At 38.6% G+C, this 72,089-nt stretch overlaps 2 protein-coding genes across 2 annotated transcripts; one reads left to right on the top strand and one right to left on the bottom strand.

The window, feature by feature from the left end:
* Positions 1 to 20,433: 20,433 nt before the first annotated feature.
* Positions 20,434 to 49,044, bottom strand: GALC (galactosylceramidase). The gene is made up of 17 exons (XM_062494455.1): positions 48,988 to 49,044; positions 48,017 to 48,085; positions 46,069 to 46,132; positions 44,071 to 44,184; positions 42,594 to 42,733; positions 40,427 to 40,465; positions 34,976 to 35,106; positions 32,623 to 32,778; positions 30,589 to 30,713; positions 29,314 to 29,441; positions 28,775 to 28,864; positions 27,389 to 27,472; positions 26,900 to 27,044; positions 26,338 to 26,518; positions 23,982 to 24,145; positions 22,453 to 22,529; positions 20,434 to 20,633 (listed from the first exon to the last, which is right to left on the bottom strand). Exons 4-17 carry the CDS (start codon positions 44,162 to 44,164, stop codon positions 20,490 to 20,492), a joined length of 1,698 nt encoding a protein of 565 aa, XP_062350439.1. The 5' UTR covers positions 44,165 to 44,184; positions 46,069 to 46,132; positions 48,017 to 48,085; positions 48,988 to 49,044; the 3' UTR covers positions 20,434 to 20,489.
* A 9,047-nt stretch (positions 49,045 to 58,091) lies between these two features.
* Positions 58,092 to 59,392, top strand: GPR65 (G protein-coupled receptor 65). Its single transcript, XM_062495244.1, has one exon. The coding sequence runs from the start codon at positions 58,092 to 58,094 to the stop codon at positions 59,127 to 59,129; it is 1,038 nt and encodes a 345-aa protein (XP_062351228.1). The 3' UTR covers positions 59,130 to 59,392.
* The last annotated feature ends 12,697 nt before the right edge of the window (positions 59,393 to 72,089 follow it).

Here is a 72,089-nt window from a genome sequence, read left to right on the forward strand (position 1 = left end):
ACATTTTGCCCTCTCCTGTGTCAGTCTCATGAGGGAGTCCTAGATCCAAAGTCCTCCCTCTGCTCTGCTCTTGGGCTCCCTGCTCAACCTACACCAGACTTTTGCCCCACCTACACTTAGATCAGAGAGCTGCCCCACATAAGCCTGTCTGGGAGTCACAGAGAGTTCATAGGTGGGATCACACTGCGTAGCTGTGACTGGAGCACGTTTTATGAGAATACCAAGTAGGTGAGTAATCGGATACTTGAAAGAAATACAAGCCAATGGAGAATGCTCAGAGAGATTCAGAATTGCAGTTTAAAGCCGTAATTACTTGTGCCCAGGGCATGGAAAATGAATTATTGCCTTCCTCTTGAAGCAATCTTTTATACATATTATAAGATCAAACAGCCACACATTAATTTTTTTTTCTCACAACCCATGTTTCTCTAGGCTTCTGATTATTCTCATTGCTTTTCAATTACATTCACATATTTCTTTGCAAACATACAATTTACACTAATAATAAGCAGAAGATCTCTTACTTCTTCAATTAGGACTGGGATGACCAAACACTCCAAAATGAAGAAAGAGAACAGCTCTCAAAAAGAGATTGAATTTGCTACTTAGACTACAGATTTTAAGGGTGGGAACTGTTTCTACTGTCAATAGATATAACAATACATAAAAAACCTCTCTGGACTATTTTCTTGAGCTATTAAAGAAAAAAAACCAACATCTGAAGGAGAGACAGGCACATGAGAATTCTCTTAGTAAGAAACAAGCTATGAGATATTTTACTTAGACCCATAGAGAGGGGAATGGATTGGATTGGATTGGATTGGATTGGATTGGATTGGATTGGAATAGAATAGAATAGAATAGAATAGAATAGAATAGAATAGAATAGAATAGAATAGAATAGAATAGAATAGAATAGAATAGAATAGTTTAGTTTCAGTTGTAAGGAACCACAAATTAAAATAGAATATTTCATTTGGAAGCTACCTACAATAATTATCTAGTCCAACTCTCTAACCAGTTCAGGGCTGATAAAAAGTTAACGTTAATTATTAAGGATATTGTTCAAATGCCTCTTAAATACTGTCAGGCTTAAGGCTCCAAAACTCCTGAATTATGGGACCAGTGGTGCCCACACTTTAGACAGATGATACAAGATCTGTCTGCAAGAAGATGTAACCCCCTAAAGCACTTGATGTCTTCACAGCCCAATGTGTATGCTCACCACTTTGGAAATGAGTCCATTGCCTGAATCCCAAATGGCACATTCCTGGCATACAGATGTCCCTGAAGATACACTTAAACCCTATCTTTAACTTACAAAAGCTGTTACCACCTCCTCTATTCTAAACCTTTCTGGACAAGGCACTGAACTGGCTCTCAGGCAAGATGAGTGAAACCAGATGCATGATTTGCCCTGCATATTAACACTGCTTCTGAGACAAAAACACTGTGACCACTATCAAAACAAACACCTCTAAGGACCTTCTGTGTGTGTTGTCTGTCCTACAAGCTTCTTTGTATTTGCAGGGCTCTGCAGAAGTCAAGGAAACACTGTGTTTCCTCCCTAGTGCTTCCCTTCTCTCTGTAGATTTAATAATAATTGTAATTCACTGTGATCATGTACAGGCACACAGGCTAAAAAACCTCTGAACATTAATCTCTGCAGAGAAGTAAATTTTTAAAGATATTATAAACTGAACTATATTCTTTATTCTTATTAAGTTACAAATCTTCTACATGCTCCTTTCCTACTCTCCAACCTCCTTTGTTCTGCCCCTATACCAGACTGACACCAGAAGTGAAAGGGAAGAATAAAATCAAATTTCTAAAATTAACTCAAAGTGCATTGCATTGCTACAAAGCATATTTTGCAGAGAAAGCAATTTGAAAGCACAGGCAAAAAAACCCTTCCTAAATCATGGCAATGAAATGCAAATATTCATCACTGGGAGATTATATACATGACATGCCAAAAATGAGCTGAAAAATTATGTTCAGGAGACTCACAATATCTCTGACCTTTTCTCTATTACTGCATTAGATAATTATCTGACCAGGAAAAGCACCAAGTAACACACAAAGGAGGCAATGCAATGCTCACAGTGCTTTGTTTTTTACTTCATCGGGCTGTCTGAATTCCATCAGTTACTGTTCAGCAAACAGAAGTCACCAGTTACAGGCTAAAGGATAATATTCTGCTAGTGTATAGCCCACAACAAGTGAAAATATCAGCAGAAAGGACATGTGTCTTTACTGTGAAACTGTTTACATGTTCTTAATACAGCTGGGAATATATTGAAGACACAGTACACATATCCTGTATAGCAGTTGGCATGTCATGCAGATTGCTGTGGAAACACATTGTCACTTGTGTGGAAATTCTTAGAAAGTCCATGGGATCATTTGCAAAAAGCAGCAAGAGTTAATCCTTACACCTCAATAGTGTTTGAATCCCCCAAGACAATTTTTGACATCACAGAAAGTATGCACACCTGTAAAAGGGAGAGAAACAAAGGCCAGTAAGGAGATTCACTTTTGTTTGAAGCCCCCAAGTACCAGGACAAGAAGTTCTGATACCTTGTGACTAGCAAAGCAAAATGGGATACTTTGGGCTAAGAAAGGTGATGGAAGGCTGATGGTGATTGACTTAGACAAGTACAAAACACAAGGCAAATAGTTATTGTTTGATTAATAAAGCAAGAGCTCAGGCCCTGAAATAAAACCGAGCTGTCACTGCTCATTTTGTGGAGAAAAACTGAGTCAATAATAGCTTCAGGGGGCTGGAGAGTTCAGCGAGGAGTAAGACACCAGGACAGACTGACCCAGAGGGCTGTCTGGCAGTGAACCCACAGAGTCAGCTCAGATTTGATGGTCAGCAGGAGGGTGAGTTGGCATGATGTTTTTTTTCACAAGGAGTATGTGAATAAGGTTAGTACTGACCACTGTTTTAATAGAGGGAGAGCTAGCAGGTGTGGATTTGACATTTCTGAGTATAAAGCTGGGAAGAGAAGCTTTCTTTGGGACAGCCAGCAGGGATTTCAGGCAGTGAGAGCTTAAAAGTTTCACAAGCCCATCGGGCAAATATTTGAAAGAAAAATGACACAATAAAAGTGGCATTTTATAGCCTGAGCTAATGAGCAGGCTTCAGTACCTACTGTTCTAACATAATTGAAAAGCAGAACATTACTTAACCTATTTCTCATCAATGTAGGTTTTTTATCCTCAAGTTTAATCTCCTTCCCTCACTTTTTCCACTTGTGATCAGCCAAGATTATTTCCCCCTTTGCAAGACTGATGAATTCACTCTTCTGTCAAAAGCAAGACTACTGAATGGAATAACTCTCTCTGAGATTTACTTCTGTTCCTTCTTTTGATGGGTAAATACCAAGTCCCAGTGACTTTTCCACTCTCTTCTGTGTCGATATAAAACACATGTACTGCTTTTACAAGACCTATTGAAAGTAAAAAAAAAAATTTAAAAAAAGGAAAAAAATTCCTACAGGTTTTGCGATATTCCTATTTAGAATAAAAATAGATAAATAGAAAAACAAGCTAAAAGAGACAAAAATGCAAGGCATCAGTCTGATGAAATATGGTTGCTACAGCTTGACAAGGACTGAGGTGCTGTTCACCTCAAATCTCTTCCTCAAATCCACGAGTTGTGGATGCTCAATCTATACATTTAATTAACCCTAAAAATATCTCCTGAACCAAATTTGACCAAGTTTTTAAGAGCTCTCAAGATTTCCCTACCACTCTGATATTACAAATCAGAACAGCAACTGCTACTCAGTTCCTGTAAAAGGGAAGCAAAAAACACTCTTGAGAAAAAAGTGTATTGATGCAGAAATCCTGAAAATGAAGGAAGCTTCATTAGAGAACCAGACCTTACCTCTTCAATTATGACTGTTCTAGAACCACTAGAGCCCTGCTCATCCCTTCCTTAACCCTTTTCTTGAAGGAAATCTCCAGCCAAACCAGAAAACCTAATCTTAACATTCCTAGCATTGACAGGGATGGGGAAAAAAATAGAGAAAATGCTACTGGTTTTTTTCTTGATAAAAATCCTTTCATTTCATCCCTCAGATAAAGGTATGAAAAAGAGGAGAAATCTGATTCTGCAGGGCACTCTTACAATACTGTAATTATGACTAAATAAAGGTTCTATAGCAAAAGGCCAGGAAGGATAGAGAAGGATATTATTTTTCTCCTTCTGTCCTGAGTCACCTGCGCTGCCATGAAGAGAAAGTGAGATTGTTTCACTGTGAAGTGGGTGGGTTGTTTCTGTAGTTTGGAATGAAGCACCACAAAGAATTTAGTGCTTATCAATCTTGTAATCCCAGTACTCTGTATGAAAGAGGCCCTGCTCACCACAACCATTGCTGGAACACAGCCACACCACAGAGATAACGACGAAGAAGAAGATTGTGTACAAAAATCAGAGCAGGTAAACAGAGCATAGTGAACATTATTACAGGTTACAGGGCTCAGACCCTGAGTGTTGCAAAGCCTGTCACCGACTAATCAAGTCCTACAAATCATGAGGACGTATCTAATACCAAACCTGAGAGTTATTGAGGAGTTATTGCATCCTAACATCTTTGTACCTTTGGCTGGTATGTAGGCCAGTGAGAGAAATCTCCTACTCAGTGGCCTACAGCATCCTGGGTTTCCCTCAGAGGCTTCCTGTCCAAGTCCTGGCCAGCTTATGAACACTGATGACCTGAGGGTGCCCAAGTGATGGTGCTCCAGGCATGTTCTGAGACAGCCAAAGGCACCTGCTCTCCCTCAGATGACTAAACCAGCTGACATAGGAGAAACTGTGGTTGTGCTGCACTAGACAAGGAAAGCTGTTCTGTCACTGTTGAAGGAAAAATGGCACTCCTCTAAATACACCTTGTTATTCTGGGGGGATGTTTTTGGTGATTAGTGTTCAAAGAACCCAGCCACTTCACTGAGCTAGCACACTCCAGAAAGCATGCTACCCCAAAGAACCCATTCCTACAAAAAACAAGACTAGGAGCAGGAAATACAGTCACATCTCCAGAGGTGAAGCAAAAGGAATTTCCTTAAATGTTGTGCAGAAAGTCTGTGTCCAAGACCAGCTGCATTGAAACCTGTTAATCCAACAGCTAAGACACAAGATGCTGCTTCCTTTGCAAGCCCAGTCTTGACAAACCTTTAGCTTGATTTTGAGCCTTTCATTTCACTTCACTTTCACTGCTAAAAGAGGTATTGATCTCCCAGAGGGAAGAAGAAAATTTTTTTTTTGCCTCTCTGAGGTGCCATGGCAATTAAGATGGGTATAACTTTTTAGGAAGCTACAGAAATGGAAGGCACTTAGTTCAAAGCAATATTATTATATAGCTCAGAAAATGACACAATATGCTGACAGAAATTATGCAGTATACTGCTTAATAAACTTACAGCCAGCATAGTAAAAATTCTGTCAGTAATAAACTTCTTTCCCAGTTGACTGCAGTCTTGTGCTGCCAAAAATTATCACCTCCTTGCAGGTTCTATAGCACTCCAACTTCATACTCAGTAAAATGGTACCCCAATGACATTGGCAGCCATATTATTTATTATCTACAGTAATGAAAAATACAAATAATTGACCTTGGAATTCTTGGGCTTGCTACTAAATTGACCCATTAAAAAAGTAATAATATTTTATGCACATTTAGGTGACTGTGTTTCCATCTAAGTGAGTATGCCATCAAGATGTGGATCTGCCTCTATTTTAATATCCTGGAGGTAACCTTTATTCCCTTTTACATTTCTCTTCCTTGCTGCCCCAGATGTAACTTACACTATATCTTATTGCAGAATCACCTGGGCAATCTGTTCTTGTGTCCCTGCCTGGCCTATAAAGTAACCAACACACATCCAGAAGGCTTAAAAACAATATAAAACAACAATAAACCGTTGGCTGATATTTGTTTTACTTTTAGCATGGTGCCAGCTTTTCCTATTATTTTAAAAATAGTCATAAATGATGCATTTGTGTACATGGGTGATTTGGGAGAAAAAACATATCACCACACATGCCAATGACCAGTAATATCCATGGGACAATTTTGAAAGGCCTCTGATTTACTGCCTGTTACTCATAAATGATCTGGACATTGATTATCTGATCAAAAGCATCATCTTGTCCACTCGACTGTCAGCAGTTTCTAAATGGAGAACAACATAATCTGAGAGTAATTTGTAAACAACAGAGCGAAAGTCGTTCATGTAAACAGATCAATGGACAAATGCATAAAGAGAATGGGGCCTCCTGGCAGATTACTCATAAAAAAAAAGTTATTAGAATACATTAAATAAGCATTACCAGTTTACCAGCTTTAACTATCTCACCGCAGCAGATGATGGATTTCAGAAGACATGGCTCAGTGGTCTGAGCACAGCATATTTGAAGTATTCGAATGTCCGTGAACTCATGGTTTGAATACAGGCATAAGGCATAACATTTTGTCCCTTTATGGATGATAAGCCACATATTGGGTGTTTACTGAATGCAGATAAGACTTAGAAAGTAGTCTCTCCTGCTGGGATAATAACAATCACATATTAGCTTTTCATTAAAGGAAAAGAATTAATCAACAGTGTCCTTGGCCAATCTTCTCAAGTCCAGCACGAGCATGCTATGCGTGACTCACAGCTTTCTGTTCATTGCAAAGCTTTTTATTTTACACAAAATACATTTCCATTTCTGTGCAGACCCTTGCCTTGTAACACGACTCTGAAAGCTTAGTTCAGACCATAGAAACTACAGGTTCTGACTTTCCATTAGTACCATCACTAATTTAGAGAGTTTGCTATTGCCATCCAAATCAAAAGATGAACCATAAGCTGAATTCAGCTGAATTCTAAAATACATCCCAAAGTGAAAACAAGGGACACAGAAATTATGGGGTGGGTTGCAGTGAAAGAGTGAGAGGGGCATCCCTAGGACCCTCTACCATCACAATTGGAGTCTCTCTAGTCTCTACGAATAATTTCCATTTCAAAGGCTGTTGATGCTGTGTGATTTTCAGAGAGACTACAGCAGGGTATGACAACAAAGTGATCACATCCATGGGAGGGACATCCGGATTTAAGAGAAAGCTGCTGTCAGCACTATTTGATTCAAACTCATTGGGGCAGGCAGTGTTGACCCTATCTGTAAGCAGCCAAAGGTGAGTGTCAGAGTATGCCTGGTCAAACTGTGTAAGTGGGGACTGCAATTCATCACAGGGTACCAACTGTGCAGCCAGAAAGATGCTATCACCAATGCTAGAGCCATAAATCTTTACCTGAATCCTACCAAAAGGTTTAAGCATCATCCTGAAGAGATTCCTCAATTTTGCCTTTGCTATGAGAGAGCACTCATGACTTGAAACTGATTCCGTGAAAAATTATTGTGTGAAATGCACAAATTCTAAGACCAGCCTGGTTCCTTCTTGCACTAAAATTTGCTTATGAATCCTTAAAAAAAGCACACACACACACATACGCACACATACAAATAAAAGAGAGAGAGAGAACTGAGCAAGTGATTTGGCAACCAATATAATGAAGAGGGAAGTGCTTTTCCAACCAGTGTGTAAAGAGCAATACTGATGCATTGCAGTGTGGGAAACATCCAATTTTTTGATATATGTATAGTGCTGGTACCCTGTGATATGTCTTCTTAAGAGTGTGATGACCAAATGCCACAAGGCCTTCTCAGAAATGTACCATAGACCTAATAAATTCATAAATAATCCAACATTTCTTTGACATGTATTGACTTCCCAGGGGCTCATGGAATATGAAAGACCAACATTTTAAGCAGTGTTGCCTTGCGAAGTTGAAAGGCAAAAGATGGAGGGGCTTTGTTTACCTGTAATCCAAGATGCAGAGAGAATATGAGAAGCTGAAAGTGGAGAAGTAGCTATTGAGCTTGTTCTGAAGCCAGAGATAACATGGGTTTAGATCTCTGATACAGGCAGCAGAGAGCCCATAAGTTAAACCTCATCTGTCAGTGCAAGCTAGAGTTGATGTTTAATATTCATATTCAATAAAAGAATTTAAGGTTGAGCACAGTTCAAGAAACCTTCTCATGTCGAACTACCTGAGATTTCTCCTTTGTCCAGTCTATTAAGGTATGGATACTGCCACAATCTTTCAGTGCAGAACCAGGAAAAAGAGTTTTTATCCCCTACTACTCAACCTCCCTCCCCAGGCCCTCATCCATATCAGACAGTGGTAAATGGGAAACATATTTTGCCATTATTCAGTTATTTAGTCTTTCTACAAGATGTTTCTTCCAATTGTGCCTTATAAGGTACTCAGTTTGGAAAAGAAAGAATGTACTGAGGAGGACTCTGTGAAGCAAAACTGGCTTTATTGGTGATAGCTAATCTAATATTGTGCTGTTTGCTTTAAATATATTGTTGCTGTAAGCAACACACTGAATTGCAAAACTGTAACTGCAAATGGTTTATATGTCTGTGTGTGTACACAAGAGCAACAAAGCAGAATGCAAAGATGCTGGAATAGCTCAAACTCTGATTCAGCTATCATGCCTGCAGAGCTTCATTTACTGTTTTTAATAGGGTGTCTTCTCCATGCTGGAGCTGTCTTAAGCATCATTAAAATAATAAAATTTGTTGCCAGCTAAGAACATACATATGTTTTTACAACAGCTCATCTCAAATATCATAACTCATCTGACCACAATTGTAAACTAGCATAAGATGAGGCTAAGTCCTGAGTCAAGCCTCATGTATCCCCCCCAAAATAGCAGTCAGCCTCGACATTATGGAAAAACAGACTGTAGCTATTTAATTTCCAGGACTAAAGCACAGAGAACAAGGGTCCAGATCCAGACCCACTGACTCAACTGCCAGGCTATGTGTTGCTGTGGTGTGAGTTCTTTTTTCCTCTATCCAAAAAATCCTGTTCTGCTCTGGAGTGGTAATACATACTTTTAAAATCAGCATTACGAAGGGCTGCCCATGTCTGCCATGAAATACTCACAGAAAGCCATGCCTGACGTCACTTTTTTGTACGCTTTTGGTTGGACCAAAGACAGGGAGATGTGCTAGATGCACCCAGTGGGTTCAATAAAGAATCACACTGAAAGAGGTCCCTCTTTTTAAGATCTTGTGCTCCTCAAGCATAAGAAAATCTGGGAAAGTTATTAGACCTTTTATCTCACTTTTGCACATTTTTTGTGGACTAGTGAGGCTTCTCTGTCTGCATTCTTTACCAAGTGAGTTGTAAGGACAGATCGCACAAATGAAGCCTAACCAGAAATCATGGAACTGATCTGCAGAAGGGCTTCACTACCCCCAGCTCCTGATGAAGGTCACTCCTGTCTTCACTTCCCCGAGTTAGCTCCATTCCCTCACTAAAAACACCCTACAGCTAGCAGAGGGTTGCTCCTCAGCCAGCTACTCCTTGGAATCCTGCCTCGCTCCCTTGGCACAGAGGCTGACACAATCCGGGCTCTTAGCACGGTGTTTGTCACCTTACAGCCCTCAGACGCCCCTGCTCTGCCGGACATTGTGTACGGCTCTCGGAGGCACTGGCATCTCCTCTCTTACTACAGCTGCTCCTCCTCCTCCTCCTCCTCCTCCTCCTCCTCCTCAACTTCACTGCTCTGTGTTCTGCATTACAGCACCGGGCAGCCCAGCACCCACCAGCGCTGCAGCACCGCACCCAACAGCTGGATTTTCATTCCTGGTGGGGAATCCAGCAACAGGAGCAACTGGCAAGGACAGATTCACAACAGCATCTTGCCTGGGCTCTTCCTTCTCCCTCAGGAGCTAATGGCTCAGTCTTAAAATATTTGCTCACTAAATAATGCAGGAGGAGCTTTTCAAAATTACTCAAAACATTGCTAACAGGCTGCTGAGTTGCATGCCTGCACTGGTTATGCAAAGCAGAGTCATCCTGGTTATCCTGCTGGCTGAGACAGGGCCCTATTACTCACCTGCTCCAAAGATACTTGCAAATAACCACTGTCCTCAACCAGCCACATGATATCTTGGGATCTCCCACTTTTTTGCATACCCTTCACTTACCCAAGCGCGTTTTTGGTAAGCAATTTTCCTTCAAAGCACTGTGGGTGAAAGGGAAAACCTGTCAAAGTTCAGGAACCACATTTCTTTCTCACTTTTGCACAAGAGACTAAACCAGCATTCAGAGGAATTTTATAAAGAAAGCAGACAAAAAAACTACACAGACAGGATTAAGACTATAAACCAATAATCAAAATTTATTTAGTTTTTAAAAAAAAGACTACCACTCATTAAACAGAGGGGCATGACACTCCCACAGAAAACTCTTCTTCTCCCACAGAAAGAAACTCACATGAAATACTGGCCTTAGGAGCCACATAAGAGAAATAAGCATCAAGTTCCTTGCCTTGTGCATTCTCCCCAACCCACAAATGATGTAGCCACACTTTAAAGAAGCAAACCTCATGGATGCCTTACATAAAAGCAGGACTTACATAAAAGCAGTACCCACTTCTGTTTCACACATCCTCTAGGTATTTCAATAATCACTGTCAAAATCAGAAACATTTCTCGCTTTGTTTTCCAGAAGACAAGGCATAGTGGTATTTTTTCATGTCAGGATCTTGTATCTTTGTTTTAATTTACACAAAAAGCTTCTGCTTCCTAGTCCCTGCATACATTCGGGTAGCTCTTTTGAGGATAATGCAAAAGGTACAGAAAGAAAACCAGGGAACCCATAACTAAAGATTTCCTTGAGTAAGGTGTTGCTGGAGAGGCTGAGCTGAGATAGCCCATACTGATGTGAAGAGTTGTGCAGCCTGACCATGGGGGTCTGTGAGGGACAGGGAAGGACATCACCTCAGGAAGCCTGAGGCTTAATCCTGGCTGAAAGCAAATAGCTGGCTATTAACTTACAGCACATAAAGCTTTTGAAAAGCTGGCATGAGGGAGTGAATTGCTTTCCCGGTAATCACTGCTCATTTACCTCTCCCGTATTTCAGATTATGATGCTCTGAGACACTTGATAATGGACAAACCCATTCTCCTTTTCTGCTTTCACACTGTTGACCTCTTTCTTTTCATAAGCTTTGAGACCACCCCAAAGTCAGCCAGTACCAATTTTAGATGTGATCTTTGTGTACCCCCTTCACATGTTCACAGGACTGCTGCCTTTCATTGTCTCCAGACCCCTCTGAGCAAAGAACTGCCTTGCTCAAGTCTAAGCTCAATGACAATTCCTTTCAGTACAAATACCCTTCTTCTTTCTCACAGTGCCTCCATTCCTTGCAGCTGCCCAAGCTATCAATTTCATATTTTAAAATTTCAGCAGAAAACATGAGCCCCAAACCCCAGAAAACCTCAAACTGCTGGGAAATACCCATTTTGCAGCTGTACACTGTAAAAAGCTCCTGCACAGTGTTCTCCTTAGCTCAAGTCTGGGGTTTCAGCCTGTGATCCCACCTGTGCACGAGCACAGCTCTCCCAGACAGTCTCAGAGCACACACAGCTGCACACAGCTCACAGAGAGACCTTCTGGTAGTGGGGCTCTGGCATGTCAGAAGCTTTTAGGATATAGGCTGTAGCAGTGAAGAGCAAACTCACTGTACTCTAAAAATAATCACTGTAGATCCTTTCTTAGCTTGAACACAAGTTAAAAATTACCAAGACTCACAAAAGCTGTGCCACTGGCAGCAATTGGAAATTGGCTTTTTCTTCATTCAAAGGTTTTGATCCAGACAAACTGTAGGTAATAGGTGCTTTACAAAGTGTTTGGGTTTTTATAGGTTAATCTGCTTTAAGGAGAGGCAAAAATATTAAAGGAGGAATTAGTATTCCTTGTAAGGGAAGCCTTGAGTTTTGTGCACAGAAGGCCGCCCGTAGTCTCAGCCTTATCTTTCTTCTCAAGTAAAGCTGCCTTCATTCCTTGTTTTTCATGGCTCAGAGAAGCTGGCCCCAAAGCCAGCAAGACAGCTATTTTCTTAGCCATGCTTCCACTGCCATCTAGTGCCGCCAGCACAGACTGCAAGAGCCTCTTTTGCTTTACGAACTTGTCACAAAAGATAAAAAGTCCTAAGGTTCATGTCAAACCTCAATTTTTCATTCGGAAACCAATCTTTGTGATACCACTATAGATTTTTTTTCCTGAGAACAGATCAGACTTGCTGTAATGAGGTGGGGTTTTTTTGCAGTCTGAAGTATGAGCTACCCCTCCTGACTGTCTGGGCTGAGTGGTTATTTCAAATACCGTGTCAGTCACACTCAGTGAACCAGAACAGCATTACTGTTTATCTGGTTTTGGTTAGGACTGAGAGACTTTTCACAGGGACTTGGGTCTCCAGAAGAGAAGAAGTAGTTATAGCCACACAGTAATGTCAGCAGTGCTCATTAGCTCCAGGAAAACAACTGGGGAAAGGTGACTGCAGATAGAAAAGTGGACTTGGCCTTGTTTTTCTCTCGCACCATTCTCCTCTTTTGTTGGGTACAACTTATATATTTTTTTTCAGTAAAAAAAGAGAGAACCTGGAAATTAGAGCATAGTATGGACTCAGGCTTTTACAGATGCAGTAACACTCCTACCTTTTTAAGTCATTTTAAATACACAGGGACTGATCCAACTCTGAGAAGACACTATGTAAGCTTTACATCATTCCACTGTGTGCTTCTATATAATATAAAGCCATTTCCAACCTATCCTACTCATCTCCATTTTACTGGCTCCACTAGAAAGACAGCTTTGTGAAGTTCCCTTACCTTTTCCAGATCTTGCAGGTAGTGGGCACCTGCTAGTGATATGCTTCAGCTCACTGACTCCACCACTCTTGCCTGTTTTTTTCTACTGTGAGACTGTCAGACTGTGAACCTACAGGATCCCAATATACACAGAATCAATGGAGCCCTTTCCAAAACTTTGGGAAAAGACCCCCACTCATAATGTGACTTCCATTAGAGGCAGAGCATTATCCCTGTTCTATGCAGGCACAAAGAACAAAAGCAGCATGTTCAGTGGCAGATTCAAATGAAAATAAAGTCGTCCCTTCCAGCCCCCCATCACCTCTAAGGCAGAACTGAGGCACACCTACAGTGGCTTGTTCTCAGGGCAGTCATCTCCTCACAATTTCAACAGAAGGCGATATGGAGCTTTTAATCAATGTTGACCCCACTAATGCATTAAGTCTTTGTAGAAGGGAAGTTAAAGCAGTAGCCCTGTTTCAGGTCTACTAAGCAAGGGTACTCAGTGCCATGGTATCCCTATGTGTTTCCTCATGAGGAAACTGAGGCATGTGAAATGACCCCAGGAACAATGTTAGGATGTTCTCCAGACCTCCATCTACCACTCATTTAAAGCTCTGGTAACTTCACTGAATTTAAAAGTTATATTTAAAAAATCCAGGACTATACACAGTGCTCCATAATCACTTAAAACCAGAAGAGCACATTTTGAAAACTCAGTACAGGTTCATATGCAAATTCATTATATTCTGACTTCAGAGCACTGTCCCAACAGAGAGAAACCTAAACAGAGAGTCTCTAGAGCGTCAGAAAAATGCAGCATGCAACACACATTTCTCTCATTTGCAGTAAGAAGACACTGGTAATATTTGCATGGTGCTGAGGTCCTTGCAGATTAAAGCAGGATGTGGCCCACCATCTTTTGAAGTGGTACGAATGGGGAGAAAAAGATATTTCAGTTACAAAATGCAAGGCTAAAAGATCAAAGGACAGAAAACACCACCACACTTAGAATGAGCATATTACTGTAGAGGAAACTAGCTACTTTTTCAAAGAAACTGCCTTCTGAAATGACTTAGAACAGATAACTAACCCCAGCAGAAGTCTTCAAAGGCATCTGAGAATGCAGTATATGCTCATCAGGGAGGTTGCTGAACACAAAATTACTGTAATCAGGTTTTGATATAATAAAAGCAACCAAGCACCCTTTTTGCATCAGGCTTCTTGAAGAAAAAATTAAAAAAAATTAAAATAATAATAAAAAAAGAAGAAAAAAAAGAAACACAGTTCAAAGGAAAAGAAAGAAAATCCTCCAGACTATTATATTCCAGTGCCTCATTGTATAACAAAAGTGATCAAAAACCTGCCTCACTTTCCAGGATGTTGAATTCCACAGAGAAGGTACAGAAGATTAGCATCTATCATTCCCAAGTCACCACGTCACACACAAGAAAAACACCCACCTTCAACCACTGAGGATGTTACCCAGGTAGCCACCCTATTCAGCACTGGAGAGTATGTGGGAGAAAGGAAAAATACAGGTAAGGCAACTTGTGCCATGGGACTAAATCACCACAAAGGATTTTAGCTGCCTACATGGCCCTTCTGATGCCTCCTTTCAGAGCCTGGTATAGATGAATTTTATTTATAAAAATGAAGATATTTAGATTCAGCACAAGAAAAATATAATTAGCTGCAATACAGAGGTAAAACGATTTCATTTTTCAAAAGATGAAGATTTTTGCATTTTCATGTGCTAAGTATTTGTTTGAGAAGTGTGACAGATATCTCTGGAGAATTCACCATTTTAAAAGTGCAAATAGGAAAGAAGAATGAAATCAAGATATATATTGAATGCTTTTACATATGGGGAGGCTGAAAGTTTTGTTGTAGAGATCTACTAGAACTAATACTTAGGAAAAAAATATTTATATCATACTATGGGTATTTGAAATGAGTCTCCCATGTGAAGTAACACCATAAGAGAAACTCCTATTGGCTTGGAGAGTGGGTGTTCACAGTTGATACATCTGATGTATGAAAGCACTCATCTAATCAAAGTATTTTGTGCCTCAAGTTAGAATCAGAGGTGTTTCATCAAGGACTCAATCCATCCCAAAAGTAAATACTAAAGCTCAATAAATACAAGATACATTCTGCAATATCAAGCTTGCTTTTGTCACGAATTGGGAAGAAAAGTTGAATGATCTCCCTGCATCCCTTACACAGTTCATGAACAAAAACAATGATACCATTTGTTTCAAAATCTACAGAATAGCAACCTACAAAAGAGAAGTGGATGCTCTCTCACTTTTTTGAATCAGCACTCTACTAAGGCAGGCCCTAAAAATGTACAGTCTATCTAGCAAGAAGATGAGCTGAAGGATCAACAGGTTGTTTTCAGCCTCCTCCTCCTGGTATAGGCTTGCCCTTCTGCACTGAGCATGTTTCATATAATTCTGGCAAAACTATTTAGGACAAAGTACCAGCTGAGCTACAAGAAAAAAAACTAAGCTGAACCATTAAACAGCAATCTTAGACTGAACAGGAAATAGGCAGCTTATGCCAGAGACGTTGTGCATCCCAGTGAAGCTTTATAGACCTCTGCACCGAGCCATTTGCGTGCACCTCGGTTCAGCACAAAACCTGCCTGATCTCTTGCCAGTAAACACTACTATTTATTGCTCCCACTACAAGAGCAATCACATCAGAAGGGAATGTGGATATCCTTAACAGGATTTGCATTGCCAGCTGCTCTTTCAAACGACTCTGTTAAAACTGTATAATCAAGCTAAGAGGCTACAGTCACTCTTGTGTCATCTCAAATTGGCCAATGTACACAAAACTTCCCAAAAACTTGGAAGGCAGGTGGCAGTAACACAAAAATATTTGCCCTTTCCATAAAGATCTACTGCTATGCTCACAGGGAAGGAGTCTTCTGCAACTAGGAGTAGGACTGATTCACATATCACAGATGTGCCTTTCAGCTGCATGACCCGTTCTTATGTTTTCTAACCTTTTCTGATTCTACTGTTTTTGGGAAACAACAGTGCCTATAATTAGCTAAACAACATTTGCTTTTTAGCAACAATGAAGTCTTCTGTTCTCTATAGGCATTTTAACTGAATCATTGTCCACGGAAAACAGTAAGGAAGATGGTTGTATTTTCCAGCAGAAGCTAAACAAAGAAGCCAAGTTAAATCCAGATTGTTCTTTTGCTTTTCCCTGTACCATTTGGGAACATGTGTGCAGTTTGGGGTTTTTTTTTGTTGGTGATGCTGTTTTGTTTTTGTATTAGTCCTTTGGCATTACCTCCTCTGTTTTGGACTATGAAGGATTCCCAGACCATAACTGCATAACATTAGAAAAATATTACACACTAGGTTCAGTTTCCTCTTACATACCCTCAAGTTAACTTTGTACTGAACCACCCTCTACTACAGTACTGTCTTTGAAATGCATCTGTGAGCACAGTAAAACCAAAAATTACTGTTTTCCTGCACTAAGTGAAGTCTAACTCAGTCAGGTATACTTGATACCAACAGAAAAGGCATTTTAAAAAAATTAAAAATCAACACTCCAATGAATACTTTCAGGATACTTTAATCTCTGCTTTCCAGAGACATGTCTAGGTTTAGCCTGGAGTACACAAAAATAAGAATCAGGTTTAATGCACTCATTGCAAAGTTACCAGGAGCCCCTGACAAAACTGGTGTTGGGTTGTGTCTGTTTCTAACCTTATTCAAACATAACTCCTTGAGGGGAAAAACACAGTTTCACAGTTGTTTGTCTAAGCCACTATAAAAACCGCAGAGAAATATCTTGGCACACAGCAAAAGCTTGGAAACACTGCTACAGCACAGATTTTCCTCTGCTCAATTACTAGTGGGTGTTTTGGGCTTTTTTTAGAACACGAGTTCTAGAAACACAACCCTTATTGTTTAAGCGACACTTAGGCATAAATGGAAGGAGCACAGCAAGAGCAACTTGCTCATGCTGACTTTTCAATGCACACTACTCTCAGAATGATAAAAAAGTGACCTGATGATTCCACTACTAGCCTAGGAAGTCTTCAAAGCTAGATGGTTTTTACCAGCACATGCTAGACTTGTATCAATGTAGTATTTACAAAGGGTTTTTTAAAAAAATGAAACTAACCAACCAAATCACAAAACATGCAAACAAACAAAAAGACCAAAACATAAAAGAGAGGGTAATAAAGTCTCCAAGCATTGTCCTTTGGCCCTACTGCTGAAATCATCAAATTTCATCCAAAAAAAGCTATAATTATGATGGTTAATTTCATAACAACCACTCCCCTCCAGAAGATGGACTCTGGATAGAAACTTCAGGTAAACCAATGAAAACTTATTAAGTGAAAACAACCAACCTGCTGCTACGATGCAGTAAAACTAATTGTGTAAGGCAAAAGCAAACCACTACCCCTCCAAATCAAATCTGGAGGCAGACTTTTTTTTTGATACAGAGATACAAGGAGGCAGCCACCAAAGGAGCCTAAAGTAAGAGTCTCCTGTAATTTTAAAGCAAAGGAGTCCTAGTGTTTTGCAGGAGTTTGAAAATCCCAAGAACTGCTCATATCTAATCTCAAAGGTGGGGTGGCAGAGAAAGGACAGAACTGATTTTGATGCAGTGTTTGTGTAGGTGGTAGCACACAGCTAGTTACTGGAAGGCAATAATTCCAGGGGAAGTCATATCTACTGGCACAATGGACTGGAAAACACAACTAGCTTTATGGAATTTCTCTGTTCTTTGTAAAATCAAACTCTGAAGTTTAGCTTAAAAAATAAAAATAGTGTGTTTGAAGACAGATTCAAAAGGATATTCAGATTAAAGAAGCCTTTAAACCATTGAAGTGTATCTTTATAATACTGTCTGTTTCCAAACGTAGAAACTGACTTTTAGCTAAATCTTACAGGACCTTAGTACCCAGCAGTTTTGCATGATTGGTCCTCAAACACAATTTAATTCCCTTCACTAGATTAAAAAAAAAAAATCCACATCAAAAAACCAGAAAGAAGCAAAATGTATATTGAGTGCTGTAAGAAAATAATTTTGTCAATAACACAAACCGTAATACATATGGATTTTGAGATATTTTTAATAAGGACTGATTGGCTATACTCTTCCCATCCAATTAAGTTAATGCCAAGCATATTTATCAGAAATCACAATGGAAAAATTGTCAGCTTTCTTGCTGGAGAAAACCAAGACCCATTTTACAGAAGCATTCTGCACAAAAAGTGTTTTTTAAGTGTTTTATTTGTCCATTTGGAATGATTAGCATTTATAATCAACAACATAAATCCACCCCTCAGTGAAAAACCCAACAGCCTGTTACTGCCAAACATATTACAGTCTAGTGAAGGGTGAAGAATTACAGACATATAAAGATGAATAACATTATGTCACTATTAAATCACTTACTCTGTTCACAACACTTCAATCTTCAAACATTGTAAATTAAGATTAGGAAAAAAAAAATCAACGTTTCCAGTGATAAAATACTTTGTCTTTACTACACAATGCAACAATACAGTTAATTACACTGGTACATTAGAAGGTTAAAAAAAATGGACAGCTCCTTTGGAATAACTGAATCATTGTTGATCTCTCTCTGCTTGCAGCCACAGAAGCTACCAGGAAGTCTCCAAGAAGCCTCCAACTACAAAAATCCATCAGAGCTAAAATAAATTTATTCTGAGATTATTATACTCATATTACTTGAATATGAGGACCTAAAATTAGATGCCTTCACATGTGGAATGACCAGTGACATTCCTTAGGAAATCAAGCAAATAATGAACAGATCTGCATCCATACTTGAAAATGGCATGTGCAGGGATTGACTGACATGGAAATTTGCCTTTCATTTTTCACCCACTTAAGTAAACAGTTACTTAACATCTGGAAATCTTCTACTAGAGTTTTAAAGTTTAGTGGTTTAAACTCTTTTTCAGGATTACTGGCATATATGAAATTTCCAAGTATGAATGAGTAGTATCAATTAACAGCTAAAAGACACAACATTTTTTACTTACTAGAGATGGAATTTTGAAAAGTCTTCTCCAAAAATGAAAATGGAAGATTAATTTTAGAAAAATTTTCCAGGAATGATCTGTATAACATTAACTTTATATTAGATGACAACTTCAAAGACTGAAGTTAACAATTACTGGAATCGGGGGATCAGAAGAAATCATCTCTATAAATCAAAGTACACTGCAAATCTTTTTCTCCAGATGTTGCCTGCCACAAATGGCCTCATACAGCTATTAGAGCCCTATCAAGTATGTGGAACGACTTTATTGTCAATTACACAGGATGTGAATGCAAAAAGTAGATGGACACAGGAGGCACACTTCATTATGGGAATAGACAACATCTTCATTCAAACTGACCAGCAACAAACAAGAAAAACTCCAGAGCCAATTGAACTGCAAATGTGTGTGAGAAAAAACCCACTCAGTTCCTCATATTCTCAATTATATGCCTTTTTTATAACACAGTAACTTGGAAAAAAAAATAAAGCAACAGCTAAACAGAATCCCTCCATTCCCAAGGATATGAATTATCCTCTGAACTTCACACCATGATAGCTAGGAGAAGTTCAAAAACAGACACTCTTTAGTCATTGCCACTGCTTGGCACACTAAACAATTCCCTCTGTGTCCACCTACTGTCACCTTATGATCAAACAGCAAACTTGTACAGGAAAAGACTGTTTTGCTTTTTTTTTAAATTTCTTTTATACCAGGAAGTGATAGTATCCATATCTCTTCTGTGCCACAGTAACACAATAAACTAAGTATCATTGTTAGGCTTTAATTATTTTCTATTCAAAGCTCTAAATCCATCAAAAGAAAGATGTCTGACCAAGTTTCTAGGAAGAAAAGGCCAGTTTCCACATGTGCCTGACATGAAAATATCTATGATGCAATGTTTCTACTCTTTGCATTATGCAAAAAACCCCAAAATATTATCATCAACAAACAGTATGTTATGGTATCTTTCCATGCATTTCAACCCTTTCAGTGGAAAGAGGTAGATTAGAAATAAGCCACATCCTGCACTCCCTGATCAGTCATAAGGCACATTTCCATTCCACTGGAAACAGGATATATATTAGGGCTGGCAACAAAAGTTGAAAGAAGTAGTCAAATGCACTTGGAGTACTGTAATGTCTAGTCACAGACTGTAGCAAAAAAAACAGACAAAACATCTTTTTTTTAACTATAGGAAATCTAAGTACTTTATCCAAATGAAATTTGAGAACAACAGACCTACAAAAGTATGGGGCCCACTGGCTCATAAGGCTTACTGGCATTTAATACTTTCTTTCACAGTGAAAGCAATGGACATAATAGTGGAAGTGTTAAAAATGCAGCTTAAGATGCATCTGTCTTCTGTTAACTTCTAAAGTTATCTTAGAAGTGAGCTGGTAAGTTAAGACCTTGTTATTAAAATATATTTAAATTCAAGAATTTGTTTTCATCACTACCTTGAACTAAAATTTATCCCCAAAAACTGAAGGGCAAAAATCCCACAGCAACAGGAGATAAAGATACAATCATGTTGATATCTACTCAAGTAAACCTTTAACAAATAACACGGACCAAATCCAGACTCTTTGCCAAGAGATCAATCACAGTTTAGCACTCAAGTGCTAAACTTCCCCCAAGTTTGACTTGGCTCTTATTCAAAGTAACATGAGAACCAGGATCTCCAAATGCCAAAGCCACCTCAGCAAGCTTCAACGTGAAAGTTGTCAAACTGTGCAAACTCAAATGAGCGAGTTCCGAGAGCAGCCCAGCCATTGCTTGGTTTAGAAATGGTGACATTCTCCCAGAGTGGATAACCATTTAACAGTCCTGAGGCAGAGTTGCCCTGTCAAAAAAAGGAAAATGTTAGCTTTGTAAAATCCAGGGTCTGTGTAGACACTGAGCCTGCTCACATGGGAGACAAGACAAAGCAGAAGGACGTCAAGTCAACTTTCAACTCCATTTCACACATTTTTCATGCAGAGATACATCTAAATATTGTATAGAAACCTCTGGTGTCTATCAACTCTGTGAAATAGATCTAATGCCTTTACAGTGAATACATTAAAAGCTCCTCTTCCTCTATGCACAGCTTTGCTAACTCAGTGTAGAACCTGAAGAGTAAACTGGTTTTCCTCCTCCTTGTATCAGACTCTTTCAAAACAGCACAATTTTCTTAAGGTGATATAATACACTTGACACTGATTCTGCAGAATTAGGCAGAAGTCAAAAGTAAAGAAAGATGTAATTTAGTTATTAGGCCAAAAGAAAGAAGAGACAGCAGAACTTTGAATATCACTCAAACCACTTCAACATGTAGAAATTAAAAGTAGTTTCAGGAAAAATTATATTTTAAATTTTATTTATTTATATTTATATTTATTTATTAAATTTAATATCAAATTTATCTTGTGTGCTCCGCTAAACAGCATTTAGAAAAAAGTACTTCTGTTTGTACTTCATTTTGCTTGTATTTCTCACTCTGAAAGACAATTATAGATACAGGTGAAAGCAAAGAATGTCTTTCAAGGAGTCAGTGTGAGAATTATTAAAGATGGTTCTGTATTTCAGTCATTACATCAAAGGCATATTAGGTACAAAATACTTTAACAATGCAGATGGAAGTTTGAAGCATTAGAATTTTAAAAGTACCAACTCTTTTGAGTTTTCAGTGATTAATGTTCATCCTCAGTAACCCAATGTCTTGGCCCATTTTACAGATGGCAAGCACTGTCATAAATGTAGGTGTACCTAAGCCAAAACTAAACTACATCCATTTCAGTGAATGCCTTAGGTGCAAGTGTCTCTTGTCCCCAAATGTGACAGTACAAGAGACAAAAAACAGCTTCTAATACTCAGTGGCTTTTTAGCATGAGTGACTCAGTGCATAATTTTAAAAGCATTACCTTCAGTAGTAAATCTCCCCAGCTAGGACTGAAGCTTCCCCACATATCAAGCCAGTTGCAGTTGAAAAAATAAAAGGGACTAGGCATTCAGAAGAGGACCTTAGAGCCTTTTAGGTACTTGTACCAATGTCACACACATCAAACCACACAGGAATATTCAAAGTACAGTTTGGGGCTACTTTCCCCCCCCAAGTCACTACGGTCCAAAAGGGTGCAGTAGGAGGGAAGGAAAAAATGTGGACAAGCTTCTTATTAACTACAGCCCATTGATACAGCAACACAATACCTGTGCACTTCCACCACAGTAGAGAAGGAACTCATCTTATCTGAGTTTCCCAGTCCTTTACTACCTCCACATACGAGGCCTTAGCCTGCAAAGGGAACTGGTGGGAGACAGATTTGTAATACAGGATACCTTAGTATTTTACTGACTGTCTTAGGAACAGGAAGCCAGGCCATCATCTTTCTGTCAGATTAAATAAGGGACTTGCCTCTCTGACCCTTTTACCTCCAGCCTTTAATTCAGCTTTCCAGTTATCTTCTGTACCTTCTACAGATTCTCAAGACCTCTTTTAAAATACAGGCAGCATAACTCAGTATAGTATTTTAATCTTGGTTTAATATAACAGATATTGTTTATGTTTTTGATAGGGTAAACTAATGCAAGTACACCATCAGTAGTATAGCATAGTTTTGTCTAAACCATTTAGGACTGGAAGTTTCATAACTGGTTTTCCAGCTTTTTGCCTCTGTCCTTACCTGAATGTTGAGAGTAAGTGTGTGCCATGCATTATCCCGGACACCAGCAAGTCCTTTCATTAATATTTCTTCTCCAGCTACAAAACATGCTTAAGTTAGCAAAGTATTACTTCAGCCCTTTGCTGAAACTGATAAATACCAAGCCAGCAAAAGGATTATAATATCTGTTTTTCAGAAGTGTTCAGGAATGACATTTTACCAATTTCAGTTGTAGCATGGAAGGCTTAATAGGCAGACCTGTACTCTGCATTATCAGTACATTCTCCTGTTTTGCCAGAATTGTTTTCTCACTGAAATCCTTAATGCTCTTGGCAATTTGGCATGAGATGAGGATTCACTCTATGGACAGCACAGGTTCACAAAGTGTGACAATAGCTATCACTCTGCTCTTCTATAGATCTTCTTGTTTATGCATTGTTTGTAACTATTTTAAATCACTGGGTTTGAGTTGCCATGCTATCATGTTGCTTAGTTTTACCCTAAATTTAAGCTAAGCAAAAATGGGGTGTGAATGACACCTGGAGGGAAGGTGAAGACCTGAAAAAAATTAAGTCCTACAAGTCTTCATTTATTCATTAGACAGTTTTTGCTGCAGGATAATTTAACATTCAGGCTCCCTTCCAGAAAAATTAAAAGATGACTGAAAATAGCTGTACAGAAAAGGTTATCACATTGTGCAACAAGAGTCTCAGCCTGAAATAATGGGGAGGTTGATCAAAACTCACTCATTTCATCTAGGAAAAATTAATTTCTGACAGCCTGATAAACTAATCAGGTAATGTTGCTAGGTCTTAACAAAAATGTATCTTATCAGATATAATTCAGATCTAGAAGCTATATTTGACTAATCAGAAACTATTGAAAATTTTAATTTATACTCATGAAGTGATAGGAAATGCATTTAAACAACTAAATATGCCATTATTTCAACAGAAATTGAAAAGAACTTCTAGCTACTGATGAAATATTATCATACACTCTTCCATGTGCCTGTCAAGTGTTCTTCATATGAACACACATGACTGTTAGCATCACAAGTAGAACATGTGTTCATTCCACTGAGCTACACTAACAGGAGGATGCATTATTTGAGGAAACAGGAGGCCACTTATGATCATCACTGAAGCCAGATGTAAGTACAGTGACTTGAACTGCTCTCTAAGAAAAGCCATTTCATGTTAATCAGGATTTTTTTTATGTGCAGTGTCAGAATACAGATCAAATTTTTCTGTCATTAATATTGTACTAGAGTATTTATGAAAAGCAAAATAGTTCGTATTTGCTAGTATAAAACAGGCGTTGTCAATGGAAAAACTCAAACTCCAGAAAGCTGGGCCTGAGAGACGGGCCAGCCAGTAGTCTTCAGATGCTCTCTCCACATATGAAAAGTGGCCATCTCTAGAACATAACAGGTTAAATTCATAGTAATGACAAATTAACTATAAAATCTGAACATTACCCATTTTTATCAAAGTGATCAAAATGACATATCCATATTCCAGCATCCACTTTTGCAAAGAGTTTCTTACCTAGGTCACCAGTGACTCTGTAGCTGCCATCTGCAAAAACCCAGAAGAAAACTCCTTTGGTACGTCGCACATATATCCCACCATTGTCAACTCTTCCTGCAATAAACACACCTCCATCACGAGGTTTTTCTATGTAGATGTCACAAGTGACTGTCATGTTTACCCTGTAAGAGAATTTTAGTGTTTTAATGAGGAAGGAATCCAACTTTTTGAGTAGGTATTAGAAATTATTTGAGATTATACTCCAGCTCAACAGTAAAGCACCGTGTTATGCATGCAATGAGAGCTGTAAAGAAGAATAAAGCAAAGTAATACCAGAACCATCAAATAGCACCTAGAAAATCTACACAATTTCCTCCTCCCCAGAGTTGCACTACAAGGCTTTTAACCATAAAAATTCTTTCCCTCTATTAATGAATCTACATCCCACATCTGAAAGAACTTGTAGTACAGCTACAGCCACAACGTCACTCACTTAATAATTACTTATTTACAGAATAATTATTTACAGAATGTGAAAACGCTCACTGTGACAGCAGCCCAGCTGCTAACTGAATCAGAGAATATCTATTCTAGCAACTTTTCTTCTCACCTCTAACATATTAGTAAGAATGACCTGAGTTTTCATTCTAATGTAATGCTCTTGATTCTTGAATATATAGTCGTTACACAAACATTACTTTTTTGCCTCCCCATTTATTCAAAAAAGAGACCCCCCCACATTTTCTTTAAGGCATTATAAAGAGACTCAAAGGAATACCGAAATAATTATATAGCAATACCTTCAAAATATACCTAGGTTCAATAAAACAAATCAGTGAAAAACTAACAAATTCAGGATAAGACAGCAAAAAGCTTTCACATGCATGAGTTTAAAATCCAAACTAAAAAGTCCTGAAATTGAATCTTGATAAACTGCCATTGACAACTGAAATAAAGTATCATCCCATAGTGAAATTTAATGTAAGACTGGCTCAGAATTTCAATAGCAGGTGCTCATTGTTGAAAATATCTGCCAGGGACAAGTTGAGTCTTAAACTGAGGGTGAAGCAAACCAACTTGAGGGCCTGAAATTGAGGACTAGCATTATGAAAAGTTAAAGACCAGTAAAACTTGAATGATAAGCTGAATATTTAGGAAGCAAGCTTGGCTTTAAAAGCAAGATGAAGACTCAGAAAGAAACAGAACCAAAATAAAATAATTGGAAATTTTTAGGAATCTCAGTACAGTAATTTAAGAATATGTCCTATGTAGTTATTATAGGAATTACTGAACATGATTTACTCAATGAGGGGAAGTTGATTATAGGGGGAATTTGAGATTTTTCCCAACAGAGGGCTGCAAAAGAAAACATCAGATAACTGAAGAACAACCTCCAAGTACAAGAGGGTGGTATTCTTCCAGGCTTTGGATCAAAGTGATTCAATCACAGCTCCAGGCCTGAAATTAGAAGTGTGAAGCATGTTCTGAAAAAGCATTTGCCAGATCAATGATCTAATTAAAGTGAAAAAAACCCTGACAGCGTGGCTATTTTAAAGAATTTAGGCTAGGCTTCTAAGCAGAAGAGAGTTTTAAGTATGAAGCTTATTACTACTATTAAAAGCGTAATTAGTTAACAGGCTCTTTCCCAAATGCTTATTAATTTTAAACAAACACTATTCTAAAATATGCTGCTTGATTCTGAATTACCATCCCTGTAGCCCCTAGAAAGAATTGCAATTGTAACCATACTTTTATCAAAGCAGTAAACCTGAGTTACTTTCACCCAGAAATAGAAATGGTTGAAGTAGCATTGCCATTAAATCCACACAATTCTACAAACTGCTCAGAAGATGGCAGTCTGCAACAAATACAGTTGAATTATGAATGAAATAGTCTGACAGTAATGAGACTGATCAAACTACTAACAAATAACTCAAAATTATGTAATTCAAAATTAATCCTTTACTTGGTCCAATTTAATAAGAAACTCAGAGCACACACTGGTGATTCTAGTATGCCAACTCAGATCCATTAGTGTAAAAAATTACCTTGAACAAATATACCTAACAGGATATAAGCAGGAAAAAAACATTTTAAGACAGTGCTTACTTTAGGCTAAACAACAAAGAAATGTGGTCAATTCCCCATCCTTTAAGAGTCATTTAGACAGACACAGTTGACCTTTGGCCCTGAGCAGGGCTCAGTGACTTTTAGAAGTGCTTGAATCTTAATTCCTACATGTCTACAGAGAATCTGAAGGCAAAAGCAAAAGCTCTCTGTCAAAGAGAAATGAGGCTTGAGACAGATTAACTGATCAGTACTCATACTGGTGAAGACGTTTCCCAAATGCCACTACAAAATAGTATTTACATACCACTTAAAATTTCCTATGACACTGATGGTCTGGTCTGCATCAGAAACCCAAGTGATGGGCCGCTGCACCACCACCTGGCGAAGTGTGAACACATGATCTCCTGGGTCAGAAGCATTTACAAAGTATTCAAATACACCTGTCTGATCTGCAAAATTTGGGGCTTCACTGAAAGGTGGATTACCTGTTCAGAAAATAAAATACACATGAACTCTAAAATATCCTCTTTTTCTTCGGTGTACTTGTTTTCAGAAATTTCCCCTGAAAATTTTCTCCAGATTTTTACTTGCTGTATCAATGCAGTCCCCAAAATGGAAGTTTTTAAGCAGGCACCAGTTTTGCAAACATTTGAACACCAGGTAAGACATTAAATTAAATTGTATGTGTAAGGTGTACACTCATACAGGTGTAATTTGTTGGAAAAACAGGTATAAGTAAACAGAAACAAAATAGATCTTCAGGCTACCTCTTGTAGAGGATTCAAATAGCATAATTTACTGCATTCCTACATTACAATATTATCTGTCTGTGAATTAAGTTTTTAGATAAGAGAATTCTGGCTTACGTATATTGAAATCATCTCTGTAATTTGAAGGAAAGGGTTGAGGAGGAGGAGGCTCTGGGAATTCACATTTCCATCCTGTCTTGAGTGTGGTTAAAGTGTAGACTTCATCTACATTCAGATCTAAAGAAAACCTTCCCTTCCATACCTGGAATTGAAGAAAGATCAAGCTGCAAAACTTAACAACTAAATGACAAAATACCCACGTTCCTGAAGTAAAGAAGATCCTCTGAAGGCCTGATTTAAGGCAAAAATCCCATCTTCTTGCCTCAGCATTTAAATATCTCTGGACTATTTTTAAAACTCCTTTTCCCCAAACTCCATTACCTCCAGGTAAACACGCATATAGCCAGTAAAACTGCATTCAAACGGCCTTAAAACATGCCCTAAACATGCAGCTTAAGCATGAAAGTTGAGGAGTTTCACCCAATAGGGAAGACACATCTGAAACTGCAGAGGGATTGTAATTAAAATCAACAGCCTTACCTTTACAGGATGGAGTTGCTGGAAAAGACTGGATTTTCCAGATTCAAAATCAAGTCTAGAATGCCACACTTGAAGGGTTTCCACCATATACTACAATAGAAGACACCACACAATTTAAAACACAACAACAGCAAAATAATCACCCTTGAATATTCAATTTGAGAAATACCAGTCCTCTATGGGTGTCAGATTTTGGTAATTTTAAAGCTGTTGATCACATTAGAGGCCACAACTCTATTCAGCTAATCATTACATATGCCTTACATTTTTATAGCTTATACATCAAAAAGACGTTGTCCTAACATGCCCTAATGTTGCTTATAAAGACAGAAAGCACTGCAAACACAGACACAAACTTTAGCTTCTCCATCACCAGCAATACATCTTGGATACAGGCCCTCTTCTGAGAAGTAACTAGACTGACATATCCTGCTAGTTTCACTTTTATGAGGCCTTCAGTGTAGTTGTCAATTTTTTGATTTTAATTTTTGAGCAAAGTATTTTGCTTACATGTCTCCAGCCTTCTGCAATACTACAGCATGTAAACTATAGTAGTTATCAGGTTTTAATCACACCTAACCCGTAAAATTTCTTTTCAGTTACCAACATCAACAACAAAGCAAGCGACCTAGAGCTTGGTTTGAATAAACTATCTGATACTTCCCCAAAAGGGAGCTATGTATCCAAACTGGCAATCAACTACTTCACCTAAGTGAACCATTTTATTGCCAAAAGTATCATCCAAATTATCTCTTCCTAAAGGAAATTATTGCTGACAAAAAATCAAAATAAAATTCCAAACAAGTAACTGTCAACTTCTGAGAAGGAATCATCTGAATCAACTAACAATGACTCCCTCCAGTTTACACCATGAAAGTTTTTTTTGCATTTCAGAGGGAAATTTACTTTAGCAAGATTAAAAAAGAGAATAAGCAAATCAACAACTGGGAGATATTCAGAATATCTCTTCACAGGATGCAACAACAAAACATACAGTATAAAATCAACTACAGCTATTCCCCTGAAAATGAACTGATAACTAGAAAGGCCACGGCTGTGCTGGCCCAACAAACTACGTCAGCATCTCAGAGCACGCAGCCTTGGAATAAACTCTAAAGAAATTCAGTGGCATTTCTGTCCTGTGAAATTTCTTCTTCAATATACAGATGATTAGACTGGGAGGCAGCAATTCTACAATTTCAGTTATGACATTGCCATGACAGCCGTGGTAAAACAGAACCAGAGTGCTTAAAACTTTGCCAGGTGTGAAACAGCCTCCAGTACTGGAGACTGTTCATTTCCTGCTAACCTGTGATACTGACCAGCATGTATCTGATTACGAATGGCAATTCATTTTACAAGGCTGATGAAATGTATTCAATATCTACTTACAAATGACCCTCTGAGGTAGAAAGTTGCTCTCTGAGGTATGACACTGAAATTTGGCAATGGAGGCCTGATACATTTAGAGTGATTATGACTCTGAAGAAGAAAAAAAAATGTAACAGGGGAGACACACATTACTGGAATGCAACACATGGCAACATTCATGAAAAACCTACAGCACAGAATTGAAAGAACAATAGTTTATTTCACTGTTATCTTAACAGCTGCAATTACAGTAGTTTAATAATTTTATTTTCAATACAGATTTTAAGAAAGCACATGATATAACTTCCTCTGAGTGTGTTATCCAATTAAAGCTAATGTGTAATAAAAAGATAAAGATGGCATATATATTGGCCTCCAGGAAATCTCAACTACATATTTCAAGTTCAGATAGAAAAAATGAGCTCTAGTGAACTCACTAATAAAGCTACAAGTATCAAAGAACATTCACAGATACTGGACTATGTAAATCAAGACAAGTTCTTTATAACAAAATATTTCCTGTAGCTTTTCTAGTCCACTGGAATTGCTGATGCACATACCATAGTTTCAATGATGATGGTAAGGTTCCCTAGGCCATCTGTCAGAGCCACAAAACTGCCACCTCCTTCTAAGTGTCCATCCACTTGCAAGTATGACCAGCCTGGCTGAGTAAATTGTGTGGTGTGTGCTGAGACAAAAATCAGAATACAGTAATTAAGACTTAATAAAAACGGTACCATTTGTAGGCTTAATTAAATTTCTCTCTCATACATGCTGACAAAACTGATTTAGGAAAGTAATAGAACTTCCAAAACAAAATTTACCTACATACAAGGAAAGATTAAAGAATTACACTACGGCAAAATTAAAAATACCAACACTGTGGCAGCTAAAATGACAGCAATTATACAGACATTAAGTACAGACTATATAAGATAATTATGTCCATTCAATTTGAATTTTCATCACAGTTCAGATTTTCCCAAATCTTTCTTTTTCTTTACATAAAGTTAACATTTGAGGCAGAGAAAGCACAAATGGGCAACTCCATGAGGAATAACTAAATAAGTAGGGTTTTCAGAAAGTAAGTGAAACTACCAAAGAAGAATATGACCCAGATCATGAAAATTCTGAGCAACATGGACACAGGAATAACTGCTCAGCTGTTCAGTTCATGGGAAACTGTGGCCATTTTTCTTGTAATGCTTTTACATATATAGGTAACTAGCAGAAGAACAAAAATTAAAGCATTTGTCTTGCTCTTCCTTCATGGCACTGCATAGTTGTTCTACAGAAGTGCGGCAAAGAAAGTAAAACATTGCAGGACTATGGAGTAGCCAGTGAATCCATGTGTTCATGGACACCAAATGAACATGCTTCCCTTCCCCCAAACTCAGGGAAATGCTGATTTACACAAGCCAAGAATGTCAAGCAGGAAAAGAATAGAGGTTCTTTGTTCCATTTTCGTAAATTAAGAAGTACCAAATGGAATCGACTGATACCCAAAGATAAAAAATACAAAAAGGGAAAGGAAGCAGGAAAGCACATTAACCTTTTATGGGCACTTCAGATCAAAATATTTTAGTAGTAACATCTATAAAGGCTTATTCATTTCTGATACAGCCAATGGTCAAGCATAAACATTACCCTTACTATTATATCTTTCTGCTTTCTATTGAAATGAGATTATTTTCTTCCTTCTTAATGTATTAACAAAACCTTCCACAAATCTATCTCAATTTGGTACAAAAAATAACACACTAAATAAATAAAGGCCTCAAAAATATAGTGATGTATGGTGACAGAGCACCAATTTTTAACTGCAAAATTTTCACCTGTAATCCAGATGGGAGATTCAACTTTATAGTGGCCACTCCACGGCTCCTGTGCTGTCATTAATCCACACCGACCAAAGGGCAACTCCTCATAATAACTAGCCACCAGATTCCATGCAATTGTTCTGGAAGAAAAACGGGTGTTCTCTCCATTCATGTGTATAGTATTAGATTAACTTAGTACAAGAATCCATTCCTACTTTTTCTCCAGCACACAAGGAAAACAATATGGGGGATGGAGGGAATATCTTTCTAGCTAAAAGGAAAAAGAAAACCTACAGGAGAAGAAAATAAAACAAATCAGCTTCCAGTGTTGGGAACTTCTTCCAAAACTGGTGAAACATGTATTGAGGGTAAAGACTCCATTTGTTTGGGGTTTTTACCTGTTCTGAAGGGAAAAATTTTGTTAGCAAAGTCTACAGCTTTTTGCTAGGTGCTGTTTGGTTGAGGTTTTTGCGGTTGCTTGGTTATTTCTGTGCATGGTGGTAGTTGTTTTGGGCAGAGTTTTTTAGGTAAGCACTTAAGTACCACCAAAAATAAAAAAAAAAAAATCTTATCTTTATCCATATAAGTAACAAACAGAAAACCAACTTTAACCAGCCATCATCCAGGAGTTGTTGCTCTATCCTGACAAGGATAACCACTTCATGCATTTTGCTTTGGGCTTCACTGAAAATGTTTTGCAAGGACTTTAAAACTTAAGACCTCAGGGCCTTTAAATACGGAAATACAGCTTAAAAGAGCAATTAAGCAGAAGCAAAAACTGTCAGTCTGTTTTGCTATTGCATACAGGTGAGTACAAAGGCCTCATTCTAAAGTCATTTCCACAGACTTATCACATTATACATACATACAGAAGAGATCCTGCAATTCTACAAAAACGTGACCATAAAATAAACAACTCTTGAATTGTGAATGCAACTTGCTCACATCAAACTTGTTCTGTTGATTTCAAACCTAGAAAGAAAAGTAGGAAACTCAACTTCAGGAAGTTGAAAGGAAAACAAACAGCAGAAAGATAAGCTGCCTTTGGTCAGAAAGTTTTTGTTTTCAGTATAGAAGCCAAGATAACTTCACTGGACATCTGGACTTGGAAAAATAGAAAAACAATTGAAAAAGAAAGAGCCCAAATTAAGATATTAAAGTATATGAGGATTAAGAAGCACACAGAGTGATCAGGAATTCATGCAGGAAATATTAATCTGTTTGAAAATTTCAGCTTGCAGAGAAGACAAAAGATTTGTAGAAACCAGGTGACTGAAGAAATTTTCACTAGTATCAGTGATTTTTCCTACACTCCACTTGAAGCAACAGACAAGGATATTTCTCTTTATTTTTCCAGAATGAAGTTACAAAGAATCTGAAAGCTTTGAACAGTTTTGCTTACAACTTGATGCCTACATATTCTTTAATCAAACTTTTTCTTTCAGATTACCAGCTGTAATACCAGAAACATCAAACTATATTTTCTATTCTTTTCTAAAACTGAGTTATGTAATTTCCCAGTGAAGAGAAAATTTTTTATGGTTTTCAGTTTGGAAAGAAAATGTGCAGAAAACAGTAAATTTATCAAAAGACTACAGCATGTTTAAGAATGGATTCTGAGGAAGAAGTTGTATGGAAAAACTAGATAATTACGTGTGTAGTTATCTGTTTAACTGAACAATCTAATAAAGACCTTAAGAAAAATATGATAAATTAGTTTTATTGTCATTTTCCTCCAATGTTTTTCACTGTTAGCCCTTCTTAAGAACACTCTCATTTTAGTAATTATCATCAGTCTCAAAGGCATCTAAGGTGAACTGCATAAATCACTGAATGTTGGGAAACAAGAATACATTGAAATCTATGTGACTTCTAGCCCAGAAAGAGGTCAGAACAGCAGTCTTCCTATCTTACTATGTTAGAATTCAGACCACATTGGGGTGACTTTCAGTTTACCTGTTTTCTCACCAGAGCAGATGTGTTATACAGTATTTTAAATAATTCTTGCACTCCAAGTTGTGAAAGCAACCAACAGTGCCCAACACTTACGAGGTCATGTTTCCATTCACGTAGTTTTGGTTCAGGATCCGAGCCCAGCAGCCTGCACCAACATCATTATTGAAAGTACTGTAATCTTCTGATGACCACAGTTTCTTCCCAGTTAATATGGCATTTTTCACTGTTTTTGTCCCAGGATAATGAGCCCTACACAATATTTTGAAAAGGAAAGGCACTTAGTACAAAGAGAAAAATCAAAGTTTGGAGGTACATATAGCAGGAATGACTGACTTCCTTCAAACTGAAAATGAAAAATAAAATTTCTTTGGAATATTCACAAGTGGAATACAAGAAAATTGAACAAGGGGTAGCTGTAACATTCCAGAACTCACTGTATTTACATCACATTATTTCTTCTGCTACATGATAGCATACAGATAAACTTAGATTTACAGATACCATGCAATGTTCACAGCTTGCTAAAGCAAATCTCTGTCCTGAAATTGAGCTTGAAGATGGACGTATTACCAATGTGCTGAATAGAGAAAATACATGCCAACTCATACTATCTTAAATAAAACCATAAATAATGTGGAACAACAGTAAGATACTAGGCCTTACACTAAGAATGTAGCTGCATGAATGCAGCTGCCTAAGAACTGTCATGTCTTAGAACTAAACATGAACTTGACTGATTCTGTACATTTTTTAATAAACTCAAGCTTCACAAAAACATGCTATTTGGACTAGAGAAGTTACAGAGGTACAAACTGATAATAGTTGAAACAAATAATGATTGCTAATTTTCTTTTCAAGATCCTCCTTAGTATAAGGAGAGGTTGTTTCTCCTAATGGTGACTTTGATTACACTCAATCACAACACTGACCCACTGTGCAAGGTTTGCTGACTGAAATAAAACCTTTCAAATCACTTGCAGAAAACAGGGTTGTGATTTTCCTCACTTAGCAAATTATTGAACACACTTAATATGTACACTAAAATGAAACTATGTCCTTTACTATTAGCCTGCCACTTGACAAGTTGATAGATTTGTGGTAACAACACAAGAAACACCAGTTTTTCTAGGCTGACTGTTGGGGCTTTTTTAAATTATTTTCCCTGTAGTGAACAATGAGCCATTTCCCAGTGCTGTAGTCTTTCATATGTACCTTCACTAATGGTAATGTAACAGATACCAGGAATTTTAGCTACATTTTGCTCTTCTTGGAAACCTAAGTGCTGCCTAAGCACCAAGAAAAAGGTTCTTGTAATGGCATAAAGTGCATAGCTTGCAAAAACAAAGCATAGAAGAAATAATTTGTCTTTCTACACTCCTAACAAGGTGTTTCTTAAGTGGTAATATCCTGCCCAATAAAAACTGAAATACACAAGAGAGTATTTAATCTCCATGTTAAGACTGAATCAGAGTAGGGACACAAAACTTACACTTATAAAGAGTTAAGCAAATACAGCTTCCTTAGATAGCATATAAACTGTCAAGCTTCATCCAGACATGATCCAAGACTCCACCTATGAAAAACTGCCAACTGTTCATGTTCAGAATGGGAGGAAGGATTGATTGCAATGGTAGATGATACTGACTGCCTATCTGTATTTGGAGAAAAAAAACCTTCATTTCTACACCTCCTATGGTTCAGATATATAAAGATTAATGGAAAAGACTCAAACTGAAGCAAGGAACTGACACATTTGAAGCATGGGTCAGGCAAGTTTATGGCACCTAGTAAGTACAGAACTACTATAAATAAAGAAAAGTTAATGAATATTACGTACACACATTTCCATTCAGCCATTGAGACAGTAACCAATCTCAAATTTGGTCTGCTATAAAATATTATTATGAGAAAACCCAGAACTAGTAAAACAAGTCAGCTGGTTGCATGTTTTCCAAATACAAATTTGTCATCAAAACAAAATAGGAACTTTTGGCTTACAGAATCAAGCCATCGGAACTCAAAGAAAAAGTCACAGCCTGAATTCATTTCTGGATCACAAACATTTCAGTAACAAACCAGTGGAAACTACAAGGCTGTGTATCCACATGTAAAGCTAAAGCACTTTTTGCATACCCCTTAGAGTAACCAAAACCCTCAGAATAAACAGTGTTGTCCAAAAAACCTTCAATCTATCAAAAGTGCAACCACACCCAACAGGAATCTTCAGCATGACAGAAGACTCCTGATTCAATTAAAGGTTGAGGCTGTTACCAGGACAGGAGTTGTGTGATTTAATGTGGGTTACTATGAAAATTTTATACTACTGATCCTTTCCTTGCAGGTAAGAGTACAGAGAGGTAAAGCTTTGGCTGTGTTAGGTTATAAATAAGATGAAGACAAACTATAAACAAACCACCAAGAAAGAAGAACAGAGAGAACCCCCTACCCAATCACATCGACCACTCCGTGGAGCTCAGAGTCAATCATCATGACAAAGGAAATGGGCTCCCACAGTCTATCGCTGGCTATGATCCTCACCTGCTCCAGACCATGCTTATCCAATGTGTACCTCAACAGCTTGGGGAAAAAAAAGGAGAGCAAAGAACAGAGAGAAGGGACAAATAAAAAAAATAGTTTTTCAAACTGTCAAAACTTTATATTGGGAAAGGCAACATCTTCTTCAGCACTAGCTGAAAAAAACTACTATGCTTCAATTCATGTTTTTGCAACTTGGACAACTGTTACACCAAACAAAATGTACAAAATTGTCAAGCACAAAGCGACCTCAAAAGACACCTTCTTCTACCATGCTGAATTCCAAAATACCTGATAAAAAGAAAAATTTAAAATGTTTTGTTCTTTTACAGACACAAAAGTACAGATAAAGACAAAGCATATCACATTTCATGCAAGATACTCTATTTGCACATTAGCCACTCAGATGTTACAGTGCTGATGGTATACAAGATGTGTATGAACTTTCTGAACCTGAGCATTTGAAGGACAGAAACATAAATACTATTATCTTTCAATAGGTCAGCAGAACTCTCTGGGATAGTTACTACCTTAAAGTCAGCATTGGTTGAGAAATATGCTGCTCTCATTTTGCACTAACCCTAATTTCATGACAGATAACAAAACCACTACTCAAGAAAACCTAACTTTTCATTTTTTGTGATCAGTGGTGATGGGGCAGTTGGGGAAAAATCTGTATGACATTCAAGAAAAACCTCTGACAAAAAGAACTTCCATTTCAGAGAACAACTAAAACATCTCTGTGGTTCTAAAGGCACAAACAAAAACAAGTACTCCTATCCTTGGTTCTGCCAAGCTCTTAAAAAAACCAAGAGTTATACACAGTCAATTCATTCTTCAAGCTGTATTGTCAGGGAAATCGTTGCTAAAACATTTCCTAATGCACCTGCTGAGCTGCAAGTCTTGCCTAACCTAAGAAAGTTTTTTAAAGTTTGTTTTAAACCAAATTAGTTACTCAATTCTGAATGAGTTACTCAATTCTGACACTATAATTGGTATTTCTCAGGCAGCCACTTTCAGGTCATTGGTGTTTGCAAGTTCAACACATACAAAAGCAGTTTCTTTATAAAATCCCTGCTTACCTGACTTGCTATAACCCTTGAACCATGCATTCATTTAAACTATGGTGAGTATATCATACTTCCTTGCATACAGAGGATAAATTGCAGGAGTGACCACAAGAATCTTCTTACCACAATAAGGTTAACAACAGAGATAAACAAGTTAACAAATGTAACACAAGTGAGCAATTTGTATCCGTAAGGCAATTTTTCAGGGGGAACATGTATTTTTTTTTTTACTATGCATAATTTTGAGAAACCAGGTGTTACAAAGAGAGCAAGAGCAGCAGAACAAGTTGCCAGAAGCAGGTAGTAAAAAAGTGTAATATGGAACAGGAGTGAAGGCAAACAACTGAGTTGACATTTGCTGAGACACCAACAGAAAGCATTCCCAGCTGCCAAAACTGAGATAGTCTATATCAGTTCACAAACTTTGGGTGCTTGTTTTTACTTCTATATTATGTCTTCTATGTCAGTGCATGCATTTCTAGTATTATCTGTTATGAGATATAAGCAAGAAACAGAAACTTCTAGCTCTAGGATACAACCAAAAAAATCTCAGCTGCCACCACAGAAAGTCCCAGGGTGATAAGCTCCTTTCTGAAAGTTCAAGTTCACCCGAAATGAAAACGAGTTGCAGACCAAGAATTCAATCCTAAGGTTTTTCTGACTTGGAACATGCACATGCAGATTAGTTAGAAGTTTCCTGTCCTTAGCTAGTGCTAAGAAGCCTAAAACAGAGCTCCTAAATGGACACTTAAAAAAAATGATGTAAGAGTGATAAGGTCAGCTTACACATGTACTAAACTGAAAGAAGAGAGGAAGACAAGAAAGAATAATCCATCACCACTGTACACAATGATGGAAAAAATGGAAACAGCTAGGAAGTATAAAATAAGAATATATGACTCTTGAAAATGGAGATGAAGACTTAGAGATAGGAAGCAATAGCAATGTTTAAAATGCCTCCCTTCTCCCACACTTACCCGACTACCTCAATAGCATCATTAAGATAGGGATCAACTATCATCTCTTTTGAGACGTTCCAATCTCCATCCGCAGCGATGATGCCAACGTTCCACAGACCCAGTCTATCCAAAAAATGTCGAAGTACCTTAGCAACAGATAACACCACTTAAAGTACAGCCTAAATCAATAAGGCAACATGAAATTTAAGACTGAAAACAAGAACTCTGGAAGGAGTCAATGGAAGCCTCTATTTACAGACCAGGATGGATAAGAAAAGTTCTCACTTCCCAAACAAGAGCTATGGTGGCAACTACGACAAAATTAATAGTAAGCATTTTTAAAACTGAAGGGTTATCATTGACATTGTAGTCATTACACAAAAATGGGTTTCTCATCACTTTTTTGACACCACATGTTCACACATATACTCCACTTGGACACCCTCAACACACTGATTCCTGGCATGGATGTAATTCATTACACAAAAGTAATGGATTTATCACAAAGTCAGTCATGTTAAGCTAATCTAAAAATGACAGGTGGCTGAAATGTGGAAGTGGACATATCTCCCCAATTGACCAGATGCAAAAGTTAACCTGATCCTCCAAAAAAGTATGTTGAAAAAACAGCGATTGAAGTTTGAAAATAGAAAAGACCTATCCATGCAGATCGCCACAGGAACAGAAATCTCTGCCAAACACCTGCTCTGTTCAAGTGAAGAGCACCTAAACATTTTTTTCAATGCCAGCTTCACTGACCAAAAAAAAAAAAAAAAAAATTTGATGTTTTCAGTGTTTAATATTTAAATTTACTCACTAATTGGTTCTCATGTTTCACTTTAAGGGAAAGCAGTAAATAAACCTAGAATTGCATATTTACAACAAAACTAAGGGCAACCAACTTTGAATTCAAACATGCCAGCAGAAAAGACAGAATTCCTATTCTGCGTTTACAGCTTCTCTTTACTATTGCACTGTTAAAGATGATAAACAGCTCATATTCGTCTGTGGAACTCTTAGGTAAAATATATCCACACAAAATATAATCAGCCTTAATAGTTAACAATGAACCATGCTTATAGAGGTCTGGTACTATCTGAAAACTCAGACCAGAAATAAAAATATTAAAAAAAACAGAAAAAAAAATTAAAAATTAAAAAAAAAAAACAAAAAAAACCCACATTTTCAGCAGCTTGCACATACAGCTGTATCTGGTAAAGTCCACAGTCCACAATCTAAAATCCTTTGTTCAATTTTATATAAAAGAATGGTGCACTGTGTGCATGCATGCACAAAAAAAGATTTTGCAACTTGATTCAAAGATCAGTAGGCATGAATCCTTAAATTATTTCTTGTAATAGCTCTCTGGCACTGTGAAGGAGAATAGAGAGTATTTCTATTTTATCGTGTAGTGAAATAAGGACAGAAATCAAAGTCTAAGTGTTGATGACAATCAAAGCCCAGTTTAAAAACTAATTAAGACATAAAACTTACTAAGAAGAAAAGTAGCAATGAAGTTCTGTTCAGCTGTTTGGAACCTTTGAAACACAAAATCTACCAAAAGAAAAATTCATAATACTAGAAAGTCCTTGCAATTTAAAGCATTCCAGCTACCTAGATTCTCACAAAAATTGCCTAACTGCAGAGACCAAAAGAACAAAATGAATGGCTGCAGAATTTCCATGCTGAAAGAGAAGTACCAAGGGCATAGAACTGCATGCACCCAAAATGCACTCCACAATAACGTAGGCAAAACAGCTTCCTCACACCCAGAATTCATATGAAAGAACAGTCTTCTTGAACAAGAATTTAGAAGCATTAGAATCTCCATTTCTTTCTTCTTTTTTTTTCTACTTAAGTAACATAACTAGTGCTTTAGTGGATGAAGTATGTGGAATAACATCTTACAAGTAAAAATTTAGCCAGATAACTAAGAGCTTATCTGTGATGTATTTAAAAGGAATTACAGAAAATGTTTGGTGTGCAGCAGTACATTTCAGTATATTAACCTCTTGTGAAATGGCAGACTGCAAATAGAACTATCATGCTGATGAGAGAAGTGGTGCCAAGTGACACTGTAAGAGAATTAATGGTGAAATAGGTGTTTAATTAAATCCTCTTATCAGTTAACATACAGTAGAACGAAGGCCAAAACTTTTCAGTAAATATTTGGGTGATATTAACGTCAAATTTTAAACTAAATATTCAGCTCTATAAGCCAAGTTCTCAGTCCCAATTCAACAGTATTCAAAAACTATAAAGTGGAATGTTGCCCCTAGACTCAACAGTTTGTTCTCCATATTCTCTCTCCCTACGTGAGGAAGCCAAGACAAGCAGACAAGAAACCCTCAAGGTGACATGAAACAGATTTGGGACTGTTCAGCCTGAAGAGTTTTTGAGGTGACTAATTGCTGCCTTCCAGTACCTGAAGGGAGCCTACAAGAAAAGATGGAGAGAGACTTTTTACAAAAGCATGTAGTGATAGGACAAGGGGGGATGGATAGGAATGTCCCATCCCTGGAAGTCTTCAAGGCTAGTCTGAATGAAGTCTTGAGCAATGTGGTCTAATGGAAGGTGTCGCTGACCAAGGCAGGAAAATTGGAACTGGATGATCTTTAAGGTCCCTTCCAACTCAAACCACTGTATGATTCTCTGCAGCTTGTTTGCTTTTAAGAAAAGACAATGCCATTGTATCTCAGCCTCAAAGCAACAATAAGGGAAGGAAAAAAACAGGAGCTTATGCTTAAGATTTCACTGCAAGACAATGTAACAAACAGAAAAGTTTTCAAAGCACAGCAGCAGGGGCTGCAGGATCATTCAGTAGTGAGAAATATTAGAGGTATCTCAAGGTTGGTTATGTAAAATGCTGTGTTCCCCCAGCTTTTTAGAACAAGAGGTACTGAATTTTGCAAAGTTAAAAACACAGAGCCTTTACTGTGGTTTAATAGCAATATTTAAACGTACTGTAATCAGAGAACCTAGCTACAGAATTCTAAGCAATTCTGTATCTTGGACCTTCAGCTATATCCAAGCTGGAATAAAGATGATTTAAGTTTGTATGACAGTAGCATGAACTGAAACTTCCATTAAAATTTAGAAGTCCTAACATTTAGCATACACTGAAATGCCCAAGTTCAAAATAACAGTTTCGGACACACAAACAATCTAGATATATAAACATGTTATCTATTCATGCATGCAACTGCAAGAAACAGAGTTCAGTAAGTGATATAGGTGCAGAATTAAGATCCCTTTCCTACACAAATTCAGAAAAGCTAATTGTTTGTGAACAGCATGACAAGCACTTCACAGATATAAGAAGAGAATACATACCTTAATGTATTTGCTACTAAATGCCCTTTCATTCCATATCTATAAAGAGAAAGTAAAATCCATTTAGAAAAATCAGGATATGCCAATGTAGAATTAAAGATTTTATTTATATATATGTAAGATTATAGAATCCATTAATCAACTCCATGGTTTCCGTGTGCTAAAGGGAAGTGCTGGTTGGTTTTGTTATCAGCTCTTTAGGGGGAAATTCTGTATGAAAGTTCATAGTAGCCGCTTGTTTATCTTTCTCCAAGCTCCCCTGATTGCCTTCTCGCTGACAAGAGTGCTAGAGCTGCTTGAGCTCTACAATGGCAGCAGTGTTACATTACCAATGGCACTACAGTCTGCTAGGAATCATTGAGAAACACGTTGTGGCTTCAAGGCGTGGCCTAATGAATAGGCCCCTGTTGCAATACAAGAATATGGGAGAACGAGAATAACTCACATATCAAACAAATCGATGAAGCTCACTGTTCTTTCTAATTTACACAGGACTACATCCAAGCTTGAACACAAAAGAGATCCAGCAAATTTTAAGTAAACAGACACAAAATGAGCTAATTTCTGAATTTCCCATCTTTTACGGAAAAAGATTAAGCTAAACACAGCTCAAAATTCAAAAGCAGGAACACTGGTCTTTCTTTCTACCGAATCCCTTGGCCTATAAAACACATATAAAACTTGTTTCTTTCCTTTTTTTTTCTAACCACAACATGAACACTGTGACTCACCAATAAAGGTGTAGATTACCCAGTGATGTACAAGACATTTCCTGCAGATAGGGTAAGTACAATTGATTTTGATATTTCTACATCTTTCTATAAAAGCTAACATGAAACCTCAGAAATGAGCCAATCAAAACATACTTACTGAAAGACTCATCTCATCATAAAGCAAATAGTGATACAGAACATGTACTTACAGCAAAAAGAGTGGTAAAGGCTAACTATGTACAACCATAATGGCACTGAAATTGTTTTGACAGTTTCTGAGCCTTCACAGACCTTTCACTGATTCCCTGTATTTCAGATTATACCCACAAAGAAATGAGACAATATGCAATATCACCACATTGTCTGGATAAACAGAAATTTGCTTTTCTTAGAAGGACAGAATTCAGAAGGCTAATCACTATGAAGTAACAGCACCGAAGTCAACACTACTCACATACATGAAGTGCAGAACTTACTTTTTGCTCCAAGATCAGAGAGAAAAAGAAGGCAGAGGAAAATGTAACAACAATTGTTCTCCCTGCCCCCACAACTGAATTGCTGAAGTATCACTATGTTACCCACAGTGCAAGACTGACCCAACTGAAATAAACCAGCAACACCAAGGGGGATGCATTTCCAAGGAGATACACGTGAGATAACACCTCCCCACATTGTGGCAGAAAGGTCAGACTTCTGAGGGATAGGAACCACAGTTCTAGAAGCTTTGTTCTGGACTGCTGAAGTGATTTTCAGCTTTTCTGCAGTTAAACTTCTCATATCAAAACATTTAAGAGTGCAAAATAAGTGTCCAGTAAGTATAGGATTGATTTTAGAGGAATCCTAGACACACTTTCTTGCTCAAATAGTGAGCTTGAGGTTTTTTTTAGATTGTCTGCTTCCCGCTCTCATCTCCAATTCTTACATTTTTTTCTCATTCATTCACTACTTCCATATATTGCACACAGTAGTTGTACTGTAAAATATGCACTTTTATGTACTATAAATAATGCAGGTAAAAATGGAAAAAGTTGTAGAGGATTACTCATCTACAAAATAACAACATATTTTATACTATGTCATGTTAGCTGACCTTCAAACTGTGTTAACTGATGCTGTTTGTTATCTGGTAGCTGCTGAAATGCAAGCAGGACAAACAAAGCAGAAAAGGAAAAAGAACTCTCAAATTCTTTGGTAACTTTGTTTTGGAAGTGGGAAGGTAGGAACTATCTGACACTTGTTCCGCTTTAACAGACATAATTTCAGAAAGACTGTAAACTAACACAACTACTGCCTTTCTCCTAGCAATAGTACAAGCCAAAACTGCAATCAAAAAAAAAAAATTATCGTGCCATCCTCCTCCTCCAGTCGTCAACAAAGAGAGGTAAGACCAAGATTTTCTGAATGAAGATAGATAAAATACACACAAAATATACAGGAGATTTTGCATTACTGACCCCAATATAATCAATGTCCAAATCATGATACTGTTTTGCTCCTAATATCCAAGAAACAATATAGTAAGCAGTGATATCTGGATAGTCATAGGGCCAATTTTCACCCTTCCCTATCCATCCTGGAAATGCCCAAGGTAATCCTGGAAAGAGAGAAGAAAAATTAATAAGGTAAGGGGTTGATCTACTTTGCTCAGTAAGTTTCAAGAGCAAGAAGGAACAGATATGCACTTGAAATTTGCTTGGTTCCAGTGAAGACAATCAAATATAACTTAGCTAACTGCAGAATATGGTCTAATGCAAATTATGATAAAGCAATTAATAGCTGGATTTTTTTTTAATGAGCTAGGAAGCATTTGTTACTAGAGAAAAACTGACTACATATAATCTGTCAATTTTATTGTACTAGCTCTAACAGGTGTAAAAATCCAAGGATTTTAGGATAAAAACTTAAAAAGCTAAAGACAAAGAGTCAATACAGAAATTGAATTTTTTTTATCTCCTGGACATGAATTTCAGAAGACATGATGATCTGATCATAACAAATGAAGGAAGATTAGGATAATGAAAAAGCATTTCCAAGTCTCAGCCGTTCACTGGATCTTGTAGTAAGAAAAACAAATTTATCTAACCAGATGCTACTAAGTGTCCAGCCAACTTGTAAAAGATACCACAAACTAATTTAGAAGTAAACGCTCCTTCCTTTGTTGATAGCTTGATGTGAGGGAAGAGGGATATTACTAATAATTACAATTAGTCATAAATAGTAGGCTCAACAGAACCTGGCTGGCAAATCCTGCACCAAGCCTAGCTTCACGACTGGAGATGGTAAAGCCCCCTGGAAGGGGGGCAAATTAGACAGCTTTAACCAACAGATTTCTTACCTTCCTTTGTGTGAAATACATTTTGTATTTCCAAAATACAAAAATACAACCTAGGATTCCGCATTTGTACTGTCACAGTACACACACAACTCATAATCAAAACAGGAAGAAAGGAAACTCCTCTTACAACTCAACTACCCATGTAGTACAAATCAGAAGACCAGAATCACTACAGAGGGGAAGGGGTGTGTGATTGATTTGTAATAAGAACATTTAATGAAATGCAGTGTGTATGTGTAAGATTTACATACTTATACTTGCAGTAACTTTATCCTTCCCATTTTTTTTTACACAATTATTCAGAAATTCATCTCTCATGATAAATCAATCATGTTCATTGCTGCAATACACTAAAATTACTTAATGCAAGCAAATTATTAGAGATTTGTTATCTTATGCTTCTTGTCAGGATGTTGTGCTGCTGTAACAAGATAAAACACAACAAGCATCAAGACAAGCTTAACAAATATTAGTGATCTGCTTTGTCTACCGCAACACCAAAACATCTCTCCATTAAAATGTTAATTAAAGTCAGATAGATAGTTTGGTCAGGGGAATAAAAAGGTATTTCAATATAAAAGTTCAAAGCAATTTACCAATCAGTTTAATTTTGGGGTTTCTCTTTTTAGCTTCTTTCATCAGCCACCATTCATAGCCCCGGAAGTAGTTCTCATCATTTTCATAGTGCATATGGGAGGGTTCAGTACCGTCTAGGAAGGAAAGAGACAGGTAGCTCACAATTATCTTCTGTGTCATAAGCTGTTACACATTATAAAGTTTGCTGCACTGCTCATTAACATAGTATGCAAGCACATATCTCCAACATGGTTCACCAGTTCCTTGCTATGTATTTCAAAGCCAAAGGAACAGTAGGAGGTAAATGCAAGATATGCTACCCTTCGTCCTTAGCGTATTAACTTAGCATAATTTTAATATTTTTATTTTGAAGCTTTTAATATCAGTTGTGGTTAATAATTAGCATTTTCTATCCCTAGCTATGATAACACTAAATTTATATTTGCTATCGTCTCATATCTAGGAATGTTACAGCATTAAGATTAAAAGGAAAAAAATCATTACACAAGCAAATTATCTCTAAACCAAAAAACAAACAAAAGGTTATAGTTTGTTTCTTTTGCACAAGGCAAATCCGGGGAGAGGAAAGAAAGAAAGTACCATGATTTTTTCAATTACAGGAAAGAGAATGCGGGGTTTTTTTTACTTTTACAGTAAAATATCTAGTTTATAACTTCCACAGTGTTCTGTGACTGCCACAAAAGTTTTTGGAATTGAATGCTACGTGCTGAATTTCCTCAGGCAAAGGTAAACAAACTAGAAAGGCACAAAAGATTCAGCGTTGCATGGGAAGTCCTTACAGGTAAAAGTCAAGTAATAACTTGTGTACATGACTGCAACAATTATGCAACTAATGTTAAATCGTATGCAGAGACCCCTTCTAATGAGACTTTATTTTAAATGAAGCCTGCTGAAAAAGCACATTTCATCTCAGAAAACAGGATTGATTTTTTTATCTTACTAACACTTGGTTATATGTATGTTTGGGACATATAACAACTAGATTCCAAATTTAGGCTTCATATCACATTTTAAATGAACTCCTGATCACACCTCTGAAGCCAGAAGAAGAGCTGCAGTCTAGTGCATTGAGATACATGCATCTTATTGCTCTCCTTTCCAAAACTGGAAATCATCACACAAGTATGTGACATGCTCCTTAGTCAGCAGTGTTTGAAGAGGTCTGTGCATGCCTGAAGACTATTCCATTCCCCCCAGCAAGCTCTTAAACCCATAGTACTTTTCAGCATGTTAATTTTTGTGAAGTAAACACAAGAATGAAAAACAGTATCTAATTATTTAAAACACAGACATTACGGGGAAAAATAGTGTATATATACAAGTATATATACACAAATGTATATATACAAATATATATACATATATAACATCACAAAAACAGATTCTGTGCTTTCTATTTATTAACTATGTCTGGTTTTAAGTCTATTCCTGATGTGGCCAGATTTACTTTGAGAAAAATACAAAGATACAAGCTGCAGTCTCTGTTTCTCAGTTTTTGGTCACACCAGTTACTAAATAGTTCCTACTGTATGTAAATGTAGTAGGTAAGCTAGGCAAATTACATCAGGACATTTTCATTTGCAACTCTTCCCAGGAAGAAAAAAATACTGCTTCCTGCCAGCCAATGCCACTCCAGTGAAACGTTGCAGCTAATTAAACCAAAGAAATGTAACAGCTCCTGATCAGATGCTGTTGCATTTCATGCTTTTAAGACATAAACTAGTTGGTACTGCAAAACTCACGTGTGAGAAATGCTCTACAATTCAGAAACCTGTGACGAGGGGGAAACTCATTTGCTCTAGAATGCAATCTATTAACCAACCATATGATAGTGAGAACTGCTTCCAGAATGTTGGTGGAAATCTCTCTTGTACAAGCCATTATGGTTTACTGTAAATCAGTTCAGCTACCTCCATGCCTCAGCTTCACGTGCAGCACATGTTACTTACAGCACCACAGAAACAAGAAGTTAAATGCTACTCATGCAAAATCCATACCTGTTGACTGTGCATCACCTCCAATCTCTACCTTGAGAATATGTAAAGAAGCACCAAAATTTGGCTGTGGAAAAAGTGACAGAAAAATAGACAGAATCTTGCTGTTAACAAGAAGAATGAGATGAGTAATTATGCAATTTTGAGCATACTGAAAATGCAACTTTTTTACTTTTTTAAACACCCATTATAAATGTAATGAGAGGTTGTATAAATTTCTGCTTTTCAAAAGAAAATCCACCAGGATACTGATCTTTAAACAGTTTCAGTGACTCTGGCACCATCAGCAACACTTCTCCACAACCGTGCAGATTTTAAATAGGTTATGCTCAAGAAAATACTACAGCCTTATTAAAGCAGAACACAGAATATATGAGGAAAGCAGCAGTCTTTTAACGTTATTAGAATTCAAACTTGTTTTCTTTTAAAATCAAATTATTGAACTATCTTTCTTTTTTTTTCTTTTGGTAAAGTTACCCTATTTATGCAAAAAAGCATACATATAGGTCAGGAATAATCTGGAAACTACAGAATATTGTCAAGAGAGGAAAAAACTCACCACAGTGGAAAACAATTGGCTAGTCCACTATCCCCCTTCCCTGGCATCTGACTGGTGGAGCCAAACATAAAATTCAAGCTCATACAGGTGATTCTACTGCCAATATGTTCTTCCAGCCATTAGAGGCTTAAAAGTTGCTCAAGTCAAAAGTTACAATTAATCATTATTTTAATAACCACTAATAAGCTGGCCTCCACCATGGAATGACCCAACTATTATTTTGACATCTAAAAAAATGTTTTAAGACATAACAATGCAATTTGATTTTCAAAAAAAGCTCCATAGATGGAATCTCTTTTGGCTTACAAGTTCAGATTTTTGTTTGCTTTTAACAGCAAAATAAGTATTTCCAATATTTACCATTTCTCTTTTTGACATTTTTTTATTTTAAACTTGTTACACATTTGTTCTCCAGTTCCCATCATGAAAGCTGACTGACACTAAAAGACAAGGAAAATGAGGCAAGGTACACCTCAGACATGACAGTTTAAGAGACTTTGGTAAAAGAGCACATCAAAAACCCTTTGAAAATCATGATCTCTCTGGATTTTCTTTTACCACATCTGATCAGAACATTCATATTAGTAACACATAGCTTTAGTCTCAAGAAAACATCAGTTTTGATTCCCCAGGCACATATTACGCCTTACTCTACCCCTGAAAATTAATTTTTAAACTGCGTGGTAAATTATTCCCCTCCAGCCATCTGGATTGCATTACTTGAAAGTGACATGACATCCCCTTCCAGCAGAGTAATTTACAGTGCCAAAAGCAAAACAACCTATTAATGTCCAGTGCAATAATCTTACCATATATCAAGTTGGGTAACTCCATGGGTTACATTTGCTAACTAACAAAGATTACAAACCAATGAACTTCCTACACCTTCTAGAGTCACTGCAGTTGTACTTGACACTAGACTGGAATAGATATGCAGTTAAAAACCTGAAGTCTGCACAGTCATTTTTATGCTTTGTTAATCTCTCTTTACTAAAAAAAAATTCCAAACATTAAGACCCCCTTGCTTCAATCACTATGAAGAGCTAAACCCCCCATTTTAGCGACAGAAGCAACTTATGATTCAGCCCACACGGATGATCAAATATCTGGCTAAACACATTTTTGAAAACATATTTTCAAAACACGCTGTGAAAACACAAAAGGAATTTTCACAATAATATGAAGAAATTGTCTCCTGAATAAAATCCTGAACAAAAACAACACCTAAAATTTAAGGTTCTGATAACAATCAACATTAAAATAGGCGCTTTACAAAGATGGGATTTTGTCTAATTTCAAGCAGCATTGAATATACTATAGGAGTTCCAATATTACACAGTAGGAAATTCTACATGAAATTAAACATTATTGTAGCAGTGAAACCAGCTTTACCTTGAACAGGTAATCTAAAATCTGGGACCGATAAGGTTCTTGGTAGTTCACCAGGAGTCTAGATGTGGCCTAGAATGGAAAGAAAATGTGAAAATTGGAAAACACACTTTCAAATGTTTAACTACATCCCAGCTTTTTACTCTACGCCTTTCACAGAGTTAATAAACCTACAGAAATAATTATAGCACCAAGAACTCAGCTGAGTCCCTACATAACTTGTTTCTAAACCTTCAGCTGTGCTCTTCTGGTTTCACAGGTTGCAAAACTGCCTTGTACTCCAGTTACCTGGAATTTACTGCAGAGTCCAGAGAACAGAGAAACAAAGAGATCACACGACTTTATGACAAGCAAAAGGCAGCTCCCTCCCAGCGCCGTTTCTCCTGCTCTGCTCAATTCTCCCTGCTTTGGCTCATGCCAAAGCAAGGGGAGCTCACAGGGCACATAGGCAGGAGGCCAAAGAAAGCATCTTCGCAGGTCGAAGAGAGGGAAAAGCTCCGGGAATCTCACGGCTCCGCTGCCTGGACCACACGAAAGACGACGAGGGGCTGCGGCTCGTCCAGCATTTTAAAATGCAGGGACTACTAAGACCCTCTACATAAAAACCCACCCTGGCTTTGCTCCCCCCCCCCCCCACCAGCACCCAGGACACGTCTAGCCCTGGGCACCCCGAAAAGCCACAGCACGGGTGGCCGGAGGGCTGGCACAAAGCGGAGCCCGGCTCCATCCATCTCTGCCGCAGCCGGACCACCGCCGCACCGCTCCCTCAGCGCCCCAGGCCTTCCCCGCCGAGCCCCGCTCACTTCGTGTGGGTGTCCCACACCCCGCCGGTCCTCAGGGCTCCCCTCCGCGACACCCCCGGCCCAGGCCCCGCCGAAAGCACCACACGCTCCCGCTGATGGGATGCCCGACCCAGGTGTCCCTCGCCGCGCCGGGGAGGGCACCGGCACCGCAGCCCCGGAGGAGCCGCTCACCCCGCCGCCGCTGACAGCCCCGATCCCGTCGAACTCCCTGCCCAGCCCGTTGGAATCGTCCAGCACGTAGGTGGCCGCCAAGAGCGGAGCGGCAGCGACCCTGGGGGGCCCCGGGCCACAGCTGCAGGCAAGCAGGATCGTGCCCCAGAGCACAGCCGCGCAGCTCATCCCGGTCCCGGTCCCGGTCCCAATCCCAGACCCCGTCCAGCTCCTCTCCCGCCGCGTCCCGCGGCCGCCCCGTCCCTGCAGCGCCTCCGCAGTGCCCGGCAACGCGCGGCACGTGACCGCGCCGCCGCCAGGCCCGGGGCGGGGCGGCAGCGCCCGGGGCCGCCATCCTGCTCTAGGGAAAGGAGGGCAGGATGGCTGCTCCGCCTTTACGGGCAGCTCCGCCCGGCTGAAGTCAACAGCTGCCATTTTGAGAAAGGGCACGGCAAGCTGTGAGGCGCTTGCCGCCATGCTGGAGTTGGGCACTGAGAGGCGAGTGAAGCTATTGCGGGGCCATCCTGAGTGTGAGAAAGCCGCATGGCTGCCAGGCGAGGCGGGGTTTGTGAGCGAGTGCGACGGGAGTGGCATTCAGTACAGCGCGAACAGTCGCGCGTAGGGCTCGAGTCAAGCTGACAGTCTTTTTCGGGCTCTCCGACTCTCCCTTTTGGAGCCTCTGGCAAGGCACGGTACTTGTCCCGGGCGACGAGCGGCGTTTGTTAGTGCATCCTTTATTTCCAGGCCCTCGCAGCCAGTTTCCTGGCTTTGCGCCGCTCTCAGGGTGCCACCAAATGCCCTGAAGAGTCGGCACGAAGCGGCGCTTTGAAGGAGCGCGTTCCAGCGCGCCGTGAGAAGGATCTTTGGTCGCCGCAGGGGCAGGTGCTGGGAGCGGCCCCGGGCGCCGCGCCAGGCCCGCACAGGCCCTGCCCGCAGAGGCTGCTGACAGCCCCGCGCCCTTCCCGGGGAATCCCAGTTGGCCCCAGTCAGATCCGCAGCTGCGTCAGCAGGACCTCAGAGAGGGATGCCGAAAGGGGGGGTTAAATTATGATGGGCTGAATGAGCCCTGTTTACGCCATCAGCGGTGCGCTGTAGGGCAGCCGCATCAAAATGAGAGCAGGCGAGGTTGTGCTGAGCCGCACGCCAGAAATTTCCTTGAGGATTGCCGGGGTGTTCCCTCAGACTCCAGCTCATGCAGGCATTCGGCTCGGAGGAAAAGCAACCCGGACATCGGCGATCGGCTTGATTATCCTATAAAGATTCGTAATGGGGAAGTGGTTTGTCTGTTGTCCTCAGTATTTCATAGAGATGCTTCACGTGCCTAAGGGAGGAATGAGCCATGGGGAGATGCACTGGCTGAAGTCCTGCGTTGTGTAAGAGCTGTGGAAAAGCCCCGGTTTTACACGTTTCTGACCATAAAGAATGCTGTTACTCGAGCCTCGGTCACTCTCATTGTCATTGTTTCTCTGCCACTGTCATTGAGGGATCTAATGTCTCAGTGATGACATTACCTGACTGACGTTTCCTGTTTAGTTCTTTTTAAATGACAATACCAAGCACTCACAAAACATTTTGCACTTTACAGCAATATCAAATATTAACTAATGAACCTGCTCACACCCAAATGAGCGGTATGATACCATTATTACCTGCAGTCAGAGTGACTTCCTCAGGGCTACTGTGAGTCATTGCCAGAGGTGGCATTATGCTCGTGGTCCTATTTCACGTTAATTGCAGCAGACTGTACAGCTTTGCACACCTGGAAGGTTTGCGAAACCATTATGAATTATTAATTGGTTAATTTTGATAGTTTCATTGATTAATGCATCAATTTATTTCATGTAAAAGGCTTCAGCTGTGAAATTCAGTCTCTTACTCGCTCATGAGATCCTAAAATTGTCAAAATTTTTATTTTCAATCCTGTGATGTGCCGAGTGCCCATCCTTTTCAGCTGGTACAGGAAAAACATTCTCAAAATCTGTTTTGGTGGAAGGAAAAGGATATTTTGGTGTGACTCTGTCGGCTTTCATTCTGCATCTTGACCTTGTGTTGAACCATTTTTTTCTTTACACTGAGGGGAATGAGAAGGAGGTGTCTTTGCAAACAAACTGTGGGCCTGATGGTTGATAAAGCCAGATATAGTGAGGTGAAAGAAGCAGTGGGGGGAAACCATGAATTCCACAGGAATTCCACTAATTGACACAGACTGTTACTCACTCAAGACTAAATGTCTGGATTTAGAGAAGAAGAACAGAGACACAAGGAAAAAGAAAAACTGAGGGGGACAGGTTGTATATATTAGAAGGGGGTGTTGGGAATTTCAGGAAGTCTGTACCTCTCAAGTATCTCAGCCAGTGGGGAAAGTGAGAGGGAAATGTGGCCGGGAAATTAGTATGTAAAGGAGGATGCGTCCCCTAAAAATCTGAGAGACTTCATGGGGAATTCCCCATGACCTCTCCCTTTATTCGAGTAATGTTAGAGGACTCCTCTGTCTCCTTTTTGGGCATGAACCTCTGGTGTTTGTGGATTAATTTTCCTGACAACACCTTTGTTCATGGATCCTTTGTAAACCCAAATTTAACAAAAAAAAAATCATTGAGGACTTTGTCATTGCTTCTTTTCTAGATAAAATAATTTTCCACTGTTAATGCTTTTCTGTTTCAGGGTTTTGTTTTTTTGTCTCAGCAAACACTAGTAGTAACACTTGCTGTTCATGTATGACTGATCTGAGATACTGTGTATGTCCAGATCTTACAAAAATCCTGGAAAATTGTGCTGCTTACATCAGAAATTTAGTTTTTGCATATGGTCACAAATAAGAATTTGTTTTAACATACAGCTTTACTTCCAGAATGCATAAAAGGCATCATGTCCTCTCTTGCTTCCATTGATCTTTCAATTCTGCTGTCATCACAGCAAAGAACGTTAGAAATATTTCTGTATTTCTAATAATGATAAGAATTGTTTTTTCTTCAGCAAAGTACAGGAATGCTCAGCAAAACTCCAGAACCAGCATACTGGATACCTAGTAGGTACCATGGTAGGAAAGGGCATGTGGAAAGTGATGAAACAGGTCTTTGTCTTATTACTTTTCTCTCAGTGAAAATGAAGGTGTGACTGAAATGTATTTTAGAAATTTATCTAAGCAAGTGGTCTTCCATTCACCAAACAGGAAGAGGCTATTATAACAGCTTGAGAATGGCCACAAGTATTTGATAGTTAAGGCTTTATGTAACAATCAGATCAGTAAAAAACTCTGGATGAAAAAGTCACACTGACTGAAAAAGGGAACCAAATCTCTGTATACAGTGGATAAATATTGTAGAGCTGCCTGGTATTCTCAAGGAAGTCAGTATGCCCCAATTTTAGAACTTTTCAATTTGTTCTCTTTCATTTCTCCTTAGCATCTGAATCATCAAACTGAACAGTTTTGGTATTACCCAAGAGATGGACATTTCAAGTGAAATTGTGCCAACTTTCTGAAAGCAGAATTGTATTGTTCCAAACATAATTTAAGAAAAAATACACACAATAAATTATTCTGATCACAGAGAGGGAAGAGAACTATGCTCATGTAACAATTTCCCACCAGTCTAATTGAATAGAATTATCTCTTAGAAGAATCACTCCTCTGAAAACTGCACCCAACCTCAGACTTAGTTTATGCAAAGATACATAAATTATGTAACCTGTCACGGTGCATTAAATGCTGTTATCTTTTGTTAGTTAGAACTATTCATTAACTTCTCACAAATCCTGAAAATACTTAATTATTTTTCCACAAACACCTAAAGTCATTGTAAAACATTTTTGAGGTGGATCTTCTAAGGTGGATTCTTATTTGATTCTGTGATCAATTTGTAGGGAAAAGCATGTGAGGTCCTTCAGTCAAAAAACATACACAGTTTGAACTTATACAAGTAAACACAAAACACAGCATTTTATTTCTGTGGATTGGTCTCTCTGCAGAATGTGATGTCTCCTAGATAAGGGGTGTATAATATACTAAGCTCATATAATTAGGTAATATTTTAAATTAAAGTTTTATAAAGTCTCTAAAAATATTCCTGTATCTACTGAGGTTGCCTCCACCCCTTTGTTCACCATCGTTTTTCTCATGGATAAGCTTACATTAACAAGGAGATGGGGACAGAAGAAAAAGAAAAAGGAAGCAAAACCAAGAGATGTGTGAACTGCTGCCTGTTTATCTAAGAGCAGCTTCCTGTCTCTGTATCTGATCAAGCAGAAGCAGACACTTTTCTTAGAAGCAGACACGGGTTACACTGCCCATGGCATAAGGGCAACTACTGCACCGAGACACGTGGCTGCCAAGGTAAGTGCTCAGGATTCCAGGAGCCAGGGACACAACTCCATTCTGAGACAGGCTTCAACCTAGCTCTCCCTAATGGGATGCTGACATCATACATCTGAAAGAAGGGACACAAAAGAGGCTGGAAAAGATTTCTTTGAGGGAGGGATTATTTCAATCCCAGTACAACCAAAACATGAAACTAAGGAAAAAGACATAGAAAGCCTGAATTAGGAAATATGTGGCTAGGATTAGGACAGAAAGCTTGATTAATTGCTGTAATGGCATTGCCATGATCCAAATACTGTTGATTACAAAAAGGGTGAAGAACGGAGAACTGTATTTGGGGGTGAATTTTCAACATTCTGAGCTGTCCCATCACTGCGAAATGTGCCTCAGGACTCACAGAGGATTCCAGTAGCTCTTCTATTAGTGTTCTTCAATATTTTCAGATACTGTCAAGATACCCAGTGCTATTTATATGAATATGCAAAATGCTTAAAACTTAGCAGAAAAATAAGCTGTGGTAAAAGTAGCTTCTTAGAATGCCAAGTATCATATCTGTGAAAATATGTTGTACATCTTTCTGTATGCACTTATGTGTGTGCATTTACATGTATGCACTTAACATGATGCACTTAATGATATAGCAAAATAATACTTGCCCACATGGCCTACATTCTAAAAAACATGTTGTTTTTTTCCTATCTGCTTACAAGTGATTGTTTATGCTCAACGAAACAGTCTGTAAAGTGTGTCTTCAAGTTTAAAAGGCTGAGCTTTTAGAACTGAGTCTCTACAGAATCTCATGGAGACCTGTGGGTGAAATTTAATGTTGCATGAGGAAAAATGCTGTTAATTTTAAGCAAAAAAGGCCATGTTTCTGAAAAGTGTATTTCAACTCTCATAAACTGTGAAGTTTCTCAGAATTGAGTTTTGAGATCTGCTCATTAGGTAAAAAGATTTAGCTATGGAACTTGAAGAACTCAGCTTGGCAATAGAACTTATCATGAGAACACCAGGCAATCTACTTTGTTGAAATTGCTTAAAGAGAAAAAGGAAAACAATCTGCCATTCCATCTTATGATTGATACACAGTATCACCAGTACAGCAGCTACTGCGCTAGGTCACAGACCATTGTTCCTTTCTTCCCTTACAAAGTTTTATACAGATAAGAATGTGGAATACTCTTTTGTATTTATGCTTATGAAAGTTTAACTTTGTACTTTGGGACGTTCAAAATGTCATAAATGGAGATACCACATAAAGCTCTCTGTAAACCTGAGGAAGATGCTGTAGAAATGTATTGATACAACTACAGTATATAATGACTACTTTTCTCTAGAAAATCTCACAAGGTTCCTTTACAGGCTTGTTTGCATACAGTACTTGAAGTGTAACTTTTGCTCATCCATTTCTCTAAATTTTATGTCTTACTGACTCTTCAGAATTATTGTACAGTGGGTTTTCTGTAGCAAAATGACAGAGGCAGGAATTATGATAACAACTGAATAATATGTCTAAAAGAAAAAAATACTGTTAAGATTTTTTTTTTTAAACATCTGACACCAAAACAAGTCTATAAAATAAGTCATAAGTGTATGGAATTAGTCACAGTAGGTTTGGACCATGAAAGTCAAACCATTAGACTGTATCATTAAACCAAAATTCCTTGATGTTTTAAAAAAAAATATCGTTGGGGAAAATTATCATTGTTTTTTAGGATAGCCGTAAGCCAATACCATCCTCCCAGGCAAAACCAGCAGGTGTGCTCAGTAGCAGAGAGAAAACCTGGAAATGCTTCAGATCGTGCATTCAGGTAAGAAAAATCATCTTCCATTACAAAGTCCTAATTACCAGAAAAACAACTCAGCAAGAAAGTGTGATATGGACTACTTCCTCTGAAATAAGGCCCCAAGCAATTTGAGTGAAATGTGTTGTAATCAGGGCAAAGTGGTGTTTTCTGCTTTTATATTTCTGTGCAAGAAACTGCAGCATGCATTGCGGTAAGCTTCAATTGCTGGCTCTTTGACACGCTTAAGTACAGGTCAGCAATATGTGCCAGAATGACACACTTCTCATTATTACTGTCATTGAAAGTATGTCCTCATGTAAGTACCATCAGTGTGTCACCAAAGTTGGGACATGGATTACCTCGGCAATGCTACAGCCTCCAGGGCTGCGTTCATAGGAACTAATACTAATACTGGTTAAGAAGAAAGCAATGGGGTACAGTCACTTGTGAATATGAAGTACAGAAAAAACTTTCTGAGGTGACAGTTTTGTTGTGGTTTCAATTCACTTCTCTGAATTTCATTTTTAGTGTCCCGGCCTGCCATTTGCCAATTATACCTTCAGATATTTCTTGTTAAGGCAGATGGCAGAAAAGCAAAGCAAAGACTTGCCCCAAAGAACATATGTTTTATTCAGATAAGAGCAATATAAGGACAAGTGTTTTATCTTATGATCAGTTAGGTCAACAAAGAAAAACTCTTAGAAACTAGACACAATGAGCTAAAATGAAAAAACTGAAAAAATCCCCAGGTGGTATGAGGAAATTGGCATGTAGAGATGTAAGAGTAGATACAAAAGAAGCTGTTGTGAGTAGTAAGAAAGAAGTTGGGAGCTTATAAGGATGGCAAGTCTGTAACTAACAAAAGAGAAAGAGTTTATGGGGGAGGGAGAAGGAATTCCAGTTTCTCAGTCACCAGATGAGGAAACACTGCCTCATACACTTGCTGCATTACACACATGCTTCGGAAAGGGCACGTTTCCCTTTTAGACATGAAGAGACCTGTCATAGGAAAAGAGATGCTAAAGTGTGATTAGGAGAAGAGCTAGGTATTTTATCTTTGATTCATCTGGTCTGTCTGCATACATTTGATTTGTTTTTGGTGAGAAGTGGGTCACAAAACCCTGGGATCCAATTTCTAGAGCTAGATTTTTATTTTGTGATACTTATCTATACTGGTAGGCTTACAATGCCCTACTTACTGTGTAGTTTTTTGAAACCAAGCTGAAATGCAGACATCTAATATTTGTCTTAAATATAGACCTGTGTTTTGTTTGTTTTTTTTTTAATTAGTCATCATGTTGGTAAAGTTCCTCAATGGACCAAATTGGCAAGTCCTTCTTGAGAATTTTCCTTGGCTTTCAAGCTTGTGAATGAGTTTAGCTCTAGCTGATAAGTTAGGCAATTTGATCAAATAAGGCAGTGGCAGGTAAAATTGAATATGTGCTTTCTGGGTAGTTTTGTCATTGCTCCTTTTTTAATGAATAATAATGAAAGGAGCTTTTTTGTGGACAAGAGATCCATATAGTAACCTCTCAGGATGGGTAATAAACCTGTTTGGGTTTTTCTGATAAACCCATAAACACATCAAACCAATAAAAGGCTGAATTTTTCTTACCACGTGGGAAAGTTTCTGCACACAAGATGTATTCCATTGGAGTTCTTTCCCATGTGGGAACAGTTGTAGATGTGCTATTTTGCAACCTACTCATCAGCTTCTTCACCTCCTTTGCTTCAGTCCAGGCTCAAAGCACAGATGAGCTATCACAGCACTCTCAAGCAGTTAGTGTATTTGGCAGTATAACTGGACTGCAACCAATATTTTCCATTCTTGTATTTCCTGAACGTAACAATTAGTTCTCTAGAGAAGGCAACTGCTGAGTGTCAGAGCTTTGATACAATCAGTGAGTACCAGCTGTCTCACAATTACAGTTACGCACCCTTTCTTACTGAAAGGTCAGCTCTTCTACGTGTTTCTAAAGCTCAGACACGCAATTCCTCCAGTCCCATTGCTTTAGTCAGGGCTGCCATTTTACTAATATTTTCATGTTGAAGCTGTTGATAACTGCAGTCCTGGAAGTGACTAAGAAAATTTTAATTGCTAATGGCTTTACAAGCTCATGTATCTCAGCTGCACTTTTTAGAGGGAAGAAGCGTAAATGAAAAACTGTACTCAGTCTCCACCTCACATGTTTAAAGGGACACCCAGCAGATTATCATGTGCATGCAGGAGCCCAATAGCCTGGCAGGTTTCACACGAGGGTTTCTGGTACATGCAGTAAGTCTTGCTGGAACCGCACAGTTAATGGCAAGTTCATGTGGGATCTCATACAAAGGCAGAGAGAGGAAGCAGGGATGTATGAGGATGCAAACAAAAGAGTGATTTGCAATAGGGAAATATACCAGACACATTTTTCTCTTCTGAGCAGATCCCAACATCCAGCAGTACCTGAATCCCTGTATTTCTATCCTTGTCCCTCCATTGCCTTAGAGGGGAGGAGGTTATGTAGGATAAGAAATCTGCCATATTCATATTCCCAAAACAGTGCTTACCAGAATAATAGAAAATGCACATCTATTTTATTAGTGGTCCACTTTCTGATCTCCTTTAACTCTCCCACAAGAGAGAATGAGGATTGCAGGACACCACCCCACTCTTAGAAGAGGTGTCCCACCTACTCATCATGCTTCTGCTTCAGAAGCTTCTATCTAACTGACCTTAAAAACCTTAGATTTTGGGTTCTTCCTCCTATGCCTTCCTAACTCCAGTAGCATTAACATCCTCTGATCTCCTACAAACACAGATTTGTTTTCTTTTTTAAAAAAGGAAAAGACACACACCAAGAATCCCATAAAAACAACAGCAATGTTATAACCTGACATTTTTCCTTTTTGGTAACAGAAGTCTGGAATCTTGTCAGTCAGGTCCTGAAGAACTAACAGATGACAACCCATCAGACTGCAACAGGGGGTTATATTGCACCCGGGCTGGAATTATCTCAAGGATACCACTGGGGTGGACAATGAACAACAGCACTGAGTGCCATGATGATCACACCCTGGATAAGTATTTGTTTCCATTTGTGTATAGCATAGTAATGATGATCAGTGTTCCCATCAACTGCATATCCCTCTATGCATCTTGTGTTCAGGTGAGGAAAAAGAATGAGTTAGCAGTCTACATCTTTAGCCTGTCCCTGGCTGACCTTTTGTACTCTTTGATTCTGCCTCTGTGGATTGATTATGCCTGGCATGGAGATGACTGGAGGCTCTCTGCCTTACTTTGCCAGATTTTTGCCTTCCTTATGTATATGAATTTCTACACCAGCACTGCGTTCCTTGCTTGCATCTCTCTAGACAGGTACCTGGCTTTAGTTCACCCCTTGAAGCTTCACTACTTGCGCACAAGAAGATTTTCATTGATTATCAGCATAATTGTTTGGCTTCTGGAAAGCATCTTTAATTCAGTCATATTGGTGTACAAAGAAGTATTCAATGATCCTTGCAATTTCACTAATCATACATTATGCTATGATAACTACCCCCTGGAAAGGTGGCAGGCGAACATAAATTTATTCCGAATATGCTCAGGATACTTGGTCCCTTTGATAATCATCGTGTTTTGCTACCATAAAATCTACCAAGTAGTGAAGTATAACCAAGCCACAGTAGATGAAGAAAAGAAAAAAGTGAGAAAACTTATTCTGAACATCACAATTAGTTTCATTGTTTGCTTCACTCCTTATCATGTTGTATTGCTTATCCGCAGCATCAAAGAACCTTCCACCTCTGATCCACATCTTGTGTTGTCAATGTATAAGGTTTACAGAATCACACAGGCCTTAACAAGTTTGAATTGCATTGCTGATCCCATTCTGTACTGCTTTGTGAGTGAAACTGCACGAACAGAGATAGTGAATTTGCTCAGGTTTTGCTTCTGCCTGCGAAAGCGTGAGGAAGACCAAGTGAAAGAACATGCTCTGTGCAGTTCTGCTACAAAAACCACAGCAATGATCACCTACAGAACTTCCTGTGAAACACAGACTGTCAAAATTTCCTGAATGAGCACATGCAAAGGAAAACTGGATAACCTAAAAGGAAAAAAAAGAAAAATTCTTCTGCAGTCTGTTCCTAGGAAATTCCCCAAAAGTCAGAGATACCAGTCTAAGGAAAACCAGTAGCTGGAGCCAATAAGAACTTGCTATAGGGTCAATTAAATGAATGGAGTATCAACACATATCTTTAAAGCACGTGTAGTATATAAATCAGTGACAACAAACAAACACACAATCAAGAAGGATGGCTGTGACATGCTGACAGAATTACTGAGGATCCCCCACAGAACTGTCTCCTGTTGCAGATTGCTAGCAGTGCTGCAATGTACTAAGCTGGAGGAAGGCTGAAGTCCTTTCTGTCCTGATTAGCAAAGGAGCAGAGGGAGTGTGGTAAATCTCTGTAATTTCATGGTGTTTTTTATGCTGCTATGATGGTTCTTGTGTTTCATTAAATACTTGAATTCTTCTTTAGCATACCCCTGAGATCAGACACTTCTTAAAATTGTTTGTCTCCTTTGTACAGGCACTTACCTGCCCTTAAGGTTTTTTTTTTCTTGAAAAATATATGTTCTAATGTATAATTGTATGTCATGCAATTTCATTACAGTACCAGTATTGGGTTTTAGACAGTTGAACATTCATTAATTCAAGTACCTATAAAGAAGCAAATTCTAGCCACCAGTGTTTGAACTTGCATGAAACTTTTCCTGATACATGCAGAGAAGGAAGAGAAGGATAGAAAGATGAGGTTTCACATCTCATCCATGTAAAGGGTCAGCCTTTAGACTTGCTTATTGTGACTCAAATCTGTGGTTCCATTTTCAGACTCAATAGAGTAAGGTTTGCTTCATTTACTTAACTGCACATGAAGGCCTCAGCTAGAGGTTCCAGGGTTCTCAGTCTGCCAATTTTAAAAAAATTAAACAAGCCAGCCAGCAATACTGGCAAACCAGCAAAGAACATGAATGTACCAACAAACAGTAAGAATGGAAGCAAAAGAACCCACATTTTGAAAGAGTTGATGTTCACACAAATCAGAAGTGCAGCTGTTAAATCAGGGACTGTGTCCCAGCCCCAGAAACAGCTGCCTGGCTCCCTGGTTCCCTGTCCCATCCAGACACCCAACCATCTGATAAGAGTTAAAATATTATGATAAGAGTTAAAACATCACATTTTTTTCTCCTCTCACAATCTTTTCATTTTTGCTCCATTCCCAGGAAAAATATTTGGCTATGGTGTTTTTTTATTTCATAGGGAAATAATTTTTCTTTCCATTAAAAAAAAGAAATAAAATCATCCCCTAGAAAATTTGTGAGGTGGAAGGATTTTGACCAGCACTTTTTAGCACCCTTAGGTATGACAGTATGTATGGAGGATGCGCATAAAGTAGTCACAAGCAGTAAGATGTTTCTTATGAGAATATCCCTCTGTGTGTAAATTAAAAATTTGTCCATTGCAAAGAGCTTTTTCATTGTTTTCATGAGTTGCTGTGTGTGTCTCTACTTTCTGTTAATTTCATATTCTGAAATGGGACCTTGCCAGGCTGTGCAAGGTGGGTTTGTTCAGCCTGGAGAAGAGAAGACTTTGGGGGACCTAATGGCAGCTTTGCAATCCTGCAAAGAGCGTATTGAGAAGATGGGGCCAAGCTCATCACAAGAGCTCCTAGCAGGAGTGGTGTGTTTTAAGCCTGGCTGGAAATTAAGGACCATGCAGCCACTTGCTCAACCCCCTTGTGTCCCCCTACAGACAGGTGGAATGGAAAGGATAATCAAAGTAGAACTGGTTGATTAAGATAAGAACAGTTTTATAATCAAAAATAAATTTTAAAATGTACTAATAATGGTCAATTATAATAATAATGATATTAATAAAGGAAAAAATAAGTGACACACAACAGAATTGCTCACCACCACTGACCAATGCCAGACCCCACTTCCTGAACTCAGATCAGCCACCTTTCTGGGTAACTTCCCCCAGGTTATGTACTGGGCAGGGCATTCCATCGTGTAGAATATCCCTTTGGCCAGTTTGGGTCACCTGTCCTAGCTATGCCCACACCCAGTTTCTTTTGCAAACCTCCTTGCAAGCAGAGCATGAGACAAGAAAGAAGTCCTTTACTTAGGCTAAACCCTTAACAAAAACCAAAATGCATCAGTATGTTGTGAACACTATTCTCAATCTGAATTCAAAACACAGCACTACCACAGCTGTTGAAAGGAACTTTACCTGAAGCCAGGACAAGGAGGAATAAGAAAACGTGTATAACTTGAAGCAAGGGTCAGAGTTTTTATAAGGAAGAGTTTCTGAGCTATGAAGAACTGATAAGCAGTGGAGCAGGTTGCACCAAGATGTTCTGTGTGATGCATCCTCAGTGATTTCCAATACCCAACTCAACAAAGCTTGGGCAATATCTAACCTTGTCGCTGACCTTCCATTTAGCAGAAGGTTACACTTGAGATTCCCTGAGGTCCCTTCAAACCACCAGGGACTGCCTCTGTGATCCTATGGGTAGTCACAATTCTGGCTTTTGCTTTCCTCTCTAGAAAATTACATTCCCTTTTTTGTTTTCCATTTATTGGATTTTGTTTTGATGTGGGTTTGTGTTTCTGATTTGGGTTGGTTTGTTTGCTTGTTTTTTTCTGTAGTTCCTTCTTATATATTATGAAGGAAGAATTATGCAAGCAGTAGTGCAAGTTACCTCATAATGATTTTTTTCCACTGCTGATCTATGCATTTTGCAACAGAATGTGAAATTTCACAGTAGCATTGAAATAAAAGCAGAACCAAATTTCACTGTAACTTCATGGAAAAAAGAACTCAGTGGTTAATTATTAAATCTTTCACATCCCATAAGGGTTGGAAAATTAATTTTAATTTTGGCTTTTAATTTAAAGAATTTAAGAATTAATTTAAAGAATAATGAAAACTGAAGCTAAGCAGCAAAACTGAGTCCAATTTAACCTCTGTGTCAGAGAGTAGTGAGAGCTGGCAGCTTCACAAGGGGCAGTGACCCAGGAGCTGAGGGTGACAGCCAGGCACACTGGGCAGCATTGTCACTGACAAGGCACTGTGCCTCGGCACCCCATCAGGCCAGAAGAGCAGGTCTGGCCAACTGTTCCCTGATCACCAGACAAATCTCTAGTGACAAGGCAGGTTGGAGGAAGCCAAGTCAGGAAGGCAAGGCTGGGATCAGCAAGGTACAAGGCTGGACACGGCAGCATTGGCCTGTGCACAGACAGTTAATTCCTAATGTAGTAGGAGAAGAGACCACAGACTCGGTTGGTAAAGTGACCCTGAGCCTCTACAAAAAGCTTTATTTCCACAAAATTTCACCCTGAGATTTTATATTCTTTAATATTCCATCAATGCTGATGGAAGCCAAAGCATGGACTAGCTTACATGGGTATGTGTGGATGTTTTTCATATCTTCATTTCCTGTGGTACCTGCCTGCATTGCTGAAGACTCACTTCAAGGTAAAGGAGAACCATGACAGTGGCTGGCCCATAGGCTGGGCTTCATGAAAAAGCTCAGATAAGTCCAGGGTCCCACCTCTTTATGATAATAAAGTGTAGGTATCTAATTCCCTAGATTGCTCAAAAATGCTTCTGCCTCATACAGCAGCTCCTGGTGGTCCCCACACCCTGTGAGATGGAAACTTGCTCCTGCCCAAGGCCACTGTCTCCTCTGCACCTGCAGGGTCTCCAGTGGGGAAGATCTGATAAGTGATGCTCTTGCTCTGACAAGGAGAAAGAGAAAAACATATCGTGCATGTATTTTTCATAAAGTTGTTTCTTTTATTGCTGCCCCACAATGACTGTGTTACTTACAAACGCTAGCCTAAGCTGACACAGGGAAATTTTGGAGGTTCAGCTATGAATTAAAAGTAACCAAGCTATTTCACCTAAATCCTTTAATACCCTAGAAAGACATAAAAGTATGTTCTGGACTGGAACTTCAAAAAAGAGAAACACAAACCAAAACAATTTAAAAACAAACAAACAAACAAACCAAAACAAACAATACCAACCAGAAAACATTAAGAAGACTGCATCAGATGATACGTAATAAGTCTGATCCAGGTGAATTACAAAGATACTGCACAAGAGAGAGTGAGATTCTCATCTCTATGAACTTAAGAGGTATTGTCAGCAGTGTATCACTTACAGCCTGTATCCAGCCTCTGTACAGCAGGGTGTGTGTCTTACAGCATCTCTAACTGAATGTCAGAGTGCACACATCAAATGTGGCATGGAAGTGCTATAACAGTGGGAGGTGCAAAGAAAGGTGATCAATCCCTTTTTTGTTTTCTTTTCAAAATCAACTTTGAGTATTTTGGTGATATGAGCACAGACTCACAGCTTCTTTAAATGAAGTGTGAGAGAGATTGAAAAAATAAAATGATATCTCAAGAGCAAAGGTAGCTGTTACTTTGAATTTAGCATTTTGAGAAATGTTGTTGCTATAGCAACTGCTTAAGGTTCAATACAGAGATAAAAGATTATTTTCTTTTGTTTAATTTTCCTGGTAAAGTCAAGATCTGTTGCTGGATGAAAAACAGAGCTGATGGGTAAAAGCACTGTACTGGTGCCCAATCACATATAACCTTTGTGGGGTGCTGGTGGATGAGAGGCTGGACATGACCCTGCAGTATGCATTCACAGCCCAGGAAGCCAGTCCTACCCTGCATCCAAAGCAGCGTGGCCAGCAGGGCCAGGAGGGTACTATGCCCCTCTGCTGTGCTCTGCCCTGCTCTGGTGAGACCCCACCTGCAGTGCTGCATCCAGCTCTGCAGTCCCCAGCACAGGAAGGACAGGGACCTGTTGGAGTGAGTCCAGAGAAGGGACTCCAAGATGACTAGAATAAGGGAGCAGCTCTCCTATGAAGAAAGGCTGAGAGATTTGGATTTGTTCAGCCTGGCAAAGAGAAGGCTTCAGGACAACCTAATTGTGGCTTTCCAGTACCTGAAGGGGACCTATGAGAAAGATGGAAAGGGAATTTCTACAAGGGTGTGTAGAGATAGGACAAGAGGGAAAAGATTCAGAGAGAGAGTAGGTTTAGATACTGGGAAGAAGTTCTTTACTGTGAGGGTGGTGAAGCACTGGAACTGGTTGCCTAAAGATGTGGTGGATGCCCCATCTCTGGAGGTGTTCAAGGCCAGGTTGGATGGGGCTTGGACCCACCTGGTCTGGTGGAAATTTTCCCTGCCCATGGCAGGGGGATTGGAACCAGGTGATCTTTGAGGTGCCTTCCAGCCCAAGCCATTCTATGATTCTATGATGATTCTTGAAATAATTTAGATATGGCACGTTGCCTTTCAAATGACTTACTGAAGTTCACTTAACATAAACAATGACTTGCACAAACTTTTCACAAGAGATGGTCCTAATATGCATAAATTTGTGCTATATTTCATACCAGCTGCAGCTTTATATTGATTTCTTGTAGAATCTTGGCCTAACCTGCCATTTTTCCCTGTTTAAAAAAAAATTTTCCTTCCTTTTAGCAAGAGGGAAACAAAGTAATGTCTGTTTTTCTGACCCCACATGAAGAACTACACCCAGGAATAATCTTATTTCAAATTTCTAGCATTTTAGCATGAAGGCTTTTGCATCTCAATCCTAGTCATATCTCAAGCATCTATTGCACAGTTGGAGAAATTGTCATCACAGATTCCTTCATCTGATAGCTGGTACCTTACCAGATGTCCCAACAAGTAGTAGATTCAGAAAACTACAGTCTAAAGGATAGACTGTGTTGTGTTTCACATACTTAATTATATGTGTGAAGAAACACTGTGAGGAAAATGCTGCTGATCCTGTAAATCAGGAATTCCTTAGACTCACCTCCTTAGGCTCACATCCTTAAATGAAATGAACTGGTGAGACTGAGGTGAGTATCCTAATTTGAGGTACCACGTCTCCTATGCCTGAACAGGTGGCCTGCCTTATGGTAATTCATCTTCTTAACTGTCACTTCAGCACAGAAGACCTGAGGACTCTTAAACAAAAGAAAAGTTCTTAGTGGGCAAAAGGAAATCTTAACTCTCCCAAGCAATTCCTGAGATTCATTTTATTCTCAGAATGAGAGAAACATTACATAAACACATGGCTTCATCGTCTTATTTATCCTCATGCAGTGCAACCCAATAAATAATCCACAGTAAACCGAAGTTTCTGCTCCTTCTCAGAACATATTGCAGCAGAAAAAAAAAAAAATACTGAGGGCTGGTGATGTATTCTAACCCCACGCAAACATGTGAGCTGTCCTTCCTGGCATGCAGAGAGCAAGCACATGTGACTGTCTAGCAGCTCAGGGTATGTGAATCTAATACAGGTTTTGTGGAGCACAACCAGCCTAGGAAAAGGCTTCATCCTGAGATATTATACAGGGAAACAATGCTGCAGTCACATTTGTTACAGAGTTTGTGCCAGAAATGTGTGAAATACAGGACATAATTTCTTGGACACCTGTTCTGATGTGATCAGTGCCAGACTTCCTTCCCCATCTGATGGCTGTTGGCTCACAATGCAGGGTCTCAACCCCCTTGTGCATGACTTAGACCTCACAACGTAACAGAAGGAGTAAAATACTACAGAGAATTGTACTGTGTACTGTCTGTGATTCCACATGCAACTTTGCACTGAATTTTACAGCTGTGAAAATTCCCCTCAGTTGCTATGTTTGAGACCATTTCATCATGAAGTCTCGTGTTGAAATTTAGAGGATTATTTACTTCTATGGAAAGCAGGAAATAAATTTAGGCAGTAGCACTTAGCAGTTTAAAATTAGACCTGTTTGGAGAAGAAAAAAATAAATCCTGAAGGTTTTTTTGATCCCTAGTACACTGCTAGTAGATTCAAATTTTGATTTTATATAAGCCTGACATATGCAGATCTAGAAATATTCATCAGCAGTAAGTAACTTAACTCTATCTCTACTAAGGCAAGTCAAGGAAAATAACTTTATCTGAGGGGAAAAAAATACTGATTCTTCCTGTCTCACTTTTGTTTATACTCATGACTTCTTCAGAGTTCTTTCGTGTGGTTATCTGAAAGTCAGAGCTCTTGTATTTGGAGGTTCCTGTGTATTTTTTCCCTTACTTTTTCTTGTGTTTTATGTTCATAACTGCACAGTCTTTACAATCTTAATTTTCAAAGACTAAATGTAGAACAGACAGGAAAAAATAATCTAAAATATAGTATATTTAACTGTAATTGATTTTTAAATTAAATCTTTAGAGTAATTTGCTATGCATTTTTTTTAAATCTTAATAGTCAGTTTATTTCTTCAGTGTAAAAGGAAAAAATTTACATCTGCTGTGTCATGGTGGAATTAATAGGAAAGTGTCTTGAACACTCAGATCAAGCAAAAGGAACCTGCAAAATGGATTTAGCTGGAAGCCTTTCAAAAACTTGCTAATGTGGTACATATAGGTTTCTCTTTTCTTTGTTGGGCATTCACTTCAATTCATTACAGACATACTAAAAGTGAAACCACTTCTGGATACTTCTTTGAGTTTTAGCCAATTATGCAGTTCGGCTTTTTTTAGCAATTCATTCAGAGAGACCAGGATCAAGAACTCAGAGACTTTTTGAAGCAGTACCTGTGCAGAAGGCATAAGACACCCAACACAGACATTAAATCTGGCTCTTCATTCGAGATTCCTGTAAATACATTCTGTAGACAATAAAGTAAGCACCTTAATGATTGCAGTGAAAGGTGGTAGGAACACTTGTGCTTGTATACATACTATTTTATGGAACATGCCTCTGTTCCTGTCACTTCAGCAAATATGTTTTTCCTTAAATTCTTGAGGTTATTTTTCTTGCAAAATATTGTTTATTATTGTCACTCAAACTTAAGTGCAGTGGAATATTAATATTATTTCAGTTGTATTTACAAAACCCTTGTGTAAAATGAGTGAGATGAGAGACTATCCTCACTAGGTGGCGATTTTGGTCTGTTTAGGCAGGCTTTATGGAAAAGCATAGAAACAGCCCTAGTTTAAAGCTGTGTTTCTTGAATAGAAGAAAAGGAAGTTTGGGGACCGAGTTCCCACAAGGCTGTGGTGAGCCACCATAGTCCTTTCAACCTCTGCCTTCAGCTCCAGCAAGCTGTCAGGCTGTCAATCATCAGACCCAGGAGCAAAAAATAAAAGGCCCCGCCAAACAGTGAGCCTTGAGAGCTGTCCACAGTAGTACACCATCAGCTCACATTTTTCTGGTTCAGTTATGTGTGTCTAAACGTTTTATTAAACGAAGAAAAATGTTCAGTGTTATGGTGCCCAAGTCCATCTGATATGAAGCCTTAGGTTTCACTTCTTCCTTTTTCTCCTGCCTCCATTTCACCAGTCCTTATGTTCATTTGCTTCTTTTTTCTTTTTCCAGAGTTTATTCCTCTATGTTGCTGCACCAATTTTGGTCCATTATATGTCCTGAAAAATATTTTTTAAAAAATCTCTTCCCAACTCCTCATATCTTTATTACTGACATAAGCAGCCCTGAGACATGGCACAGTACATGGAACTGTCATGTTGTTGGGGAAAGAAAAAAAGCTCACTAGAGATCAGTATTTTGGCTAGGTCACAAAGGACATAATTACCACAATGGAAGCCACAAGCAGGATTCAGGGGAATTTTCACAGAGCTTAAATGAATTCCAGGACCAACCAGCATGAAGTTTCATATGAGTGTGATGGAAAAATAAATGGATGTCAATGCAACCCAGGTTCCTTGTTACTGCAATCTTCTGTACTTTTTCCACTTTTTTTATCCTTTTATTTGGGATATTTTTGTCCCTGTTAGTTACTTCTCCGAACAACTCTTAAGTATGCAACTGAAATAACTTAGGAAGTGCAGTTTCAAAATTAATAGTTGTTTACTAGAATAAGCATCATGTCTTTACCTTACCTTAGAACACTATGAACATGATCTAAATTCGTACTGAATTTCAAGAAATTACTGCAGACAGATAAATCAGCTTGATCAGAAAAGAGAAGAAGGAGAATCTTTCTGAGCTCTTACTTCATATTAATAATTACATGCGAATAAACACAGAATAATTGTAGAGTGCTATGTTTGGTAGGAATAGCAACTACTTGTTTAAACAAGATTAGTTTTCCTCTTACAATGAAAAGCAGGGAAAAAAGAAATTTTCTTGATATTCTCAGATATGAGTAGCAATGAGAAAATATTAAGTGTCTTTATTTGCTTTGAAATGTTTTATAGATATATAAGCATTGCAATAAGGTGCTCAAATAACTATATGAGCTATATCCATTTAAATGGTCTCCTAGCTATTGATTGTGGAGCTTCATACAAGGCACACAAAAAGGCTTTCCATTCTTCCCTTTTGCAACCATGGAATGGTTATAGTGTGCAAAGCTGAATGCAGGGAGGATTCCTACTCTCACCTCAATCAGTATTGACTCTGTTGTGGTCTGTAGTTATCAACAATGCCGACAATGCTTATTGACAATAAAAGTAGAACTAATCAATAGTGTGTCAGGAGGACCACTGGTAGGTTCAGATGCTGGGAATACGAATCCTTGTCAAGAAAACAAGATTTCAGCTTCAGGCTGTGTAACTTCAAGAATTGCTGAAGTATTGGAAACAGACTTAGTTTTTAATCTCAAATATATTTTGGTAATGCTCTTGGTACAGCATTACCCACCAACATTATTATTATTATTATTATTATTACTACTACTACTACTACTACTACTACTACTACTACTACTACTATTGTTAATAATAATAGTAATAATAATTATTATTATTATTATTATTTCTCACTTACACGATCTTTTTTCAGGAGTAAATGGTTGTGTAATTTCCTGAAAGAATAATACATCCCAATAATTCTCACTCTACGCTATTCAAGACAGAACAAGAAAATACGTGCCCAAAAGCTTTATCAATAAGGAAAGTATCTGAAGCATTTGGTTCTGTGGGAACATAATCTTATGAAACAGGTATAAAAGGAACAGAGAGCCCTGATACTGTGCTGAGTATCTGCTGGGCTAGAGTCACTATGCTCACGCCCTCCCCTCTCCTGCCATGCTGCCATCCTGGGATGTTGTTTTGCTCTTGTGTTGGGCATCACTTCTCCTTGAGGGCACAGTGCCTGCAGTCATCAGGGGAGCAGCATGTGTGCAGGTATACATGTGCACTCACAGACTTCTAAGACTGCTGGAAAATGGCTTTGTAGAGAATCACTGTAGCCAAGAAAATACCCTTCCCTGAATTATGGGAAGCCGTGATCCTGTATTTCATGGCCACTCCTACCTAACCAGTATTATGTCATCTTAAACATACATTATAAGCACAGTCCATCTTTTCTAATGAATTTAAAAGCAGAGAATAATTGGCTGTTATTTTCCAAATACAATTTTTTTTTCTATATTAACCACTAGCAAATGGCTACTACCAATCGCAATTGCCTTACCAGTGACTCTGACAGTGACAAAAGGCTATGGCTGAGCTGGTCAGCCACCACACCTGGATATAAATCTCCCACAGCAAACATATAAATAAGGTAAGAGTCTGAATGTAGTGCAGCTCAGAGTCTGAATACAAGTGCAGGAAGTAGTGCAATGATATATATGTTACATATGTCATGCACATATCAAGTGTTATAAAAAATTGATGCCAGGCAGACAACACAGAGCTCTAAAAATAACTTCTTTGTCCTGAGATACTTGTATTTCTTCCTTGCTGTCAGCTATTTGTGGAAAGGTATAAATTCCGTATGAGGTGCTAAACCACAAAGATTCCTATAAAGAGGATATTAAAGAAGTCATCATCTCAGCCCAGAATGGAAGAACCCCCTTGTCTCCTACGTGGCTCTCATTTTTCTCTCTATGGCACTTGAGAATTCACTATTATAAATTACATGTACACGCTGACTTTGCTGACTTTTAACTATAGCATGCACCAATTCAATAAATTAATTCAGCTAAATGTAAAAAAAAAAATCCCTTGGGTATGGCAACAATAAAGGGAAGCACCTGTGGCAAAGTATATAACTTACTTCTCTTTCTCATCATCTTGTCCTACCTTGTTAATTTTTTTCATGCATCAACTTTCTTTCCAAAATCAATATGAGTGTACAAAAGGTATAAGCTAGCACCTGTCAGATTGTGAGGAAAGATTGCTGGGGTGAGCTCTGGGCTGTGCTCTATTTCATGAAATGAGTAGCACACATGATATTAGTAATGGCAACTTCAAATTTTAAATAGAAAGTAGTATTTAATCAGTGTGATTCATTTTTCCATAATAGTGTCATTGCTAAACATTTCATTTGGTTAGGCTGCTTTTATGGAGCATCACAAGTATTAATATATTGTTTGAAAAGACTATATTGCAAGTGAAACTATGATCTCTAACATTACCAAGAACTGCCTTCTTCAGTCAAATTCTGGCATTCCTGTACTTATCCCCATTTCAGGAGATGATATGGTACAGTACATTCTTCTGCCAATATGCTTGTCACCTCACTGTCACTGGCTAGCAACTGTGGGCACCTGGGGAGCCCTGTCAGTCAATCCCGAATACACTCAGACACTACCAGCAGTCATACCTGAACACGTTATGTGGTTTCTCACTCTGGCTTTCTGTTCTGAAAGCAAAATAATGCCCTTGGCTATTCCTCTGCAGCTGCTGTGCCATGGTCACGCTGGGATAAGCAGCACTGTGAGCATGCCTGCCTCCTCAGCGGAATTATTTTGGTATCTGCTGGTGATTGCTACAAGTGCACGTTGCAGGCTGTTTCTGCAGGCAAGAAATTAGCTCCAGTACTCTGTCCCAGTGTAAACCTGCGTGTGAGACATGAACCACACCCAGATCCATCTGTTCAAAAGCATCTCTTCCCATCTGCCACTATGCTCTATGCTTTCCATAGGACATTGCCTCAGAATTGTGACTCATCCTCTCTAGGCTCTCAATATCCTACTGTAACAGATGGGTATGACATATATTCCATAATAACCATTCTGGATAGAGCTGCCCTTTGTTATATGAATGAGTTAAAAAGAAAAAAGCCAACTAACTGGCATTACTAAATTACTGACCTTTCGGGTAAAACAGGATAAAGTCCACGTCTGCATTTGTGACCCTGTGGTTAAACACACCTGTGAAATAATGCATTTCTTCTTGGTTTGACTGGAAATCAATACATGAGGTATAATCCAAATCTTTGATAGTACCACTAACCATGGCAGAGTAATTCCTAGAAAGAGTTAGTGCTGTCTTATGAGCAGCACCAAGCCTAAATAAACGTAATGTTCAACACTTATGACATTTTGGCAATACATCAGTGAAGTAAATATTTATTAGGAGTGAAGCACAGATGAGTCCACAATAGGAGAGAAGCATGTCTCTGCTGGTTGTTTTGTATGATAAAATCTTACAGGCATGCCAATTTTTAAAGATGTAGATTGCTTTCTGCTGCACAGTTTAAATTTCACGAAAGAGGATCCAGGGACTAGAAAAATGTATTGCATGTCTCAAGGATTCAAGACATTTGGTCACCCAAGAAGAAAGCTGGGGAATAATTGGATCACTTTGTACATGTCTAGACATTGAAAAGGTATGTGTGACAAGAGGAACTTATCTGCCTGGCTACCCAGAAAGAATCACAGGTCCAAGTGGCTTAGGAGGTGCAGTTTGACATATGGAAAAGGCCATTTCCTTTACAAGGGTGGTATTTAAACATTGGTAAGCTCCAAGGCAGCAGCACTGTCACTTGGAGTTACTAAAATGAGGCAAGATGGTTTCAAAAAAACCTAGAATCCATTTTTCCCCATAAATATTATGCATTCAAAGATGCAGGCTAGATAAGCAGGATAAGCTAAACAAGCTAGGTAGACTGTGATGACCCATGAGTGACTGAATCCCTGCCACTTATGCTGAATGCAAGCAGAGATTTTCTACAGTGGCTTAAGGAGTTACAGATGCTCCTCCTCCT

This window comes from Cinclus cinclus, chromosome 6 (assembly GCF_963662255.1).
Source record: "Cinclus cinclus chromosome 6, bCinCin1.1, whole genome shotgun sequence".
In the NCBI taxonomy this organism is placed as follows: Eukaryota; Metazoa; Chordata; class Aves; order Passeriformes; family Cinclidae; genus Cinclus; species Cinclus cinclus.

Excerpts from the sequence above, each read along its gene's own strand:
- GALC (XM_062494455.1), bottom strand. The coding sequence starts at position 44,164 with ATGCACTATGAAAATGATGAGAACTACTTCCGGGGCTATGAATGGTGG. Across the intron at positions 26,519-26,899 it reads CAGAGATGATTTCAATATAC|GTAATCCACCTTTCAGTGAA; the intron begins GTAAGCCAGAAT and ends TTTTCTGAACAG. Across the intron at positions 20,634-22,452 it reads CACTTACTCTCAACATTCAG|GGCAACTCTGCCTCAGGACT; the intron begins GTAAGGACAGAG and ends TTTTTTTGACAG.
- GPR65 (XM_062495244.1), top strand. The coding sequence starts at position 58,092 with ATGAACAACAGCACTGAGTGCCATGATGATCACACCCTGGATAAGTAT.